Source organism: Rhipicephalus microplus, chromosome 2 (assembly GCF_043290135.1).
Source record: "Rhipicephalus microplus isolate Deutch F79 chromosome 2, USDA_Rmic, whole genome shotgun sequence".
Lineage (NCBI taxonomy): Eukaryota > Metazoa > Arthropoda > Arachnida > Ixodida > Ixodidae > Rhipicephalus > Rhipicephalus microplus.
In genome coordinates this window covers 56,605,717-56,677,805 of record NC_134701.1, presented here as the reverse complement: position 1 = coordinate 56,677,805, position 72,089 = coordinate 56,605,717, and positions in this window count along the sequence as shown.

The following is a 72,089-nucleotide window of genomic DNA, read 5'->3' as shown; positions in this document are numbered from 1 at the left end:
TGTCTCTATACTGGCCGTGATTCATCACCCATTCGTTTTCTTCACAACTGATCAGGTAAGCGCGTATGTACCAAAATACATACTGCCAAACCGTCTAATATTACAGCCCTGATTCATCTTGTATGCATCACTTCCACCAATGGAGTACTGAGGAGTACTGAGAAAAACATTTAATATATAGGGATTGCTGCTCGAAACAAGATGATTGGCTTCGAGATGGGAGCGCATTGTTGCCTGGGAAAGCATCGCATATATTTTAATACCTCAACCTTTAAAAGACACTTTCGGTTATATATCAAGTGGGTGGCTTCTCCATGACAGGAGAAGAGAGTGTGACATTACGGAAATACGGCAATTCGCTACGTACTAATGGGAAATTAGTGATCTGCTCGTGGTACAGATAAACGGTGAGTACATTGTCCCTATTGACCATGACAGCAATTTCTGCGATTTAGTCTGCATGGAAAACTCCGTTTGCATGTTCACTCTATCGCTTGCCAATACTCTGCAACGAAAACTTTAAAATCAAAGTAACTATATTAATCATGCAGGCTGACTATTTTGGGGTAATTGTAAACTAAATGCTTGACGAGGAAACGACAATTGTTCCTTTTGCGACGTCTCCAAATTGTCTTGGTACACCTTTGAAAGACACTAAAAGAGAAAACATTTTTCGCGTATTAGTAAAATATGATTGCAAAATCCTGAAAATACCGCTTGTACCACGACATGAAGCTTGGTAAGTGAAAAAACGTGCGAAAAAAATGAAATGTGTGTGGAGATGCCGCCTTAAGTTTCTCGCATGAAACAATGTGACATCATGAAATTTAAACGCGTGTACTGGTTCTTACGAATATAATAATTCATGAAATATAAATACACTATTCTGTAGGTGCAATATACCTCAGATACGAAGTTTCAAAAATATTTATCAAGGCAATGCTGCAAAAATACAATAAAATTTCAAAACTTGAGCATCACAAAATTTAAAAATAAACTTCGAAATTAATTTTCTTTTCAGATAATGAACTTGTGGCATGAGAGGTCTTCGTCTGCAGCGTGTCAGTCAAAACTGATACACTAACTAATTTTATTCAGTGTACCTTTAAGAAAATATTTCCAATGGCCTGTGCACTGCTAGAGTCACTGCAAACACTGCTTTGAAGCAATATTTGATTGTAAATGCCTATAAAAGCGGATTTCAAATAAAGCATCAGAGAGTCTATCAAGCTGTTCATTGACATTTTAGTCCTATCACTTCATTGAACTTGGCCACGTAATTGACCTGTGTTATACACGACTTTACAGCGGTCATGAGTTCTTTCGGGGGCATGGCCTAGCGTTACTATAATCTGTGTCTTGTGCCCGATTCAGGGGCTATCGTGATATTTTCGCTGCAGAATTATTTGAAGACACACAAGGAATGTACATGTCGAATACCTGTGCTACCCTAAAATGGGTTTTTTGTGATAAATTTTGCATATTCTTAACATAAAGAGAATTCTTAACATCAAGCCAAATGAATAATGGCACAACAATTTTGAAACCTTCCCTCGCACGACGGAGTGTTCCACTAATCCACATTTTTATTACAAATTACTCTATTGAGGTTAAAAGCTATCACAATGTCTCCATCGTGTGAAGTCGCTTTGAGACAACATTGTTTTTGGCTGATTAGAATATCGGCAAAAGGCCAAGACAAATCTACACCATCGAAAGTTTATTTGAGGTATCTACGACTGGTATGAGGTAGCTACAACAAAGTGGGCGAGCACAGCAGGTGACAAAGTTGATGTATTGCCTGCTGCACGTTTTCGCCCGATCCTAAAGGTCTTCTCAAATAAGCTGTGTCAGTGGCGATGCGATGCGCGAAAATTGGCAATAAACTGCCGGTAATAGGCACAAAGTGCCCAAAAAATGCCGCACTGTATTTTTGTCAGATGCCGTCGGGAAATTTACCACGGCAACAGTTTTATCCGGGTTGAGTCGGAGGCTTTGACTTCTCACGACATGATCAAGCAATTGAAGTTCGTGGAAGCCGAAGTGGCACTTCTTGAGATTTAAAAACAGACCACGAAGCGTATCGCTTCAAAAACTGCTTCGAGCCTTCGTAACTATTCCGCCAAAGCCGCCGAAAAGACAATCGCGTCGTCGAAGTACACCGAGCAGGTTCGCCACTTAAGTCCGACAGAGCCGTCTCCATCAGACGCTGAAATGTTGCTGGCGCTGAACACAAACTGAAAAGAAGTACCTGACATTCATAAAGTTCATCGGGTGTAACAAAGTTGGTTTTCTCAATATCTCTCTCATCCACTTCAATTTTCCAGTAGCTGCTTTTCAAGTCCATGGACGAAAAGTGGCTTGCCTTTCACTGTCTATCCAATGAATCATCGATACGTGGCAGAGGATAGTTGCCCTTCTTTGTGATCTGATTGAGCATCCGCTGGTCGACGCTGAAACGCAAGCTGCTGTCCTTCTTTTTGACGAGTACTACAGGTGATGACCAAGGACTGTTAGATTGCCGAATAACACAATCTTCCAGCATCGTTTTCACCTGTTTTTGAAATGTCACACGCTCCTTTGGGGCGACACGATAAGTATTTTGCCGGATGGGCCTGGCGTGGGAATCCGTGTTGATGCGGTGTTTCGTCAGTGTCATTTGACAACCTCATGATGTGGAGAAGCAGCAGCTGGGAAACTTGTTGGTCAGCGTGTGAAGGTAGTCTCGCTCAATGGGAGATAACGTCGGGCTAATGTCGGCAGGTGTCGGTGCAGTGATAGCAGACGCTGCTGCTTCCTACACTAAACGACAATCTTTTATTAGGGTGAGTTCATCAAAAAAGGCAATAGCCGTGCCTTTCACAATGTGTCAGCGTTTCCTGTTGAAATTTGTTAACAAGAGTTTAGCGCTTCCATCAATAACAGAGATGACAGCCCTGACAACAGAAAGTCCGCTAGTGAATGCGAGCTTCTTGACTTGTTCAGAGACACCAGCACCGTTTTGTAAGACGTCACAGTGCACGAATACAAGGAAGCAGCTGCATGGCTGCAGCATGTTGTCGTCATGGGCAGTACAGAAGCAAGGTTGCCGATGTTCCTCTTCAGTAGCAGTGCCTGAGCTTATAGTGAGTGTTACGCTTCTGTCGCGGATGTCAATCACAACCCCTTATTCGCGCAATAAATCCATTCTCAATATGAGCTGCTTCCAGCACTCATGAAGAATGATGACGGTGGCGACAAAGGTGGAACCAGCGATGAAGAAACGGGTTGTGCACTTTCCAACCAGAGTCATTAACTGACCTCCTTTAGTTCTTATATTGTGTCTGTTCTATAGCATCTTCACCTTCTATAGTCTGTCGGCTAGCTGTAGGCTTACTACAGAAAAGTGGGAGCCACTGTCGACAAGAGTCGTCACTTGGTGGCCATCAATGTGAACGACAAGGTCAGCGCTGATAACGTTGGTTACGTCGGCAGTTGTCTCATTATTTGGATTAGTCGTTGCTGTCTTCGTCTTCGGCATCGGTGGCTTCGAACTGTCATTTGTCTGTATGGGGGCTGTTCGGGATTTTATTTATAGGCAGCCCCATTTCCTGAGGTCACTGTGTTTACATTCGCCGTGGTGGGCTAAGGGACGCGACCTTGGTGACGTCGTCAAAACTGCGACGATTAGGTGAACTGCCCAGCGCTGGAGATGGAGAACGTTACCCGGGCATTACTGGAATCTGCGGCGGTGTGTTAAGAGGAGCGCCATGGTACATGCGTCGATCGTCGTACGTAGCATAATCAGGGTAGCGAGGAAATATCGAGTACTGAGCGTCGCGATAACAGCAAACTCTGTAGACGTACCCAGCTTCGCCACAATGAAAGCATATTGGTCGACGCTCAGCAGTACGCCACAAGTCGCTGGCAGGTAAAAGGGGACGCACTACTGAACCACGTTGTGGAGCTCACATGTTTGCTATAGGGCATTCGTCTTGTCGGCATAATCGGCGAGATTGGAAAAGTCGACTGCACTAAGAGCGGCTGTATTTAGAGAGTTGGTGGTAATGCATACATTGAAGTGCGCTGTGCCAAAAGGCGCGATGACGGGACGTCGGACAACATCAGCTTAAGATGTCGCACATCACAACAGCCGGATGAAGAGAGAGCCTGATGGACCTCATCCCGAACATCGGCGACAAAAGACAATGCTGCCGTAGGTTCGGTTGCTGGAATCAAACCAGGCTGCCGAAACTCCTTCCTCCAAATCACCCGGATAACTTTCCGCAGAGGTCTTTCGTTGTTGCTGAGGCTCGCCGCAGCCGTAACAGAACTACTTGCTCGAAAGTTGACCGGGTTCTGCTGGCGGTACAGTTGCTGTAGGGCCGGTTGAATGGCTGTTGCTTCTTTTGGGAACTCAGCTACTGATACACTTTCAAAAGCTGCAGGATTTCTCACAAGTCCAGCAAACAGTTGCTCGTTCACGCCTCGCATTAGATACTCGCAGCTTCCTCTTTTCCAGCATCTCGGGATCTGCCCTGCCGTAAAGAAGGCTCTTGTCCTCGGCGAACATAGCAACGCTTTCATTTGGTTGTTGAATTTCAGCTCCCACGAGACGTTGCGCATTCTCCTTTCAGTCGACGCCAGTAAAGGTGTCAATCAGGTGGCTGCGCAAGTCGTCCCGCCTGGCCAAGCTTCTTACCCTGTTGGTGGACGACATCTGGGCGTTGTCTTTCAGGTAGAAGTACACATTCACGAGCTTGCCTTCTGAGGTGGCCCACTGGTTGTACTTCGTCACAGTGCACGTCACAGCGTTCGAACTGGTCCAGCCAGTCCCGGGCGTTTTCATAGGTCTCATCATGAAAACAGTCGGAAATTCTGGGATTCTGAAGGGTCATATGCGAAGGAGCTGCAGTGGTAGTTATGGCTGAAAGAGGCAAGCGATTTCTGGCAGTTTCTCGCAACGGAGTGAACTCGGGAGTCAGGCCGAGCAGACAGAGACTGAAGTGTTGAACTGGCTTGTCAACGTGAGCTAGCGATTCCGGGCTCGAATGTCGGGTCCGCGAAGGGGTGCCATGCATGAAGGCTACACAGTACCTTCACCAGTGTGACGACGCAGAATCGACAAGCACACAAAGTACCTCGAACAAATACGCTTTATTGATTACAGAAAAAAGACAGCAACGTCTTCTTCGTCTTTGCAGTCGGCCAAGGACAATGGCGCTGCTTCGTTTTCGCCGCCAAAGGCACATAAGCGCGGCAATATGTTGTTAAAATCCTGTTGCTGAACCCAAGGTGCTGAAGCACCGCCTTGGTGCTTTCTTTGATGTTGCAGAGTGGTAGAGCTTAAGGCGAAAGACATGAAGAATATCTGTAAAGAGTGAAGTGGAGGGAGATGAAGACTAAAGCGGGGTTATTTCATAGGTGACGCCGGTCGCCTGGCGCAGTACGAGGTGGGGTCGAGAGCACCAGCAAAGCAATTTTCAGAGAAACCAACATGCCAAGTCAGGGTCCACAACAGCACAAAGAAACCAGGAGCAAAGTGAATGTCGTGATTGTGTGCGTCCTAAGGCTTATTCTGTTGCTCATGCGATGGTAAAAGACGTTTATGAGCGACTTCGTGTTCTTTGCGAGCTCTCGTTAAAGTGTCACGGGCGTATTCAGTCAGTGAATTGACAGCTGTCGGAAAGGTGGTGTAAAAAGGTAGAGTTGGGTCAGGGTCAAATAAAAGATAGAAAGGTAATAATCCAACATTATCGCGGCGTCAGGAGTAGTATGTAAATGTAGCAAGGGGCAATGGAACGTCTCAGTGTGCGTTGTTGGCGGAGACCTACATAGCGAGCATTAGTGTTGAGGAGTGGTCACTGTTCTATTCCACTTCTACTCCGGGAAATCGCAACATGCTGTAGTTCCATTCTTTTGAATTCCTCAGACTGAAAACACTTAGCCTTTACCAATTTCGGGAATGGTAAGGCTGGTCAATCCCATTCTTTCAATTCCTCAATGCAGGAAAGTCATGACTTCATTACTTTTAGACCTAAGAATGATTGCAACAACATGAAGTTGATGTTATCTGGTGCATATAAACGCCAACATGGCGCTAAACGTGTTACTACGGTCGGGAAGTAGTCGCTCGGTGACTTACCTTGTGCAGTACAACCACACTACTAGTTCTGATAGGGGCAGTTCTCCCGCTACCTATGGTATTTGCATGGTCAGCCCAACCTTAGAAAAATAGTTCGTAAACAGTTAGCAACGCACGCATTTACTTGTTTCGAGCATATTTTATTAGTACTTTTGCGGTATCTTTGTACTATAGCCAGCAGCTACTATTTTTTTGTTACTAACCAGGAATGCTTCTTAGTCTTTTTAACAACAGGTAACTACTAAGCCTCATACATTGCAAGATCTGTGATAAACACCTCCCTATATCTTGCAGTAATCGTGGCATTAATAATAAACAATTATACAAATCCTAATTTTGTCGATTACGTTGGTCTAATGATTTCTGGCTAAGTAATGATCTACAGTAATGATTTCTGGCTAAGTAATGATAATGATTTGTGCCTAAGTATACAAAAGGCCATACGATGGCGTGTACAAAACGCCTAGCGTTTTCTAAATGGTATGGCTGCTAACCTTCAACAGCTGCTGTATACTGTACAATACCACCTAGAAGTTGATATTCTATGAGCACGTTTTCGTGTACTTTTATGTCTGTGATTGGTCCTGCCTCTATGTATGTTGCTGTAGTGCGTACTTGCAATGGTAATTGCATAAAGTAATTATTGACAACTATTTTATCTACGTGGACAAGTGCGCTTCACTTATTATCTTTTTTACACTACTCTAATTGATAGAACCTGTTGCGGCATTGTACAAGCTCACACAAAAGACCGTTAACTAAAAATTCAGTAATGTATTAAGTATTTGAGTCCACACTTAGCAAGGTTCACTAATCAGGTTTTCGCAGCTTGCACTTACTAGGAGCTCAGTGCTTTTTGTGACAATAAAAGGTTAGTACTTAGTGAACAAGCAGGCTTTTTTGTAAGAGTGCATGGTCAAGCGAATGACGTTTCAATATTGCGACAGCAATAATATGGGTACTCTCGCCTGGATTTCGCTGTGGCGTTGACCTCAGTGTCACTGAACGGGCATATATATATATATATATATATATATATATATATATATTGTCACGGGGTCGTGACGTGGCCGAAGACAGGAAACTTCGTGTTGGGATTTAACTGTTTATTTGGGCGAACTTGTGCCCGGTAACGGGGAAGTCTAATTACAGCAGCAGTCTTGCACAGATAGCAGTCTCGGACTGATAGCGGCGAATGCAGCGTCGGCCTTCGATGAACAACTGACAGGCTGTGAAGCGCGTCGGGATTTATACTCTTGCCGTCAAATGTTCTAGCGTTATCGCTTGGCGGTGGCGTAGGTTTCAGAACAATCTGTACCGTTCGCACAGTGGGCGTGATCTTATCGAAATGATCTACTACAGTCCGGAACCTTCTCGAAAACTGCAGGCGCGGTTTGCGCTGAGAATCGTGTGGTGTTTTGGGACGATAACAAAACTTGGGAAATGGAACGTGGCATTGCCCCCCTCTGAAAAAAGGCATCGTCCCGATGCTTTAACTAAAGATGAAAGTACAATATTAATGCAAGAAAGTACAATGAATAAATTACGATACAACAATAATACAAAAAAACTGGTTCAGTTTGTTAACGCGCATGAAACGGCTTGAGGCGCGTGACATGGACGACTTCAGGTCGCGATCGGCGTCGTTGAGAGTTCGTGATGCCGTCGGGGACAACCTCGTAATCAAGTGGGCCGAGACGTCGAACCACCCTGTACGGTCCGAAGTACCGTCGCAGAAGCTTTTCACTTAGTCCACGTCGGCGTATCGGCGTCCACACCCAAACACGTTCACCGGGCTGGTATTCCACGAAGCGTCGTCGAAGGTTGTAACGGTGGCTGTCAGTCGTCTGTTGATTCTTAATACGGAGACGCGCAAGTTGTCGGGCTTCTTCGGCGCGTTGAAGGTACTCGCTCACATTGAGGTTTTCTTCGTCGGTGACGTTAGGTAACGTGGCATCGAGCGTCGTTGCCGGGCTCCTTCCGTAGACCAATTTGTACGGAGATATCTGCGTCGTCTCCTGCACCGCCGTGTTGTATGCGAAGGTCACATACGGAAGATTGGCGTCCCACGTCTTGTGTTCGACATCGACGTACATTGACAGCATGTCGGCGATCGTCTTGTTAAGCCGCTCGATGAGGCTGTTGGTCTGTGGGTGGTACGCTGTCGTCCGGCGGTGGTTTGTTTGGCTGTATGCCAAGATCACTTGAGTTAAGTCGGCAGTGAATGCCATTCCTCTGTCGGTGATAACGACCTCCGGGGCGCCGTGACGTAGGACGATGTTTTCAACGAAGAACTTAGCTACCTTGGATGCACTGCCTTTTGGCAAGGCTTTTGTCTCGGCGTAGCGGGTGAGGTAGTCGGTAGCTACCACGATCCACTTGTTTCCGAAAGCCGACGTCGAGAACGGCCCCAGTAGGTCCATACCAATCTGCTGGAAAGGTCAGCAAGGTGAATCAATTGGCTGCAGAAGTCTTGCTGGCCTTGTCGGCGGTGTCTTGCGTCGCTGACAGTCCCGGCATGTTCTCACATAATGAGTGACGTCGGTGATACGACGTGGCCAGTAATGCCTTTCTTGTATCCTCGCGAGCGTGCGAGAAACACCGAGGGGCCCTGCCGTCGGATCGTCGTGCAGGGCCTGCAGAAGTTCTGGTCACCGAGCTGAAGGCACCACAAGGAGGTACTTAGCTCGAAGCGGTGAAAAGTTTTTCTTTTGTAGAAGACCGTTTCGTAGAAAGAACGACGCAAGTGCGCGCTTGAATACGTTCGGGACTTCGGCGGTCCTGCCTTCGAGGTATTCTATTAGGGCCTTAAGTTCCGGGTCGGCCCTCTGTCGTTCAGCGAAGTCATCGGTAGTTATCGTTCCTAAGAAGTAGTCGTAATCCGGGTCGTCGGGTAGCGGTTGGTCGACAGGCGCACGAGAGAGACAGTCGGCGTCGGAGTGTTTTGTGCCGGACTTGTAAATGACAGTAATGTCATATTCTTGAAGTCTCAGGCTCCATCGTGCGAGGCGACCTGAAGGGTCCTTCAAGGTGGCTAGCCAACACAATGCGTGGTGGTCGCTCACAACTTTGAAGGGTCTGCCGTAGAGGTAGGGGCGAAATTTCGACGTAGCCCAGATGATGGCGAGGCACTCATTTTCTGTTGTGGAATAATTTGCTTCTGCTTTGTATAGCGATCGGCTGGCGTAACTGATAACCCTTTCAAGTCCGTCAGCCCTCTGCACAAGAACGGCGCCAATACCTATGCTGCTTGCGTCAGTATGTATTTCTGTCTCGGCGAATTCGTCGAAATGGGCAAGTAACGGAGGCGTCTGGAGGCGATGTTTAAGCTCCTGGAAAGCCTGTTCCTGCGGCGTTTCCCACTTGAACTCCACGTGTGCCTTGGAAAGGTTAGTGAGAGGATCGGCGATGCGGGCGAAGTTTTTCACGAACCGCCTATAATAGGCACACAGGCCCAGAAATCGGCGCACGGCTTTCTTGTCAGTGGGCGGCCGGAAGTCGGCGATGGCGGCTGTTTTCCGTAGATCGGGACGAACTCCAGACTTTCTGATAACGTGCCCTAGAAACAAGAGCTCCTCATACGCAATTCCGCACTTTTCTGGCTTCAGTGTGAGTCCGGAAGTCTTGATGGCTTGAAGTACAGCTTCAGGGCGCCGAAGATGCTCGTCGAAACTCGAGGAAAACACGACGACGTCGTCCAAGTGAACAAGGCGAGTCTGCCACTTCAATCCTGCCAGTATTGTATCCATAACGCCTTAAAAAGTTGCAGGCGCTGAGCAAAGGCCGAAGGGCATCACCTTAAACTCGAAGAGGCCGTCCGGTGTTATAAACGCCGTCTTCTCTCGGTCTCTTTCGTCGACTTCGATTTGCCAATAGCCAGCCTTGAGGTCCATTGACGAAAAGTACTTGGCGTTATGGAGCCGATCAAGTGCGTCGTCTATTCGTGGGAGAGGATACACGTCCTTTCTTGTGATTTTGTTCAGGCGGCGATAATCGACGCAGAAACGTAGGGTCCCATCCTTTTTCTTCACTAACACCACGGGGGACGCCCATAGACTTTTGGATGGCTGGATAATGTCTTCCCGCTGCATTTCATTAACTTGTCTCTTTATGGCCTCACGTTCTCGCGTCGAAACACTGTACGGACTCCGACGGAGTGGTCTGGCATTTTCTTCGGTTATGATGCGATGTTTCGTGATTGGGGTCTGCTGAATTTTCGATGACGACGAAAAGCAATCTTCGTATTGCAGGAGCAGGGCCTTGAGCTGTTCTCGCTTATCGTTCGGAAGTCTGGGATTGACGTCGAAAGCTATGGGAGGGGCTTGGTTCCTCTGAGCAGGTTTCGCTGATTCGGCGAGGGCGAAAGCACTGGTGGCTTCGACAATTTCTTCGATGTATGCGACCGTTGTTTCTTTGTTCACATGTTTGTACTCATTGCTGAAATTCGTGAGCATAACCGTTGCTTTGCCTCGCCGCAGCTCTGCAATTCCTCTTGCGACGCAAATATTTCGGGTGACCGACAGGTGCTGACTGCCTTCAACGACGCCTTCCAAGTCAGGTGATTTAGGAGCGCCGACTGAAATAATGACGCTTGAGCGAAACGGAATGGTGACTTGTTCTTCCAGCACATTCAAGGCTTGGTGTACTGAACGGCGTGCGCGGCGGTAGTGCTTCTTCTGTGGATAACGTTATCGACTTTGTTTTTAGGTTGATGACAGCCCCATGGAGGCATAAGAAGTCCATGCCAAGGATGACATCTCTCGAGCAACGCTGTAGGACTACGAAGTCTGTAGGATAAATACGGCCGTTAATGGTGACTCTCGCTGTGCAGATTCCTGCAGGCGTTACGAGATGACCTCCGGCTGTGCAGATTTCAGGGCCTTTCCAAGCTGTCCTTACTTTCTTTAACTTCGCGGCGAACGACCCACTGATGACAGAATAGTCGGCTCCAGTATCGACAAGAGCGGTCACACTGTGGCCGTCAAAAAGAACGTCGAGGTCGCTAGTTCGCCGTCTCGCATTACAGTTAGGGCGTGGCGTCGGGTCACGGCTGCGTCGGCTTGTTCCGCTGCTTCCATGTTGCGTCGTCAGGCCACCTTCGGTAAGTGAGCTTTCGCCGTCAGGGCTGTGCCTGTTTGGCGTTGTGTTCGGAAAGCTCCGTCGCGGCGTCGTCGTCGTCGGAGGATCTTCGGTAGTTCGTCCCACAGCAACCGCACCTCCACTGGTTGCTGCCCTTAGTTTCCCGGATACGGGCTAGGAGACCGGCTCCGCGTTGGGCCAGAGTACGGCCCTGCGTTGGACCAGAGTACGTGCGGCGGCTGGGCGACGGCGAACGCGAAGGGCTTCGTGGTGTCCACTGAGTTCCTGTCAGGTAGTCGGCGATGTCACGTGGTCGTTCTCCTGGCTGTGGACGCGGTGCATTGACGGCGAAGCCACGCAGTCCCATCTGTCGGTACTGGCAACGGCGGTATGTGTGTCCGGCCTCGCCACAGTGGTGGCAGAGCGGGCGATGGTCAGGGGTGCGCCAGACGTCAGTGTTCCTCGGTGCACTGCGCTGGGCCGCTGGCGAACGGTATGACGTCGGTGGGGGTGGTGGCGGCGGTGGCGTCTGTCGACGGAAGTGCGATGGTGCGGCGTTTTGGCGTGGACGGGGAGGAGCGTTGTGGCGCAGTGCAGCAGCGTAGCTCATAGCTTCCGGCTCGGGCAGCGGTGCGTGGGGAATTTAAAGCGATTTCCGGACTTCTTCTCACACAATGTCCGCGATCCAATCCACTTGAGGCTGCGCCGAAGGCAACAGTTTGTGCAGCCCTTCCCGCACGATCGCTCGGATCGTTTCATGCAGGTCATCGGAGTCACTGGCTTGAGCAGCGGCGTATTCTGGAGTCAGGCGACGATTATACTGTCTGGTGCGCATGTCCAGGGTTTTTTCGATGGTGGTCGCCTCGGATACAAATTCTTGGACGGTGTTCGGTGGATACCTCATTAGTCCCGCGAAGAGCTCCTGTTTGACCCCTCGCATGAGGAAACGAACTTTCTTTTCCTCGGGCATGTCTGGGTCAGCGTGATGGAATAGGCGGGTCATCTCTCTGTGAAAATTCCAACCTTTTCATTTGGTAGCTGAACCCGGGTCTCGAGTAGAGCAGCGGCCCTCTCTTTGCGAGCGACGCTCGCGAACGTTTGCAGAAATGCGCCGCAGAAGACATCCCACATTCGGAGCGTGGACTCCCGATTCTCTAGCCAGGTCCTTGCGGTGTCTTCCAGGTAGAAGTACACACGACGGAGCTTTTCTTCGTTGTCCCAGTGGTTGAGGGCGGCCACGCAGTCGTATGTTTCTACCCAGGTTTTCGGGTCTTCAAACGATGAGCCATGGAACGTTGGTGGTTCCCTGGGTTGATGAATGACGATCGCGGGCTGGGACGCTCCGGTTGTCATTGTCGCTGCAGTCGAGGTCATGGTCTTGGTCTTCCGCGCCTTGTCTTGTAGAAGGCCGTACTCCGGTGGGAGACCTTGCTGTCGGCGGCTTGTTTGCTGCTCTTGGTTGGCGTCGGTGTCTTCTCCGCGACGGGGGCTGGGTTCACGGCTTGACGGGGGCGTCCGGTACATAACGAAGCAGCCCCTCCACCAGATGTCACGGGGTCGTGACGTGGCCGAAGACAGAAAACTTCGTGTTGGGATTTAACTGTTTATTTGGGCGAACCTGTGCCCGGTAACGGGAAAGTCTAATTACAGCAGCAGTCTTGCACAGATAGCAGTCTCGGACTGATAGCGGCGAACACAGCGTCAGCCTTCGATCAACAACTGACAGGCGGCGAAGCGCGTCGGCATTTATACTCTTGCCGTCGAATGTTCTAGCGTTATCGCTTGGTGGTGGTGTAGGTTCTAGAACAATCTGTACCGTTCGCCCAGTGGGCGTGATCTTATCGAAATGATCTACTACAGTCCGGAACCTTCTCGAAAACTGCAGGAGCGGTTTGCGCTGAGAATCGTGTGGTGTTTTAGGACGATAACAAAACTTGGGAAATGGAACGTAGCAATATATATATATATATATATATATATATATATATATATATATATATATATATATATATATATATATATATATTTATATATATATATATATATATATATATATATATATATATATATATATATATATATATATATATATATATATATATACGTATCTATGTATAAAATAGAAAAATAAAAGAAAGGAAAAACCCAGAAAGAGGCTATGGCGGGCGGAATTGAACTTGCCTGCTTTCGATCAATATAGCGAAGCATTAACGACTGAGCCACCGAGTAGCCGATCCTTCATCGTTCGAACGGCACGCTACTTTTTTCTACCACTAATCACTGCTAACGGGCACCTCCAAGGGGGGGGGGGGTATAGTGTTTTCAGTATTACGCGGAATATGGTAGAAGTAGCGCACGTGGGCACATCGCGCGGCGGCGCTCGCACTAATATCCCACGAGTATTTTGCCCCGCTGAGAGAAGAAGAGCGACGCTCCCTCACACGCCTTTACCTCGTGGTGGGGAAAAGCGGAGAATCGTATGCTGAAAATACTTCTTGGGCGAGTTGGTTTATGATTATTTAGACAGATTTATCAGCGCGAAAAGACGAAACGTTTGAAGAGGAAACACACACACACAGAGCTGTGTGTGTGTGTTTCTTCTCTAAAGGTTCTGTCTTTTTTTTCGCTGATGAATCTGTCTAGACAACCGTACGTCTTGGCTTGCCTCGCAATTTACCTTGAAAGATTCTATTTTGGTTACCGAGCGCACTAATTTCACTGCAATCATTGAAGTTTCTGTTTGATAAAAGCACGGGCTTTTCAGACACGGCGAAGTAATAATTGAGGGGCTTATTCGCGTGCATATGTACCAGTGAGTACGTTCTGTGCGTCATTTTTTTGTGAGAAACGCAAGGCACGTTTTGATCTGCTTTCAATTCTGCGCGTGAACTTCCGATTTGTTGCTATCGCATTCGTTGCTTTGTCTTTGCGGCAAAGATTTCACACTTTTAAGCTTAAATGCGTCAATGCTAAAATACGACTTAGCAAATGGTCTTGTAGGGATTCGGGGAGGCACTGCCTTTGTAACATAGAATCGCCTGCTATGGCTGACTACCCAAACTAATGTTTTCGAAATTCCAGTGTAACTCTTTCTCTACGGCTCACCTTATGAAACTGTTCATTGCACACTTGTGTGTGTATGCAGATGGGCGGGGGAGCATTGCAAATATAAAAAACGTGTGTAATACGTGGCGAGACCCTGTGCAAGCTGGTATACGAACGCTTGCAGTAAATACAAGCATAACACCAGCGTCATTATGCACAACCTATAGAAATTTTTTTGGATTATGCGTTCGAGTGACCGACGTCAGCAGAAGCAAAAACAAAGTGTAGGATGGAAAGACAGAAGGCGGCTGTGGTGCCACTGATGGGGAAAATTCGCAAGATGTAAGGTGAGTATGCCGCCAGCCTATAATTGCCCAAGACGAATACTATGACATTGAGCCGTGGTTACGCGAATAGAGAAACACTTCGGAGGAACAGAGGCTATATATAAAGAGAATTTTAGAAAGTAGGTTGCATATAAATACACTATGATTCTTATCAGCCAATCCTTTTTAAATTGCTGCTGTATAGTCAATTTGAGAGCCTGACCTACCAATATTTCAAGTTTGAAGAGCAGGACGTCGACAAAAATGTCCTCTATTTTCGAAAACATACGCTATTCGATTCCCTTGAAAACGTAGTTAATTTCTTTCCCATTCGATACCTCCCAGCTTTGTCGCCATGCCATTCCAATTCCTATCCAGGGTCACGAAAATATGGAATCATTCTGGATTTATTCTCATTCCGGAGTGAAAACTACGCTACACTGGAAAGCACACAAGTTAACGACTACATTGTGGGTGCTAGGCTGTCGTAAATTTATGCTTCGTCTCGAAAGAACGATGGTTGACAATAACATGGGATACGAAAATTAGCAGAGATCTCATTTACAGTGGGAATCGATAATGTGCGAAGCACGAATTAGGAAGTTTAGAATAATGAATTCAGTGCAACGTTACTAGGCGATGTAAATTATGCTGTACATAACTTCCATGTCAAAATTATCATGTTTGAACTTGTTATTCACTTTCGTCGTCCATTCACGTCAAGTGATACCAAATTTTGGATATGTGGGATTAGCGAAACGACCAAGAGCGTTCTAAGACCGTAGCTTGTAGTCATTTTTTACATGACCCTCTTGGCATGATTATAGTATTTGAACATGTCGTTCTCTTTTGTCATCTATTACGGTATCTTGATACCGAATTTGGTATATGTTGAGCTAGATAATGGGCCACTAACGCGCTATGAGGGCAGTACTTATTCATATTTTACACGACATCCATATCGTGATTATCATGTTTGGACATCTCATTTACAATCATCGTCCTTTTAACTCACATATTACCATGTTTGGTATATGTGAAACTAGCGAAACGGCCGCGAGTGCATCACTAGCGTGGTATGTTGTCTTGTTTTTGCATGACACGCACATCATAATAATCGTGTTTGCACCAGTCATATAACTTCGTCATCTATTGAAGTCACACAACGCCGAAATTTGTATATCTGAAGCTAGCAAAATGACCGCGAGCGCACGATGATCGTAGCCCGTAGTCCTGTTTTAAATGACACGCATATGTAAAAGACAGATACGAACTGCATGTCTGCTTTCTTCCTCTACGTTTAACCCTACCTGAATCCTAACGATACTAGTTGGAGCGCATCGCGCGGCCATCCTTGTCTTCCATTGAACATCTTTTTATCAGCGACAAAAAAGCAAAAACATCAGCACGACACACAAGCGAACAAAATGGATGGCATAATACAACACAATGCCGAGCCAACGCGCTGTCTGGGCCGTAGTTCAGATTCACGTCTAATGTAGGGTGTTGTCCCAATACATTAGTTCGCTGGCTGTAGATAAGTCTATGCGTGATGCATTCAACGCCTGGCACGGACTACCACGTGGCGTTCAAGAGATAGTCTCGCACGCACCTTTAGATTTGTGTCATCAGTCAAACGCGGTTCACTATAGTCCCGATTTAGTTCAAGGTCGGGATTAAGTGAAAGCTATCTGGATCTTAGCGAGGACATTTTCTCTTCCATCTGTGTTTTTAATGCTTGAAGTGGTTTTCAGTTCGAGTAGCTCTTCCGGCATGACCATGCTGCTTGCATGCGGTCAGTACATCAGTGCATGTTCGGTTGGTCTGTGCCTCGGTCTTTCTTGGTATAAAGCCTTCTCTCTGTAAGTCTTCGCGGGCTCGCACTCAATTTGGTTTCCGACAATATTCAGCGGTCACGTGTGAATAGCTTCCTTTCTTAGATTCCTGCCCTTTCGATGAAAGTCTTCTATCGTTTCTAGCTGCTCGGTGTTTTTCTGTGCTTCTTCTGTCCTGTACGCCTTTAGTATGATGACTTCGTTTTTTAAATCCCATACTGCAGAAGAGCAGACTCACTTTTAGGCTTGTCATCTTCATGTATGAGATCTTCGTACGTATGAATGATAGCGATTTGTGCGAGTCCACTACAACAGTCTTAGCCTGTTTTGTTTTTTCTCACAACGCTCTACCCTCTCTTGTCTTGGTCTTGTGGACTCCGTGACACACATGCACCGATGTTCTTGCAGGTGAGTCGACTCTGTGATGAGCTCCAGCTGAAGAATTGCTGTGAGTGTCTTCAGGGCTCCGGCCACCGACAGACGATGGAGCATCAAGTTCTAACACGCTAGTTTCTGTGCCCTTCTTAAACGCAGATGAAGACGCTTTTGCTCAACTGCAGCTTGTTTCACTCGATCTTCGCTACCACTTCCGATATTTCCAAGTTTAGGTATTGTTGCAATGTGGTAGCAGAATTTTTCAATGTTACAGTTCTCATTGTCTTGAGCGGGGGTTCCTTCGCACTATGAATCACTGAAGCTCAGCTTAGATGTTCTCATTAAATTCCCGTTGGTTATGCGAATGAGCGCATCAGTAACACATCAGTCTTTTTCCTAATTATTCTATTTGGAGTTGGAGGTCTTTTATCAATCTTAAGATGTCACAGGGAAAGTTTTCACAGCTTTCAATGTTGCATTGAAGATTTTGATTAGGTATAGCGTCAAAACTCTGGCGTTCAACTTTCTGCAATTCCTGGTGCATCGATTCATTGTATAAGCGATATTCTTTGAACTTGCCGATTTGCGGTGATCCAGACGAAAACACTATGTCGCCTTTTTAGGACTTCTTTTTAACTATGTGCGATGATTTTCTGGTATGTTCAAGTCACCTGTTGTTGTCACTAATTGTAGTGCCTCATTTGTGCTCCTCAGTATATCCCAGGCAGCACGCCGCCGTTGGACCAATCTTGGACCAACATCGGCTAACATCGGCACCGACGTCGGGCTGACGTCGGAAGTGCAACTTCTTCCAATGTCGGGCCGACGTTCAAGCCAATGATGGGCCGACGTTTTGCCGATGTTTTAGCCAGTATGCAACCAACATTGGGCCGACGAAGGCCCATCGTCTTGCCGACAAAGCTGCCAATGTTCGGCCAACATTGGGTCATATTTCAGCCAATCACATGCCATTTTTACGCCGATGTTTGCTGCACGACGAATATTGGCTACGGATGTACGACCGACATTGGACCAATCCAGGGCCACATTGCAGCCAATCAAATGCCGTTATTACACCGATGTTTCCTGCACGACGAATATTGGCTACTGATTGGCTTGCCATTATGTAACCATTATTAGTAGGGAATTTTTCTTACCGGAAGATTCAAACAATATGCTTCGATGACCCGCTCATGTAGCTTTGCAGCCCTGTATACTTGGGGCAACAGAAAATTGAATGCTGAGAACTGAAAACAGTTACTCGATCTATTTCATCTTTTATACCTCATTCTCTTTGCTAACACTAGAAGTGTAGTTTTTTTTTACCAATCCATCTTTTGCAATAGCGAGTGCTTTATTTGGTACTGGTATTTGGTACAGCAGATCGAAAAAAGTCGTTAGGAAGTAAATGCTGAAAGCGTATGTCCCCCATTTGCAATCCCCACATATGTCTCCCACATGATAATCGAGAATATTCATAAAGTTTCGAGCATTTTTTTGTAACTAAAACATGGTGATGGTGCTTCCGAATCAGCACAAGCTAGCCGAACAGTGCACCACCGACAGTCTGCAGACCATTTATTCTTTGTTTTTTTATTTATTTGGTACAACACAAAATGTATACATTGAAAAATATATATACACAACTAAAAAAGGCCCGCTCTACTGCAGGTCAGGTTGCGTTGGAGGCACAGTGGCAGTGGTGCTGTCAAGGCCCTGGCTGCTGTCGCTGGGCAGGAAGCCAGCTGCCGCGAGCAGCCGATAATCTGCACTCTGAGAGTGGGGATCATCGGGCTGCTCCAACACAAATGCTTCTCTGAAGCGCCGCTTCCTGCCCCCACAGCGATCACCAGACCCTGGCGGCCACCTCTCGATAAAGTTGAGGGCCTCCGCCTGGTCGCACCCTGCTTTTTGGCAGATGACATCTGCATACAAGAACAGAAATCCAATAGTATTTCTGTTCACAAATACAATGAAGCACTGCAGTACAGAGAATACACAAAGGTACACACACATAAAACAATTAACAAGTCTAACCTGTCACTAATCTACAGAGCCTCAGGTTCACATAGGCCCTTTTCCCTTTTCTGCCATGAAGGCTGTACTGCACTTGCACGTCATGTGCCAATACAGCCTTCATGGCATTCACACCAATTTCTCGGAGGCCACGTCCTCCAATCTGCAGGAGGTGCTTGATCTGTAAAAAATGCAAGAAGCATAGATGGGGTAAACGCAACAGCACGTCGAAATGTTTTCATGATTAAAATCTGCAAGAAGATGACACTGAAAACAACAACTTGAATTTTTGGGCATCACAACATTTCATTGTTTCTTTATGTTAACTTCAACTCACTTGACCTAAAATGGTTTCCACATCAGCCCTCTCACACTCAGTGTGAGAACCTTTCAGAGTCCTTCTCTGATATGCAGTTTCGCTGTTATGAAATCAAATACAACACTGTTATAACCCTTAATAAATATTGATTCTAGCTATGAAATAGTATAATTACTTTGTACAGTGCTCGAATTCCAATACACGTTTCTTCGAGGTTACAATGTCTTTGCCTGAATGTTGACCAGGAGTAGCTTCTACAGGTGAAAAACGATAAAATATGTGGAATTCAAAAAGAAGCTTGGACATGTTTTTAATCAATGCATTGTAAGCAGAGCACAACAAGATAAATGAACATGATCAAAACGTACTAAGAGGCAACCTTAGAGCGACCAAATCCTGGTCATAGATGAAACTGATAGAAAAATAAAGGTCGCACTAGATGGTCGCACCATTTGCTGTTTATATTTTTCTGTGATAGCCAACAAAGAAGCATGTCGCTATAGAAATCTCATCACAACAAACAAAGGTGCATTTTTCTTCACCCTGCGAAATTGGGTGCATGTTAGATTTTTAAAAAAGTAAGAAATCGGCTAACACAAGGCAGGGTGAACTGTAGCTCAAAGTAGAGAGAGCCGCAGCGGACACAAAATAGGGTGATAACTGAACAAAATTACTGAATGTCTCTTTTAAGCAGGCTATTGCTAGTCACTGCCCATCAAACACACGATGCCGCCTACATCGTCTGCTAGCTTAGGACAGTTCACTCGGACTTCACAGACTATAGTAAATACAGTCGAATCTCAATAATTCCAACACACTTAATTCGAACTGACGCTGTGGTCCTATCAAAGCTATACCACGCTCCGAAAATGCTCTCAGCACCCCGCCCAATCCTGCGGTGGCACTTCAGACACCTCATCGCTGTTCTTGAAGAAGAAAATGAAGAAAAAGAAAGAGAAGACGGCGGTGGAATGTTTGCCAAATGCCAATCTGCGACATTCGTGTGCCACGCTTCGGCTTTTTCCGTCCCTGCCACGTAGAGACCCTTCTCCTCTTAACACTACGCACGAAGAGAAAGAGGGGAAAAAAAGCTGTCGCAGAGAGTTGGCTCTCTCTCATGCCGATCTGCAACGCGCCGGTGTCACGCTTCCCTGTTTTTCGTTCCTGCTATGTAGAGACTCTTCTCCTTTCAACACTGCGCATAAAGAGAGAAAAAAAAGAGCTGCCGCGGAGTGTTTCTCTCTCGAATGCCGATCTGCTTTTCTCCAGGTGGAGACGCTCCTCCTTTCTCATCATGTGCTGGCCACGCTCCGGCTGCAGCGCAGATGGTAACAGTGGAAACACAGTTGTCTTCGAAGAGTGTCAGTACTGGACATTGCCGCGCGCAACTTCTTTTGCCAGAAGAATACTGAAGCCGAAGTACAAATGCTTTGCAAAATGCGCGCAAAACTTGTTGACTCGTTGCAAGGCCAACGTGTACAGACATGTACTGACTACTTTAATTAATGATGGATGTCCTGTATTTGTGAATAAAACTTCTCCATGCACATGCATCACTGCATGGTGAGCCCTCCGCTCGTTCACCGTATTTACTCGATTCTACCGCGCCCTCGATTGTAACGCGCGCCCGGTTTCCACGACAAAAAAAAACTAAGACATCGGTTGCAACGCGCAGCCTTTTTTCTCGTTGGCCCGCTTGATCACACCACTCGGGAAAACGACTCTTTTTTAGAGCGTCTTCCGTTTAAATATGAAGTACGGGGGAAGCTTATGCCTATCTGACGTGCAACGGAGCATTGCTGTCACTCTAGTTTTACCGTGGCCCGATGTCAGTACACGAACTTGCTTCGCCCCCTTCTCCTAGACGGTTGTGGTGCCAGGCATGTCAAAGTAAAGAGGCGTGTGATTGGCATTCCCGATTTGCCCAAGCAGGTAGCCGTTGTTGTGCCGCAAGTTTAGGAGGAACCTGTGAAGACTCTGAAGCTTTTCTTCGTACTCCTCCGGCAACTTCCGGCATATGCCCGTTCGCCTTCGGAGGGAAAAGCCTTTTCTCTTCATAAAGTTCGTTAGCCAGCACCTGCTCGCTTTAAAATGGCTCTGCATTAGCCCCTTTTCTAAGGCTAACTGCATAGCCTGCACTTGGAGCAGTTCTGTCGTCACGGGCCGCTGTGCCGCTCACTGCTTAATCACATACTCGCCGAGCAGCTCTTCAATTTGTGGAAACCGACCCTGCTGTGGTCCACTAAAGACTTTGCGTGAATCTTTGCTGTCTACAATATTCTGCTTTTGTTTCCGCCAGTCTCGCACGCACGTTTCGGGAACTCCGAATGACCGCGATGCGGCCCGATTTCTGTCCGTTCCGGCACATGCGACGACTTTTCTTTTAGAAGCAGCATTGTGGTGCACTCGTCGAGTTTTTGGAGTCGGCCCTACCATGCCGTCGGTGCTAATGTACTACAAGATGACGAACTCCTCAGCACATGTATGAAGTGCCGCGCATGGGAAACACATAGGCAGAAATGACCGACGCGCCGTGCCGACGCACGTAGGGGGGCGGCCATTTTGTAAGTGGCGATGGCAATAAAATGACTATATTCATTTTTTTCGTACTCGATTCTAACGCACATGCGATTTATGAACTCTCTTAACCGGAAAAAAGGTGCGTGTTAGATTCAAGTAATTACAGTAACTTTCATTATTTTGAACTTCTTTTAGTTTGAACAAATTTTCTGGCCTCTTTGAGTACGAAATATTCATATTCGACTGTAGTACAGTGGCTCATGACATAACCTGACTAGTTTGTTTCGCAAAACACAGTATAATAAAGCAGTACTAAATTTCTGCATGTTACATAGACATATAAAAAATCAAGAAATATACACCAAAGCCGCAGCCACAGCTTTACTCTGCACAGCTGCCTCTGCTGCCTCCACTTCTCCAATTGTACCAGCAGGCAGCCGGGGAAGATCAGAAGGGCGCTGTGCTGGCTGGGCGTGCTGAGGCACGGACAAGAGCCGTACCTCGTGCTTCAGTTGTCGCACCTCCTGCAGAACCTATCTTTGTTGCTGCCGGATGCCAAGTTGGATCCGCAGGATCCGTAGCAACAGAGCTGTAACATACAAGAGTACATACCATATTTACTCGCACTATTTGCATCCTCACATAGTTTGCTCACCAGTATAATTAGCCAGCCTGCTTTACTACAACAAACTTTTTGCTCGCATACTTTGCCCTCCCCAACCAGCCCGAGCCACCTTGCCAGCACACACACAGACACATTTGACTTCATGATGCTCTGGTCAGGCACATCTCTTGTCGAGCAGGCGAGTGCAGTCTTACACAAAATGGACTGAGTGCAAGGTCCCTTCTTCGATAAACTTTTATGCTTTCCCTAGAATATTGAACTTGAAAACCGAAACCTGTTTATTTGTAGTCCGAAATGCCTAGTGGTTTGCCTCCTATCTTCCCACCTCTTCCACGGCAAGAATGTATTCCCGAGACACAGTACAGATGTTGAACGCGTGCAAGGACCTGTCACATCAACTAGATGAGGCAGGTTTTCGCACTCATTTTCTTTTTTTTCGGTTTCGCCATCTGGCCATTGCGTTTTTACCGTTCCTTGTGATAGGCTGCAATAATTATATACGAGGCAGATTGCTGTTATAAAGCTTACCGAAGAAAACTGAAACCGTGCTACCGCTAAGCACATCAGCGTGGAGTTCTTCGACATGCAATATTCAGTATGGGAGCCAGCAGAAGAGTGCGTTGAATAAGACTTAGCATAGAAGCTTGGGTGTGTTGGTTAGATATCGGAGGGAACACAACGCAATAGAAGACTGGGACAAGGAATGGACACACACACACATGAAGGGCGACACACACAGCACTGTGTTAGCATCGCGCTTCCTTGTCTGCATCTTACTTTACGTTGGGTTCCCGACAATTATTGGAGAGTACTTATGTTCTCTGGTATAACCCTGTCGTGGGAACTGGTTTTTGTGAGCACTGTTCGGAAGAACTTCAAGAAAATGGGGGCATTTGAACAGGCTTAGCAAACAAATGACAATCCGCTTTGAGACAGCAGTGACAGCGCCTGCAACATATATTCCCAGTTGAGCTTTTAGGCCAGCGATTCCTACTAGCTTCGCACATGACCGGATTGACAAAAAAAGTACACATAATATGCGAGTATATACCGCATTTGACTCTGTAACTTTGATGAACCAGGCAGATACACAAATTTATCCAAAACTTCATTGATTCTGTTGCAAAATTATTCAACAAACAAATTGCGATTTTATCCATTTTACTATACGATTGTGGCACTTTACCATTGCAGCTTTCCAGGAGGCACACATAGTGCAGCGTTAGTTCACCACTCGAAGTTAATTGTATGCAGTAGGTTGCTCACAGCAACTGACTGCATGCAATGGTGAACATCTTGCATGCTTGCACCGCTGTTTCAGCATGCTGGCTGCTTCCCATACGGCTATCAATTGATGTTCACAAAATTGGGAAGATTAAGAATGACTACACAGTGCCCTCTGGATACCCTATACTCCAAACCTCAAGCCAACAAACAAACAAAAGAAACAGAAGTATGCGAATGAATAATATTCCTAATGCAGCTAGAATGGAGTGTATGTTTCACCAATTCTATGTGTTAAGTCAATATGAAGTGAGTTAACTCCATAAAGTAGCTTTTCTCCTAACAGTGTTCACTCTATTGTAACACAAGGAGTGACTTCGTAGCATCTAAAAGGAAAAATAGAATCTTCGGTCTTTGTTTGAAATGTGAGGCTCTACCTTAAAACAACAATATTCTGGAAAAAGAACTCATTACATTCGAAAAAAAATGTAGCACAGTTGATCCCCTTTACAAAAGACACTGATGTAACAGACAAACGGGGATAAGAGGCACCAGTGTGCAGGCTGACATTTGGCCCATCATGCATCAGGCACTCCGTAGATGCGCCTGTGCAGCCGGGAGCCCTGCAGTCAAGCATGCTGAGCAAGACTGTTGACCACTGTACTATGACACATTGCCATAAATTTTCAAAACTTTATTTCACAGACATCTGCACAAGCTTCTTACACTCTTGCATAATTTTTGCACAAGCTTCTCTCATTCTTGCGTGATTTTCGTCAGAACATATAAGTGTTGGAAGTTGTATGTCCCCAAAAACTTGCACAATACAAATAGCATACATTAAAGTCTATCACTTAATACGTGCATAGTGTAACAATGAAAGGAAACTCACGCATGGTTTGCTCCGAGCCTTCCCCCTGCGGTGCCTCCTTGTGCCTTGGAGAGCACTGCACAGCTAGAGCAAAGTAGCATCAATCCAGTGTTAATGGCAGGTTAACAAGACAACAAAACTAACCCCCATATTCATAAACACTCCCCGACTCGACTTTCACCCTTCACTTGGCAGAGTTGAGCACTGTGCCGCTGCTCGTTTGAAAGCGACGCTGCGCTACTCGAGAATCACAGCAGATTATTGCTGATATTCAGCGACTTTCTCTGCTTAGAGACGGCGCTCCCATCAGCCATCTCAAGTGAAGGTGAAGCGTTGAGTGGAGGGACGTTCTAGAATACGGAGGTAAGATTGGTTGCAAGAACACTACAATATACACACTTAATGTTTACACTTCATCTATATTGTACAGCCACACACATTCTGCATCCTTATAATGCAACATATACATACAGGCTTATAAAGTAAACACTGTAGGCTGCTCAAATAACACCTACACAAAAAATTACCCAAACGTGGCCATGCGCAAAGTACTTTTATTTGAAACTCACAAAGTTTTTGCGTTGATGGAGAATAAATAAGACAGGTTACGCTTGGAGGCACATGAGACCTTCGCAGCTTTCATAAAGTACAAAAAACAATATGGTGTGTGTGTGTTTATATACGCATGAAGCTTCGGCCTTTACATACGGTTTCTTGAAAGAATCGACTATGAATTTTATGGCACCTGTGTCCTTCAGCGCAATTGAAAGCCTGCTGATCAGTGTGTGTAATTGTGGAATAGTTACATAAAAATGGCGTGAAACACCTAAAATCAAAATTTTCTAGCTAGGAAATATGCTGCTGTGTATACACAACACATGCTGCAAACAGTGGGAGGTGACCACAAGAGTGATTTGAGTGTAAGCGGCAGTATTCCGCATTCATGCACCCCGCCATTTTCAACTGTTGCCCAAAAGCAGCACCACTTCAGCGTGCTACTTTTTTTTTACATCATAAACAGCACGGAATACAGCGAGGATGAAAACAACATATGCAATTAAATTTTGAGCACTATTTATGGTGCGCATGATTGATTGATTGATATGTGGGGTTTAACGTCCCAAAACCAATATATGATCATGAGAGACGCCGTAGTGGAGGGCTCCGGAAATTTAGACCACCTGGGGTTCTTTAACGTGCAGCTAAATCTGAGCACACGGGCCTACAGCATTTCCGCTTCCATCGGAAATGCAGCCGCCGCAGCCGGGATTCGAACCCGCGCCCTGCAGGTCAGCAGCCGAGTACCTTAGCCACTCGACCACCGTGGCGGGGATGGTGCGCATGAAAAAAAAAATAGGCCTTTGTACAACGACGAATTAATAATTTGCCTTCACGGACCTTCTGTTAGGCTGCGCCACATACAGATTTTTCGTGGCTTTCAAAACAGATTTGAAAAAAATAATAACCGTGTTTACTCTCGTCGTGAGCGCACTCACTAAGTCACCCTCATTTCAGTCGCCAATATTTTGAATTTTTTTCTTCCACATATTAAACACACACCTTACGTTCATCCGCTGCAGTCCCACAGGCTCCCCCCCCCTTGCCACCTTCGCTCGCTGCCACGTGCCATTTTATTTTTGTTTCTATTTGTTCACGGAACATCCCCTGTCTTTTTTAATTATCTCTTGTAACATATGTGGCATTATCTTGTTCCCGAGGTGCCACAGGTGCTCTGCTATGTACATGCACCATTAAACTAGTATTTTTGATCAACTGTGCATTTCTGATGTTTACCTTGCAAGTACGTAAAACTGGCATGCTTCTTGATCTACGATACACATGTAGCTTGTCTCACTTTGAAGGAAACGTTAGCATACAATGGTGTAAATCCTTAGAATTTGAAATATTGAGGCAGCAGCACACCGGAGATGATCATATGGTAAAGAAACGAGTTCTGCCTTATTACTGGCAAGTTGTCACTTATATGCACAAATAAATTTTGCGAGCTAAAAAAAGTACAAAAGCACATCGAGGCTATGATGTGGTTCAACCTGTGGATTCGCTTCATTTATCACGGCTTATGATGAAGCTTCCTTCGGTAAAACTGCCCAGATAAGAAAAAAAGTTTGCTGTCCAATACAGCAACTATACAAAGTGTGCACGTGCATCTCGCAGCGCCTTTTCGTGACTTCCGAAATGCGCCACCAACATGCCCGGGCACCAACCGAATCTATCGCCTACAACTGCCATGTTGTCTCCTCGTGCTTGCACCCGTTTAGTTTTGCCTCACGATGCAAGTTTGAGAATTTATGAGCTGCTAGTGAGGCAAGTTGATTTAGTAGTCCACGCAGAGGGAGCACAGCTTAGGGTGTTTCTTCGCTGAAAGTTATAACCTAAAATTGAGAACGCACATTCCGATTTTCCTAAAAGTACCAGCGTATTTGGCTGGTGCAGATTAACAAAAGCTACTTGAAGAAACTTTGCAATATTTACATCTTCAGGTGCAACTTCATTACGGGTAAGTGCCATAGCCAAGTATTTACCTTCAAACAGATGTAGCTTACCAAGATACTGTACATACAAACTTGTCCGCAGTTGAAATCATGATGGCGAGGAAGGCGGTTAAAATCGTCATGGCGATCGCGAAGATTTGGTATTGCATTAAAACAAACTACAAAGAATGGGAAACAATATTAGTTCACTTTTAAGTATAGCCGATCGGTTCAAGTTGGGCGTCAGGATTTTTTTAATTAGTCAATTAATTCTATACAGAGTCTCGATCATGTTCAGTGACTCCACTGTACATTAGCGTACAACAAAAGCAAAATACAAAGTGAAAAGTGTGTTAAAGCATACGCGAAAAATAAAGTGATGACTGGCATTACCGCGGCACACACCACGCAAAGTCACTATCTGCCTTGTATAATATTTTCCTCGACTATTTCTACAAATTGCAATCAAAGAGGCTCAAGCTCAACATGAGCACTGATTAAAACACTTGGGGGGGGGGGGCATTGCTACTTTGGTGGCGTAGGCCGTGACAATATATTCATAATATTATATCTCTTGTAAACTTGCCTAGCTATGCACGGCTAGTTTTCGATGGGAACAGCTGCGCTTCGCACATCCACTCTTAAAATTGCGGCTCGAGAGATTTTGAGCTTTCACTTGTTTTTGGGCCAGGCAATTTGTAGTGAAAGCAAGATAATAGGCCCTCATAGGTTGTGGCGGGCAGCCGGTGTACGCCGTGGCTGGTGTATGTGTCGCACATCTTGATTATCTGGTCTTGTATCGAGTGAACGAGCGAGGCCTTCCTAATCCAATGAGCTCGTTAAAGTAAGACAACAAAAAACCACAATGCTTCCACATCGTTCACAGCAACAGATGACGAGCCCCCAACAAACCGCACTGCAGCACGTGAACTGCCGTAGGTACCCAGGGAGTTACCCGGGAATGGCGGGAGAGGGCGACAACGGCAGAAGTGACATCACAAGAAATATATGTATAAAGGGGACATTTAAAGATTTTTTCCCATTTTTAAACTTCGTGCACTGTTCTGTCACAATTTATTGCTCAGAATAGTTGTATTTTGAAAAGGGCACGAATTCATAAGCCCAATTGTTCAAGGATGGGTGCATTTAGGGGGCCCATTCTACGTTTTACTTATGCCCTTCAAGAACTTGCTTACAGGGCAAAAGTCCTGTTTCAGAAAGAACACGCTAGTGCGTGGCCAGCAGTCCGTCAAGCATTAGTGCTGGTGAGATTTGGAAATGCAGCGCATGAGCATCCTCATCTGCTACTTCTCTGCTCATGCTCTCGGGGCTTACTTGCGAGGCGCGGTGCACTTTTCATTTTCACACTGTAAATCAACTGATACCAACTCTGCCTTCCATTATTTAATAAACCAATATTTCATGGTCACGAGGACGAGCTTAAAATGTTTGCTACATAAGACCTGAACAGCATTTTGAGTCGTCGAATCTTGCTAGTTGCAGCAAACATTATGCGAAAAATATGATGTGCTTTACGGTGACAACTTGCAAAACACTGCAGCAACGATTAAAATCATGCATTTTTTGTGCTCACAGGAAATCGCTGAAGCAAGAGGCACTGGGCTAGATAAATTGCGCCGCTAAAATACGGATGCGCTTTCCAATGCCGTCATGCGTACAGGCGGAGAAATGGCAGACAAAACTGGACGCACCCCGATTTTATGCGCATGCGTCCCATTCACAAGCCTCGCTGCCAGTTAGCACCACATGGCTCACTGTCCATGAGCTCGCTTGTTTCCTGTAACAGTGGACCATACGGTTCACCTATTTAAAAAAGAAGATAGAATGTATATAATGCAGCATCTGAAGAAGCCTTGATGATGTGTTGCTGATGAAATCTGGAACTCTGGTTAGTACCCTTATTGTTAACCAGCCGACCGACTAGCAAAAAGATTTGCGACTGAAATGATGGCATCTACACCTGCGCTTAAAGGGACACTGAACAAAGTTTTTGCCGCCGAGATTTTCAGCCAAAGTGAAAGATTTGGTCATGAAATTCATAGAAAATAATAATTTCAAGCAGAAACTACGGAAAAATACCGAATTTAATTAGCCTTTTTACAAAATGCCGCGTCTAGCTCTTAGGCACGGCGCTTTCTAAAAGGTCGCGACATTTATTTTTCAAGTTTTTCTTGTTATTTAAGAGAAATCTACGGTGCATTGTTCACAGAAAACAAAATTGCCTCGGTAAGATTTCTTTGCGAGCAGCTTACTAATTTTAAGGCAGGCACGTTGATTCGTGAACTGAAGGATGCGAGTGATCGATCTTGCCTGCTAGTGGCTATGCGACAAAGGCTTTACCTCATGTCCTGGTGTAGCTAAGTCACGCAAATGGAGCAGAAAATGTGCATTATCATTTATTTCACCTAAATATCACACGTATGTGACTTATTGCCGGTGACAGGCAATCAGGATGAAGTCGACAAGTTGCAAATCTGAACAAGAATTCACTCGAATGAAAAACCAGCCTATACTCACGTGCACGGTGAAGTCGGACACGTCGTCCGTCAATGCTGTCGCTGATGCCCGAAGGAAAAGAGAAGAGGACAAGCGACGGGGTCGTCTTTTTCTATAAAGTCGGCGGAACTGCCAGAACGGCCAACACAAAACGCATCGGGTTGACATTCCTCCATCTGGGCATCAGTCGCTCCACCCGGGCATGCATCTGCTACTGGTTCTACTACTATTCTTTTTCCAACATTGCAGTGTTGCTGCCATACTCGCGAACCTTTTTATATTAAAGCACGCAATCATGTATTATCGTGCGCCATACTAAACTTAAAAACAGTGCGCCGGTACATGAGATCACGAAGCGCGGTCCACGCCATCACAAGAGCAATTAGAGAAATGAAACAAAGAAAACAAAAATGTATAAAACATTTTGTCTCAATACGATCGGCAATCCACTTTCCTGCAGCGGCTTTTGGCTCTGTATGAACGGCCAAGCCAGTGCCAAGCCAAGCTTGCGTCCCTGATCAGCTGTTTGTTTCGATCGAGAATTCAACAGCGAACTGGCAATTTATTTAGATGATATTGCTAAAGGGCATGAAATTGAATATTTCTCTACGTATGACTGCTGTACTTTTTCTCTCTGTTTCCTGATCACAGTGATGAGATTGAGGAGGTTACAGTTTAGAAAACAGCAAGCGCAGCTCAAGCATTGCTAGTATCGCTGTTTCGGTAATAAAATGTTACAAAGATTTTGCCCCGCGACCTGCTTGCCGTGTTCGAGCATCCAGTAGAAATTTACGGTGCCGCGTTTGAAAGAGTTGAATAAAATTCCAATATTACGAAAGGAAGGCTCTGAAGCAACATCGCATTTAACAGGCCTACACCTCCCATACCTAGACGAGTAAAACTCGTCAATATTATCTTGCAAAGCTGTGTATAATATTTAAAACACATTCTTTAGCCCACGATGAATTGTTCTCTCGTGTGGTTTTCTCCATTTGGTACTGTCATGTTAACTTACAAAGGCGACTTTTCATATTTAGTCTCTTTAGATGTTGCAAAAGCTTGACACGTGGTGTGTATGCCATACTGATAATTCTCCTCGTAACCTGGGTCCGCCTCTTTAAACAGCGTCGCATTTTATTGTTCGCAGTTTTGTTTGTTTTATACTGTAAGCCAGCTGTGTGATTTCATCAATATTCACGAGGGTTTTCTGACTATACAAACACGTGCGTCTTATTTGGTGCGGTGCACGTTTGTAGGTAGCAAAAAATGTCATTTCGTCCGCGTATGTCTGCATACACTTGCATGACCTGCAGTACGTGTACATAATTATTGCAGTAAGGACTGCAATGCATAGCCTTGCATGGGACATATATTCCATGCACCCTCAGAGAAATGTTGTTTGTTATGAGCCTACTGTTTATCATTACATTTTTTTGTTAAAGTTTCATCTCCATATAAAGCAGCTGTATACAGGCACAAGCTTAAGCAGCTTCCTCGTTGTTCCATTTTAAATAAAAACACCAACCCTACCCGAATCAGTGATCTGTTTGCTATCATTACTGTTATGTGTTCTACGATGTACACAAGGACAGTAGTATACGAAAAATAGGGAGGGGATTGAATGCCCTGCCTGCATGGCTGCGCCGTTTTACAAGATCAGGCGCTGCGCTGTGAAGCTTCCTACCAGCCTGCAGAAATTCAAGGGAGCGTACGATAGTGTGGTTCAAGAGGACTTGTGGGGAATACTAGACACACTGGGTGTAAAAGATGGAGTCACTAATCGTTTAAAGGAAATCTATAAAACTAACAAGGTAGTTAAAAAGTGGGAAAACAGGTATCCAAGCCCACAGTGGTGAAACATGGACTTGGAAACAGGCGTGCCCACTGTCACCTTTCTTATTCATGATGTACCTACAAGGATTAGAGGCCAAATTAGAGGCAAGTGGACTTGGTTTCAACCTGTCTTTAGTCAAACAAGGAAAACTAGGAAACAAGGCACTACTAGCATTATTGTACGCAGATGATATAGTGCTAATGGCCGACAACAAGGAAGATTTGCAGATATTGGTGCACATCTGCGGTAATGGGAGAGATAGGATAGATTTTACATTCAGTAAGGAAAAATCAGCAGCCATGATTTTTAATGATAACGAATGTAGTGAGCTTACAAAACAGGAGGTCAAGCAAGAGATAACAGATAAATACAAATATCTGGGCGTATGAATAAGCAATGGGACCGAGTACCTAACGGAACACGAAATATGCGTGACGACTAATGGTAACAGGAATGCAGCAGTGATGAAAAATAGGGTACTGTGGAATTACAATAGGTATAATGTTGTGAGAGGAATATGGAAAGGGGTCATGGTTCCTGAGCTGACGTTTGGCAACGCGGTCTTGTGCATGAGGTCAGAAGTTCAAGCAAGATTAGAAATTAGGCAACGTGAAATATGTAGGCTTGCTTTAGGAGCTCACGGGAATACACCAAACCAGGGAGTACAAGGTGACATGGGATGGACATCATTTGATGGCAGGGAAGCTAGCAGCAAGATAAAATTTGAGAAGCGATTGAGAGAAATGTGGGAGGAGCGTTGGGCTATGAAGGTTTTCAGCTACTTGTACATGAAGAATGTCGATAAAAAATGGAGGAAGCGAACCAGGAATTTGACTGGTAAATACTTAGAAAGCAGCAGGTGGCCAAACCAGAAAGAACTATCGGTTAAAAAGGAACTGCAGGAAACGGAGACTGACATGTGGAGAATTGGCATGATTAAGAAGTCCGCACTAGAGATCTATCGAACTTTTAAGCAGAAAATTGCCAAAGAAAGGATCTATGACAGTACTCAGGGTAGTTCTCTACTGTTTGAGGCCAGGACGGGAGGATCGCGAACCAAGACATATCGGGCCAAATACGAAGGGGTAGTCACAGTATGCAGTGCGTGTGAAGAGGAAGGAGAAACTGCCGAACACTTGACAGTGCTCTGTAAAGGGCTTCACCTTATAGTTCAAGATGATGGCGCAGAGTTTTTCAAAGCACTGGTGTTTAGGGACAGGGAGGGCAAAATACACTTTAAGTGGGTAGACTTAACTAGAAGGAGGTTATCTGATTGGTGGCTAAAGTCAAAGCACGACTGAAAATTAAACCCTTCACTTCAACGTACCCGTCCAACTTTACCATTTAAAGGGGAAAAATCTAGTGGTTAGTTCACTAAGCATTATGGCTAGGTGGTGTTAGCCGCCCGATCTAAAGAGTACAGCCACATCCATCCATCTATCTAGCCAAGAATATGCTCTCTGGCCTCTGGCTTGTTGCTCCAGGCCTAGTCAGGTAGATTTTCTGGCCTCACCGTTGAATTGTTTGCTCGGGTTGTGGCTTGCAAATATTGTGGTTTCGGGCTTCGTATCATCTTGTTCCGTCATCATGTCCTCCAAGTGGAGGACATGTCGCAGTGTGAGGAGGGAGTACGACAAGGCGCTGAGAGAATGAGCTATCAGTCTTACCAGGCAGGCGGTTGAGAGCGCACCAAGGCAGCTGACGCACACCAGCACTATCCGCTTCCTGTATAATACAGGCTAGGGAATTATAGAAACACAGAGCAGAAATCAACTCTTGTGCCTCTCTCATGCACTCACAAGGCGGAACCTGCTTCGAACACAGAGGACCGAGCTAAGCAACACCATGCGTGACGATAAATCATGGTCTCCTATTGCAGTAATAGTTGAGGCACGCGTGCAACTTAAACCATTGTCACGCAAGATGAATTCACAACACCATTGAAGTGAACCCAAGGCACGTGCTGATTATCATGTACGGTACAAGCGCTAAATTCATGCAGACGTTTAGTTGGCGTTGCAGTAGGCCTAGTTGAAGGAATGGCCACAGGTACTGCTGTGATCGAGAACGGGCTCATTAACATCTTCATGTAGATTAAAACAACTTACCCCGAAATGGCTGGGAGTGTCACGCTATCCCTAGCAGTGGCACATGCAGTTGCATGTTTTACGATTACAGAAATGGCGTACCGATTTCCGAAGCTCCTATCAATACTTCCGTCAAGGCGTAGCACCAAACACTTTATCGCACATTTTGGGAAACATTCCTTTTTCTCCCCATCTGGTGGCTAGGCATGACTACGCCCAAGAATAAGCATGTTAGTATGTATGTCGGAGGTATTTCCATCTGATCCCTGAAAAATTATTTCCCTAAACCCATCGAAAAAAAAAGCAAATGGAATTCGCACCTGTCATCACATTGCACCCCATCACAGGAATGGGATCAGATTGGCCTGGTGCTCAATACTCCCTTACGCTTAATCAGAGCTTGGTCTGGCACCAGCTCCAGACAAAACCATTTATAATCTCCTGTCTGGCACATCTGTTTTACTCTGCTCTCTCTCAACCAGAGTGGACCATGTACCTGTGGTTCACCCCTGGTGGATCTTTTTCACTGTTTGTGAATTGCACACAAAGCCCTTACTGGTAGATCCTATTCCCAATTCTTCACTATTTTCACGGGAGGCCACTCTTTGGGCAGCTTACATCACGACATGTGCGTGTCATGATGTCAGTGCGGTCTTTTTCAGAGTCGGCGCCATCTTTTCTTTTTCTTTTGCTCCTTCCCTGTCCTGTGTTTCTGGTGTTGCGCTGCAAACAAGTGAAGATGGTAAAGAACACCAGATGTTCAAAATTTGCTCTCATTATTATATCGTGGTTTTGGGAATTAAAACCCCAGATATATTGAAAGAAGATGCATGAAAAGGGAAGGATGATATTGGAAACTGGCAAAAAAGGGATGACAGACTTCTTAAGCTATGCTGCCATCGAGATTTTCAGCTGTTCACGCAATTCTCACACGTGGATTTGATGCAGCTATGCACATATCACACAAGCATGCTGACTGTACAGTTAGTAAAACTGCAACCTTCATGTACCCAGCCTTCATGTACCCTCTATGACATTTCAGAACATCTGAGTCAGTGTTAGCATCAAGTTATGTTCTTCATGCTGGGGAACCAGTGTGATGAGTTACCATTTCTACAGAATGAAGCCCTGTCTACCTGGAACAAGCTGCAAGATATATAACTAAACGGCCCTTCTCAGGGCCAGTCGATCTCTGTCCGGCTTGGATGCACCAACTGATTCCCTTTATCATCAACCCTCAATAAAACTAGCAAATGTTTGTACATATGCAAGCAGTGTCATTCAATATCTTAGGAATTGCTTGTGAAGCAATTTCAAGAAGAATCGTTTTTCTGATCTCATAGTGAGGCATTAGGAACACCTTAGTCATATCAAATGCCATTATTCAATGAGAGGAACAAGAAAAATATTTCACTGGAAACTATGAAGTAAACAAAAAAACAAATGTTTTCAGATACTGCGAGATCATTTCATAAAAAAGCTCAGAAGTTGCTAGGTGTGGCCACATTTAATCTGTACAAGCATCGTGTGGTTACAAAATTCTGTACCAAACATAGGTTCAGCTTTCTGGAATAGACCGCGCTGCACAAGCTAGCTCAGTGCATGCACTTCTGTACCCTGCCAGAGAATATTTTTACCACCAGTATGTTGTAACGTGAAGTGAAATGGTGATTGCATAGTAGGGCGCGTCCTGCAGGACACCATTAAAGTTGTTTCTCTTGATCGGTTGGTGTGCTGTAAGCAGAACGTTTCCAAGAAAAATCGTATAGTTTGGACGAGGACTTAAGCAAGGAAAGGTGTAGATAAAACACTGAATTCACTGGCATTATCTTTACCAAGTATAACATTGTTTTTCTGGTGAAGCTTTGTGCCTGAACAGCGAGCAGGATAAGCTGGTAAAAACATCCACAATGGGAAGTCTAGCACAGCAATCTGTGCAGTACTGCTCATTTCATGGAGCATTAATTTCACAGGCTTTGCTCATTGTTAGCGTTAAGCCTATAATATGTCCACTGCAGGGTGGAAGCCCAATCAATGTTCACTGTCCTGTATGAGCCAATTTCATATTATAGCTGATAATTTCTCGATCTCATTGGAACTAATCAACTGCCACCCTCTGCTACATTTCATGTGTCCTAATATAAATTAATTCACATTACTGACCTGTCATCCATCTTTTTTTCTCATTCCCTACTAATTCATTCATTTTTTGATAAACTCTGCTTTCTTCCCATGTCTTAATAATATGCTAGCCTTTTTTCATTTTTCTGAAACATTACCTTTGCTCAGAAGCTAGAAGTTATCAGAAAGAACATAACGACAATCTACCTCCTGAGCATATGGCATCATCAACACAAAAATGTAATAAAAGTGAGAAAACATCCTATATATATAAGAGGCCCTAAAATACTGCAGGAGGCAACAAATAAACTGGTATATGTATAAAGGCAGTGACAAAAACTTTGACTACTGTCACTTATTCTGATTCTTGGGACATCTTTTTTAGTACATCATAACACATAATTACACATTTACACAATTTACACAGAGGACTTGCCACCACGTGCATTGAGGCCACCCTTAAGAAGTCATGTGAGCACAAGGATGAGGTAAACCTTATAACCAGAATAAAAGACTAAAGGATGCTGGATATCCCAACAGCACCATCACACCCGTGTGTTAAACCCTCCTGCAGAAAGTCAAGTTAAACAAAACAGGACCAAAATAAAAACAGAATGACCAAAGATCTTTGCGTGCTATACCGTACGTACATAAGGTGTTTCACAATATAAAGAAAATAGCGAGCCGATATGATTTTATCTTGTTATTTGCCATCCCTTGCAAGTTTTCAAAAGTGTGTGTACTAAAGAGCAACAGGAATAGCCATTATTTCACCATTCGTCACGAGAATGGGTATACTGAATGCCAATATAATGTTGTGTGTGAGATACTATTGACATGTGGAAACGTAAACATAAGACAAACTGGGCAATGCCCCAATGTTCGATCAAGACAGCATGCTTAAAATGTTAATAATGGCTACGGTAGTCGCATGGCCATACACTGTAAAGATTGTAAGTGCAGTTCTATGTTTTATAGAACACTGTTTTTGAAAAAAGCAAGAACAAGAAATGAAAGAGAGACGGTGAAAGCATTTTCTTGTCAGGAAGGCCATGGATCAGTGCATCAGTATACCTTCACTCATTCATTTGGAGAGAGAGTATTCTTTTCTCAGTTAAGATTATATTATCATGGTCTCAGATGTGTCGTTGTGCATGAGCACTGTTCTTGTACCCTGTATAAAAGTGGGCGTAGTACCTTCAATAAAATTTAGTTGGCAGTCAGCGCTCTTTCCTGTCCTTTTTGTCTCTTCCTGAACTTCTCTCACTGTTACTAGATCACAACAACGATGAACCAATTTGCCTAGATTAAGCTATTGTTGACGAAAGTCAGAGCATGAAAATACTTCAGGGGCTCAGAACCTCCTCACTACCCGTCTAGTTACGGCCCTGGTCTATGTGTTCCGAGAGTGAAGCACAAGTGGAGCTATCTAACTACCTAACAGTGAGGAGGTTTTGTGTATATTCGAGCTTGTTTCATGACATGGTGAGAAGTGGCAGGTTGTTGAAATAATATGCTGTGTTGGAGGTCAAGATTTTGATTGAGAACGCTGAGTATGAGCCAGTGACATTAGGCGTTTAAGATTTTTTGCGATATTCACTCTAGCATAGGACCTTGGTTGGTGGTTGACGTGTGCATTTGATCACATTGTAGTCTTCCATCATAATTTTTTTGCCACTTGGTGTCGGCGCTCTTGAGTTGTACCAAAGTAATTAAGCATCCAGGTACAAGTATCTTCTGTCAGTGTTTCAATGAAGAGCTGAATATGAGTAATAGCTTCCATCAATACTTCTGGCATTGGTGTATGCACATTTATTTTGAAGTTCTATTGCAAAAAAAGCATTAAAGGTATGTTTTTGTAACTTTTTAGTGTTGGCCAGAACTGCTGGTGTGTCCGAACGGCTCTTCGGTTGGCTGTGGTGTTGTCTTGTTCAGGGTCACAGAGCTTTCAGTCTTTTTTTTATATTTGCCTTCACAGAAATGCTCTTTCATGCTTCTTCAGTACCTTGTATTATTCGTAAAGCATTGACCTCCAGATGTCGATTGTGGTGCTTTAATCTAGTGTTCAACTTTACGCTAGCTTCATTTGCACGCAAAGCAAGAACTCAGGAGTATGGTAACTTTTGCTATGGGTTTTCCCTTCTTCAGTCTACTGTATTTTTACCTGTGTTGTCTAAGCGCTGACAGCCTCGTGCGACAGCTTTTTTTGTGCACTTATTGTGTGCCAATGACTTATTTGCCTCCTCAGCTAAAGACTTTTTGTATTATAAGAGAAAGCTCTGTCTGTTTTGGTTTTGTCATTTGCTGATGGTGTATCTTCAGTATCTTTTCTCGGTGTACACTATACTTGAATGGAAGAGCAGCATGACTACCTTCAGCTGTTAGCAGGCTTTTAGCTGCTGTAATACTGATTGACGCTCCTTTCTCGGGCGTTCTATTTTGGGTGGTTGGCCTGTCATTGCTTCTTTTAAACTTTAAAACTGCAGGTGCGCCTTTTTGTGGTTACATCTGGTATATTTTTCTAGTGGTGATGTGCTCCATATATATATATATATATATATATATATATATATATATATACATAGATATATTGCTAACTTGAAAAACAAGGCCTCTTTACGTTAGGTGCACATCAGGTGGGAAGAGTACTTCTATCACTTGCCAAGATTGTGGCCCCTTATGGTGGAAATCATAATGCACTGTTGATGTGTTAAATTCACATAGCATAACTCCAAGGCACTCGATCAATATCCAAGGAAGAAAATTATGTTCTTTTGCGTGAGTTGCAGCAACTCATAGTAATTTTTATGTAAATAAATACTTCATCATTCTTGGCTGTCATGTTTTATGACACGCACGCTCACACGCACGCTAAACACGCACGCTCACGCCACTGCAGTGGCGTGAGCGTGCGTGTTTTTTTTGTTATTAACGATTTGCCCTATGCATTCACGTTTCTTCTTTTTTTGTGTGTGTCGTACTGCTCGTATCGCGCAGCCTACCGTTTTGGGCACACGTAAAAAAGTACATAAAAAAGAAGCGTTCCACGCTGAAATTCGCGTTCGCAAAGAGCTGGGCACCAACAGGGTGCCCTACGACGCCCACTCACTCCGCAACACCTTACCAACCGTTCGGTGCGATGTTGTTAGGAATTCGTGTGGTCGTTGCATGAATATAGCGCGTGCGTGCGTGCGCACGCGCGTCTGTGTGTTAGATCACGGCAACTGCATATGTTGTATGATTCAGTCACTGTAACGCAACTGACGACCCCCGCTCTTCCCACACGTCAAGCAGTAGCAAGTGCCGTTAACACGTACTGTGCTGTGAACGCAAGACAGATTCGAATAGGTCGTTAGATAGCTAGCCCGACACATGATACGATAAGATTTGCGTCAGATATTCGACGTCTACATGCACGCGTAAGACAGCGGTATCCGCAGCAGCTTCGTCATACGTACGGATAGCACCGCATCGGACGTCACGTCTGACAGAGAAACTTGATCGGTAATTTTTTCTCACTTAAAAAGTCTACCTTGCACAACTTCAACCAACGATTATGCATTTCAACGAGCTGTGCATGGTTTAATGATTGATTGATTGATATGTGGGGTTTAACGTCCCAAAACCACCATATGATTATGAGAGACGCCGTAGTGGAGGGCTCCGGAAATTTCGACCACCTGGGGTTCTTTAACGTGCACCCAAATCTGAGCACACGGGCCTACAACATTTCCGCCTCCATCGGAAATGCAGCTGCCTCAGCCGGGATTCAAACCCGCGACCTGCGGGTCAGCAGCCGAGTACCTTAACCACTAGACGGCCGCGGCGGGGCATGATTTAATGACGAAAAGATAGTTCTAATATTGTGCCCGGCACATATATTACTCTCTCTCCAACTTGAAAAATTGGCGCGTGAATTGGGGCCAGAACAGCGCCAAAAAGCAGCAGACGCAGAAATGGGCTCATATTCTAATATTATGACATCGTGATGTTGACTTTTCAGCTGACGCCGGCAATAACGGTTAAACGGCGGGCCAATAATGCCGGTCTTATTGGATGGCTCCGCCCATATTGGCTGCTACTTGTACAACCTGGCCCGATGTGTCCGTTCTAATAGGCCAGCACAGCCTATATGGGCGGAAAGTTCTGAAAGCTGGGCCAATATAACCAATCTAATAGACTCGCACAGCCATCATTGGCGGAATGTTGTTAATGCTGGTCCAACGTAGCCGTTCTATTCGGCTGGCAAAACCAATATTGGGGGTACGTTGTCAACGCTGGTCCAACGTCGCCGTTCTATTTGGCTGGCACAGCCAGTCTTGGCGGTACGTTGTGAAAACTGGGCCGTTCATGGGCCAGGCAATGCCGATGTATCCCCAATATTGGGCCCACCTTCTGTGCTGCCTGGGATCTGTCTTATTCATCAAAGTCAGCAATGTTGACGCGACGCAATCAAACCCAAGGATACGGCCTTCACAGCTAATCTCACTGAAAGCTTTTAGCCTTTCAACTTCGGAACCCCTGAATTGAAAATCGTCATGCCAACACGACGGGTCAAGTAGCAAATAGTCGGCATCGAGGGTAAGGCCGGAAGAAAGGGGGTCATCGTCGAGAAATTTCATTGTCTTGGCCTTGCAAACTTCGTAGCTGTCGCCTAAACTAAACTTAAGTGGACGGGCAGACATACCCTTAGCATCTGCGAGGGCTAGGCTGACAAGACGCGAATCTCCTCTCCTCATGGGCATACTAGCCTTGCAAACCTCGGGTTGCCGTCTTGAAGCGCAAAATCAGACAACAGCAAAAATAATCGTGATGGGCTCCCGCCTCTTCAACCTCCCGGCGACGGACGCTGCTTCCTAAATCTATGACTCGTCAGCTCGGTCTCAGTTACAGTAAGAGACGTCGTATTTTCTGGTTTCAAAGCACCAAATGTAAATATATGCGTTTTTACCTGAATCCTGCATGTCATACATGCTGATATTTTCATGTGCCATGACACGAGTGATTCGCCTCAAACTTACCTCAGACATGGGAACAGCGACCACGATTCTCGCTTTTCGCTGGTTTGTTGCATGGCGAGGTGTTCCATCCGTTGTGTCCTCCTACAACACCCTATCAATTCGTTCTTGTACACGGAGCTACGAAGCCTTTATCCCTGCGTTGCGAGAGCCCGCCACCACAACACGCATACAGCGAAAATTTATTATGGAATATGAGCTGCTTCGTGGGGTTGGTAGGAGCGCCTTACTCTAACTAAGAAAGACGCTTTAAAGCAGACTTGATTAGAGGGCCACACGACAACAATATGCGATGTTGAAGCTGTCATTATAAGCAGAATCTGTGTTACCTGGAGGATGACCCTCCTGAAATGAAGACTTTAACTCCGGCACACTTTCTGCTAAAAAATGGCAGCATATCCACGGAGTGAATGATGGAGATGGGGGCGAAGCATCTGTCCGTCCATTTGTTTTTGCTTCCGTCCGTCCATGCGTTCGTCTGTGTGACCGTCCGTGCATCTATCTGCCCATCCGTGCGTGCGTCTCTTCGTGCGTCCACCCGTCCATCTGTGTGTCCGTCCCTGCGTTTGTCCATGCAGCCGCGCCAGCGTCTGTTCATGCATCTGTCTGTGTGTCCGTTCTTCCATCTATTCAACGCTCCAAGTACCACAATCTCGCATCATTTCATCATATATTGGATGGATGGATGGATGCGGCTGTACCCTTTAGATCGGGCGGCGGCTAACGCCACCTAGCCGTAATACTTAGTGAACTAACCATTACATTTATCTTTTTTTCCTTTAAATAATGAAGTTGAGCATTCGTACTTCGCAGTGAAGGGTTTAATTTTCACTCGTGCCTTGACTTTAGCCACCAATCAGATAACCTCCTTCTAGTTAAGTCTACCAGCTTAAAGTCTATTTTGCCCTCGCTGTCCCTAAATCCCAGTGCTTTGAAAAACTCTGCGCCATCATCCTGAACTATAGGGTGAAGCCCTTTACAGAACATTATCAAGTGTTCGGCAGTTTCTTCTTCCTCTCCACACGCACTGCATATTGTGTCAACCCCTTCGTATTTGGCCCGATATGTCTTGGTTCGCAGTACTCCCGTCCTGGCCTCAAACAGTAGAGAACTACCCCGAGTATTATCATAGATCCTTTCCTTGGCAATTTCCTGCTTAAAAGTTCGATAGATCTCTAGTGCGGACTTCTTAATCATGCCCATTCTCCACATGTCAGTCTCCGTTTCCTTCACTTTTTTCTTAACCGATAGTTCTTTTTGGTTTGGCCACCTGCTGTTTTCTAAGTATTTACCAGTCAACTTCCTGGTTCGCTTCCTCCATTTTGTATCGACATTCTTCATGTACAAGTAGCTGAAAACCTTCCTAGCCCAACGCTCTTCCCCCATTTCTCTCAATCGCTTCTCAAATTTTATCTTGCTGCTAGCCTCCCTGCCCTCAAATGATGTCCATCCCATATCACCTTGTACTCCCTGATTTGGTGTATTCCCGTGAGCTCCTAAAGCAAGCCTACCTATTCCACGTTGCTTAATTTCTAATCTTGCTTGAACTTCTGATCTCATGCACAAGACCGCATTGCTGAACGTCAGCCCAGGAACCATGACCCCTTTCCATATTCATCTCACAACATCATACCTAGTGTAATTCCACAGTGCCCTATTTTTCATGACTGCTGCATTCCTGTTACCTTTAGTCGTCACGTATATTTCGTGTTCCCTCAGATACTCGGTCCCATTGCTTATCCATACGCCCAGATATTTGTATTTATCTGTCATCTCTAGCGTGACCTCCTGTATTCTAAGCTCACTACCTTCGTTGTCATTGAAAATCATGACTGCTGATTTTTCCCTACTGAATCTAAAATCTAACCTATCTCCCTCATTACCGCAGATGTCCATCAATCTCTGCAAATCTTCCTTGTTGTTGGCCATTAGCACTATATCATCTGCGTACATTAATGCCGGTAGTGCCTGATCAATAAGTTTTCCTTGTTTGACTAAAGAGAGGTTGAAGCCAAGTCCACTTCCCTCTAATTTTGCCTCTAATCCTTGTAGGTACATCATGAATAATAAGGGTGACAGGGGGCACCCCTGCCTAAGCCCCCGTTTTACCTCTGCAGGCTTGGATACCTGTTTTTCCCACTTTATAACTACCTTGTTACCTTTATAGACACCCCTTAAAAGATTAGTGACTACATGTTCCACGCCTAGTGTGTCCAGTATTCCCCACAATTCCTCTTGAACCACGCTATCGTACGCTCCCTTGATATCCAAAAATGCTAGCCACAGGGGCCTGTGTTCTTTTTCTGCTATTTCGATGCACTGCGTCAGTGAGAACAGATTGTCTTCCAACCTCCTGTGTTTCCGAAACCCATTCTGCAGTTCCCCCAGCACCCCCTCATCCTCTATCCACGCCTGCAGTCTTTCCTTTATAATCTGCATCGCCAGCCTGTAGACCACTGATGTCACTGTTATAGGACGGTAGTTGTTTATGTCAGCTTTGTCCCCCTTTCCTTTATAGATCATGCTCATCCTGCTAAGTTTCCATCCATCGGGAACTTCACCATCGATTATTATTGTACTCACTGCCTCTCTCAAAGCCTGCTTAGACTTCGGACCTAATGTTTTTATCAGCCTAATTGGAATGCCATCTGGGCCTGTTGATGTACTACTAGGAACCCTTTTCTCAGCCCTTTCCCACTCTTGTTGTGAAAATGTAGCCATTGCACCACTTGATTCGTCTTTGTCTATTTTGGTGCATAAAGTACTTCTTTGTTGAAAATTTTCTGTCACCCTTGTTCTTATATATTCAATAGCTTCGTCCCCTTCTAGCCTAGCACCTTGGGCTGTAGTTATAAAGTTCTGCTCTAGGCTCGTCTCATCTCTTAGGGAGTTTAGATGGTTCCAAAATTTCGCAGCTGCCTTTCTATCTTTTTTATGTACTTCTGCCAGCCACTGAGCTCCCTTCCTTCTAATCTTTTCATTGATCAGAAGGGATGCATCCCTTCTACAGCTTAGAAAGGTTGCCCATTTTCTTTCCACATCATCTGTCGGTTCACCCCGCTGCTTAGCATGTCTGTGTTCCCCAGAGGCTTCCTGACGTTTTGCTATGGCTCTCTTAACTTCCTCATCCCACCAACTTTTGGGTTTGTGTCTTCTTTTCCGGGGCGACTTGTCACGCGTCTTAGCAAGCTCTATCTCAAAGAGTCTAATTAGATTCGTGTATGTCCACACTGTCTTATTATCCTCCGTGATTACTTTCTCAATTTGTTTAGTGGCTATTTCAATTTGCCTTTCTGGATAAAAATTTCCCTGTAGTTGCTCATCTTGTCTCCTTCCCACTTTCACTGCTCTTCCAAAACTTAGCTTGATACGTTTGTGATCGCTACCCAGACTTCTGGAGCCACCTTCATCTATGTGCATTTCCCTGAGCTTATCATACATCCTATGTGACATCAGTGCATAATCTATCGTCGACTGAAGCCTTCCTACCTCCCATGTTATTTGCCCTTCACACTTCTCGGTACTGTTGCAAATGATCAAATCAAGCCTTTCACACATATCCATGATCATTTTGCCTGTCGGGTCGGTATACCCATCTATATCTTCTATGTGCGCATTCATGTCTCCTAGTATAATTATCTCGCACTCTCTTCCTAACTCCTGAATGTCCTTTGATATACACTCTACCATTGCCTGGTTTTCCTCTCTGGCCTTTGCTCCCGTCCACAAGTACACGAAACCAAGGAGTGTCATTTGATCTGCCACTTTCCCTTTTAGCCATAAATGTTCCTTGCACTCCTGCTTGACCCTTTGCCAGTCTGTACTTTTATGAATGAATGCCCCAATACCACCCCCCTTTCTGCTGCCTTCTGTTCTATTACAATACTCCCACGCGTAGTCCGGATTGTTCGGAGGTTGTTCCATGTCCCTGAGATGTGTTTCTACAAAACCGTATACCATCGGCCTCTCTTCCCTTAGCTGTTCTTCTATCTCTTCCCACTTCAGCCTGTTCCTACCACCCTGCATGTTAATATATCCTATGTCTGAATTGGCTCGGCGCTCGTGGCTACGTCTATTTATGCCCCGGACTCTACGTATCTTAGATATTGGTGCCACTTTGGAATCGTATCTGTCCATACCACCTGTCGAAGAGTCTCCCTGGTTGTTTTCCTCGTTACTAGCTATCCTGCACCCCGAAGGGCTCGCTTGCCCCCAAAAAAAGCTACTGCGCGTCCTGCAAGTCGCCAACCCACCTCACGACCTAGCCGCCCATCGAAGTGAATTCTGTCTCGTTGAAACCCCCCCCCCACCGATATTCCTCATATAGAAGCACCGCCCTCCAGCGGACATTCCCAGGACTAAACATGAGGTGGCACACGCACAATTTCTCACGGCTTGCGCTTCGTGTCTACTTCCCACCTTTAATCACCTCGAGTTCATGGTATATACTAGTTCACTGTATTCATGGCACTGCGGCCCAGCGCTCGCTGAACCTTTCTAAAACCAAGGAGGGTACGCCCAGCGAGTATAACGTAGCGACCCTTTCTTGTCAAATAGTGCTCAATGTACATGCCAATGGCTGCTAAAGGGGAATGAGAGACAGGATAATTCGGCTTTTAGTTAACGCGCACGCAGCGAATTTTTTGTTGTTCAACAACGCACAGGAGATATCTCCCACCGGCACCACCTTGCAGGTCAAAACGTAAGACTGGTTACACACTACGACTACTACTACTACTACGAGGAACGAACGGGTGGCGCTATAAGCAGCTTCTCCCCTAAAAGCGAGCCATCTCCATGCCGGAGCTGGGTGTCACAGCTGAGACTTCAACTCATAACTCAGTGGCTAGAGCATCGAACGCGTTATTCGAAGGTCGTAGGTTCGATTCTGCTCATGGCAAGTTATTTTTCAGCCACTTTTCTTTCTTCTTATTTACAATAAATTGGTTCTAATAACTTTCCCTATACATTCCTTGGCATTATTGTCTCATAGATCTAGTTATTATTGTGTCAAAACACGGGAAAATAAACCCTTGGGTATACACTTCTTTCTCTTATTCATTAACGAGGGTCTCGTACTAGCAGACTCAGTGTCGTTAGGTTGTATACGTGGGACTCTTGGTCAGCTGCCTGCTCGTATTAAGTTCACGTGCTACGTGACGCCACACAGGCTCATAAAAGGGTCTTCTACACTGGCCGCTGCAGCTACAGATGGCGCTGACTGACACTTTCACGTTGAAATTGACATATACAACCAATAAACTGGCTGGACGGATAACCGCCATGATAGCTCAGTGGCTAGAGCATCGAACGCGTTATTCGAAGGTCGTAGGTTTGATTCCTGCTCACGGCAAGTAATTTTTTCAGCCACTTTTCTATCTTCTTATTTACATTACATTGGTTCTAAAAACTCCCCGTATACATTCCTTGGCAATATTGTCTGTTAGATCTCATCAATACTGTGTCAAAATATGGAAAAACGAGCCCTTATGTTTACACATCTTTCCCTCATATATATATATATATATATTGCCACGTTCCATTTCCCAAGTTTTTGTTATCGTCCCAAAACACCACACGATTCTCAGCGCAAACCGCACCTGAAGTTTTCGAGAAGGTTCCGGACTGTAGTAGATCATTTCGATAAGATCACGCCCACTGTGCGAACCGTACAGATTGTTCTGGAACCTACGCCACCCCCAGCGATAATGCTAGAACATTCGACAGCAAGAGTATAAATGCCGACGCGCTTCGCCGCTTGTCAGTTGTTGATCGAAGGCCGACGCTACGTTCGCCGCTATCAGTCCGAGACTGCTATCTGTGCAAGACTGCTGCTGTAATTGGACTTTTAGTTTACCGGGCACAGGTTCGCCCAAATAAACAGTTAAATCCTAACACGAAGTCTTCTGTCTTCGGCCACGTCACTACTCTGTGACAACTGGTGGAGGTGCCGCTTCGTCCATGTACCGGACGCCCCCGTCAAGCCGTGAACCCAGCCCACGTCGCGGAGAAGACACCGACGCCAACCAAGAACAGCGAACAAGCCGCCGACAGCAAGGTCTCCCACCGGAACACGGCTTTCTACAAGACAAGGCGCGGAAGACCAAGACCATGACCTCGACTGCAGCGAAGTCATGGTTTTCCCGCTCCCCGGCGTCGCCGACCGAGCGCCGCCGCTCGAGCCACGTGAACCGCTGCCAACAAGCCGTCGGAGCGAGTCGGTGTCGTACGCCATGGCTCGGACTCCGGGCGGCCCGTCGCAGTCAGCCAGCGGCTCTTCCCGCGCTCGACGTCTCGGCCCACTTGATTACGAGGTTGTCCCCGACGGCATCACGAACTCTCAACGACGCCGATCGCGACCTGAAGTCGTACATGTCGCGCGCCTCAAGCCGTTTCATGCGCGTTAACAAACTGAAACAGTGTTTTTTTTGTAATATTGTTATATCGTAATTTATTCATTGTACTTTCTTGCATAAATATTGTACCTTCATCTTTAGTTGAGGCGGAAATGTTGTAGGCCCGTGTGCTCAGATTTGGGTGCACGTTAAAGAACCCCAGGTGGTCAAAATTTCCGAATCAATCAATCAATTCATCTTTAGTTAAAGCATCGGGACGATGCCTTTTTTCAGAGGGGGGCAATGCCACGTTCTATTTCTCAAGTTTTTGTTATCGTCCCAAAACACCACACGATTCTCAGCGCAAACCGCGCCTGCAGTTTTGGAGAAGGTTCCGGACTGTAGTAGATCATTTCGATAAGATCACGCCCACTGTGCGAACGGTACAGATTGTTCTGGAACCTACGCCACCGCCAGCGATAATGCTAGAACATTCGACAGCAAGAGTATAAATGCCGACGCGCTTCGCCGCTTCTCAGTTGTTGATCGAAGGCCGACGCTACGTTCGCCGCTATCAGTCCAAGACTGCTATCTGTGCAAGACTGCTGATGTAATTGGACTTTCAGTTTACTGGGCACAGGTTCGCCCAAATAAACAGTTAAATCCCAACACGAAGTCTCCTGTCTTCGGCCACGTCACGACTCCGTGACAATATATATATAGATAGATAGATAGACAGATAGATAAATTGATTGATAAATAGATACGCTCGAAACCACTGAACTTCATTAAGAAATGCTTTGCATTTAAAATAGCATCCACGATCGGTGAGGAGCTTGCACGGGGCAGCCTGATGAAGGATTACATCGTGCAGACGAAAATTGGCAACATTTCTGGCACAGCCATCTGGTAAAGCCCGTATGATGACGTACTGGGCTGTAGCGACAACTAATCAACTGTTCGCGGAAGAAGGGTCAGGGAAAAGGACTAAGATGCCACGACGAACTCCAAAAAAGAAGCAGTAGGGAGATAAACTGACTGGAGTAGTCTGGCAGAATTCATAGAGTTTTTTTGCGGGCTAAGCTCCTCTTAGTCTAACCTCGTCAAGCGTAACTGAGAAAAGAAGAGACGACAAAGTGAAGAAAGCAGCATCTCTCCAACAGTATATTAGACGGTGCTGTCTTATAAAAGTACATAGAAACTGCAGCTGAGTGAAGATAATCGAGATGGCTCTATGCTAGTCTCCGATTGGTTTCTGCGCGGACTGCTGCTGGGTACGCGAAAAACGAGTGCATCTCTTGGTCTGCTGGATAGCCGCGTTCAGTGGGGGATAGTGGGTGAGTCATCGACGAAGCAGAGTGGCGGGCGTGTTGAAGAGGCTCGCGCTTGGTTTTAAAGACTTGCATCTCGTCGGTGTTACTCGCGCGTCATCTTCATTTTTGAACGTGATCAAACGCGCGTACGCATGCATAGACGGATGGACACACGGAGAGATGGACGGATAGACACTTTGTCCTACACATTATCATTCACTGCGTGGATAGGCTGTAATTTTTTCCGGCGTTGGCACTCGTAGCATAAGCCATTAAATTGGCGGATGGAGTGACAAAGACTGCGCCAGTAAAGTTGACACTGCACATGGTCGTATATGTCAGAGAGACTGATCAGCAGTGGAGGCGTCATGGATTTGACCGATAAAACTCAATAGTAATTTGGATGGCACCACAAGAAGCAGCTGGCGTTCTACTGTGCTGACATTTTAAGGGTACAAGGTGCCGTCGTTAAGCATAAACAGTCGACTAGACGAATGGAACGGGCGTCAGAGAGTTCAGCTTCTCAAGAATGTAGCGCAAGATTGGATCTCAGTGCTGTTGAGCACGTATGTTGATCAATGTCTAGAGGGAGAGCACGTGTAGTGGGAGCCTCTTCGAAAGTCTCAGGGTGGTTTCCTGAATGGCAGCACGAGCAGTTCGCGTCATGGTGTAAGCGGCTAGATTTTTGGGGCACTGAGCAGTCTTATTATCGGAGCCAGAGAGCCTAGCGGCGAAGACACCAAGTGGAATTCTTTAACGACGAGAGCCACCAGAGGGCAAAGTTATAAGTTGTGATGAGTTGGCTTGGCGGTGGATGGGCGTGCTTTGCGATGGCTTCCGATCTACTGCGCAGATAAGTGTTTTCCAAGCTTCGAGCTTGTTTTTATTAATTTATTTGTCAGTAGTGTAAACATTCATTGCATTTATACTTTAAACAGCTGTGTGGGGGTCAGTCACCTGGTATGTTTCTTGTTTGTGTGTTTTTACCCTTGCCACCACGGAGTGGGAGTGCACGTACACCAACCCCGTAACTTTTTGCAGTAAAGTTAGGACTGTTATTTTACTTAGGGCAGTGTTCGTCGTACATCGTGTCCGGTGAATGAGACAGTTCAGCTGCTATGGACACTTTTGAATTGAAGTTAAAAGACGTTAAAAAGACATGGTGAAAGAGACTAAGGCGTTGAGGGTGCGGGGTCGGATTGAAATAAGAAAGTAGCGTGAATGTGAAAGCAGAGGAAGCTGACGCCATGTATAGACAATGTGAGGTCAAGGAAGAAGTAGAAAAAACGATGGTTGCCCAGAGTGAACTAATGACGAAAATCACCGAGCTAGAGACTGCGTTGGCGACAGGACGACAAAAAGCGAGGGCGATAAAAAAAGGCTTACGTGAGCCGAGGAAGCACTAGCGAAGGCGAAAGTCGACAAAAGAGCAGCCGATGGCGATAACAGTAAGACACAGGCACCCAGAGCGGCGGAGTAAAAAGGGTATACAAGCTCAGAAAAAGAGGTTCCACCGGTTCATAGGTCACAACAACCAGCTTTTGCGAAGTCGTTGTGAGAGCGGTAGGGGACAAAGCAGCCTGCGGTACAAGCGCAAGTAACCACCAGGTGCGGGACACTCCAGCAGAAAAGAAACACCAAGTGATAATTGCTGCGTACTTAAATCAATCGATGCTCAGCTATCAAAGGGAGGGTAAGAGGCGACAAAACGGTTTTGATAGGGACGTTCCCAGGATATAAGCTGGAAGCAAAAATGATGCAAATGGGCACAAAACTCACAATTGAAGCTAATGAACACAACCTCGTGATCATTGGAGATTGTCTAAGCGATGTCTTGAAAGAAGAATGGGCAGAGCTACCGACCACAATTGCGGAAGGAGTCGATGACATGCACGCCATTCACCCTCAGGTACAGGTAGTGGTATGCGCGATCCTAGAGGTACAGGTTCGTGACGACAATCACAAAGAGTGGTTGTCAACGCAAACAAAGAGATTAGGCTGTGGAGTTGAGATTAAGGCTTTGAGGTAGTCCAAAGAAACAGAGTGGTTAATAGGTTGAATGTTTTACAACGACACAGAATTCACTTTGATAGAAGGCTAGGTCATGAGGTGGGCTGGTGACTTGCCGAACCCACCGTAGCTTTTAGGGGGGGCGCGCGAACCCTTCGGTGTCCAGGATAGCTTGTGATGACGAAAACGAGGGGGACGTTTTGACAGACGCTATAGACAGAATTCCAATGTAGCATAAATATAAAGACACGTAGAGCCCGGGAACCAAACCACAGAGGCCTCAGGGCCGAAAAAAGTCAGACGTAGGGTTTATTAACATGCAGTGTGGCTGGAATAGCTTGAAGAAGGGAGAGCTAGAAGAACAGCTAAGAGAAGAGAAGCTGATGGCACATTGTTTCGAAGAAACGCATCTAAGGAGCATGGAGAAGCCACCTGGCAATCCAAAATATGCATGGGATTTTTATAATAAAAAAGGAGGGAGCAGAAACACGAGTGGTATTGGGACATATATTGATAAAAGCACAGCATGGCAAAGGGTCAAGCACAAGGGCAGGAAAAATGTATTGCTAAAAGAAAAAGTGGCAAGAAGATCACTCTCCTGGGTTTCGTATACTTTTTGAGAGAGGCAAAAGCCAAAAAGAAAGACAAGGAATGGTGCAGTACATCAAAAATGACATTCATGAACTAGGAGAAGAGTGCGAGGTAATAACTTTAGCAGATATGAATGTACACACAGAAGATATGAACGGATTCACTCACCCAACAGGCAATGCTAATGAATATGCGTGAATTTACTCATTTCCAACAGTGCCGAAAAGTTCAAAGGGCCGATAACATGGCAGGTGGGAAGAATGCAGTCAGCAATATATTACGCAATCATGTCACCCAGAATGTATTAACCCCTAAAGGTGGTGGACATAGATCAATATGGGTCTAGAAGCTTGGGTTGTGATCGCAAACGTATCAAGCTGAGTTTTCGAAGAAACAAAAGTGGGAAAGAGGCTATATGAGTGACCCCACGGTAATATTTATTCAGAAAGACGAATAGAAACAGGTAATAAAGAGATTGAGAAAATAATCACCGAGGATAGTAAAACACGAACTTACACCAATCTAACTCCATTTTGTAGTTGGAGCTTGTTAAGGTATGGGTGAAATTAACCGAGAAAAGTAGGCGCAAACCAGAGAGCTGGTGGAATGAGGAAATTAAGCGAGCCATACTAAAACTTCAGGAAGCATCCAGGGAAAATAGGTATGCTAAACAAAGGGGTGAACCGAGAGATTATGTCGAAAGAAAATGGGACAACTCTTTGAGGTACAGAAGGGAAACGAATAGAAGAGAGTCCAATGAATGGCACCAGTAAACAAAAAGGATAAATATGCAGCAGCAAACTTTTTGAACCATCGCAATTACCAGAGTAAAAAGACAAGCATGGAACAGGGTCTTATAAGCACAATTTAAAGGGTTAAACTAGAAGGAGATGATGTTATGGAATATATTAGAAAAATGATGATAGAAAACTTTAAACACCCAGGAAGTCCTACATTCATTCTACCAGATGAGGATACTTCAATAAGTAGTGCAGTGAAGATAGCTTCTATGAGCACATAAACAAGCATTGATGGCATTCCATTTATGCTACTAGTCTAGGACCAAACTGGTTCGCTTTCACTTTTTCACCTTCGCATGCGAGGGTAGATACAATATTTGCGGAAACATGGCCTGCAGTATGCCCTAATTACGAAAAAAAGCGCCCTATAACCTTTGATAATTAAGAATAAAAATAAACACGAAAAACGTTTTCTTTTCATGTGCCTGTGCTCTTCAGAATTTCCTTTTGTGTTGGACTTGATGAGAACCATTTGTTCCTGCCAAGCTACAACACCCGAACATGTAAAGCTGAGAACCACGCTTTTTACACCCTGTAACTTGCCTGGAAGTTTGGAGATTGGTAAAATGTTTGCCGAGAACTTCTGACCAGTGACGAGTATCCTCGAACCTTCGATCGTTTGGCGTTGCCTTTAGCGGTAACTTCAGGGATACTCGCTGCAGTTCTTGGCTTTATTCTAGGATACGAGTAAGTAAAACCTCTGTACAATACGTAAGACACCGCATCGGAGAACTGAAACAACCCTGGCTGGTCGTGATGTCTGTATATTTAAACTTTGCCTCATGTCACCCCTGCCGACCGTTCCGTTGCGAAAATAACTTTCCTAGACGTAGTCGCTTCTATTCCACTGTCGTTTTCCACACAGACCATTGAAAATTCGAAAGCCCTTTTTTACGCAGTATTGAATCACAGCTGGAAGAAAACGGTAGTCTCCACTCTTCTGTTGGATCAGCTGTTGACTTCCGCTCAAACGTGCTTCTAAATTGTCTGTCTTTCTTTCCCGCGGAGTAAACCTGTATGGTACTGTTATATCAATGAACGTGCAAAATCTATCCTCAAGCTACACAATGACTAATTTTAGGCACGCGCCACGCTAAAAATAAAGATTCTTTGCTTTTTCCAAATATACCACTCGTTTCCTTTCGTTTTCCAAAGAGCATGTGATCTAACATAAATAAGTACAGATGCGAGCCCTAAGATACTCTACTTGCTTCAATTTGTTTTGACAAACCACGCAGGCGAAAAACTATCATAGCGGCCTTCAGTAGCAAGGTGGAACCGGCAAGTGGCAGATGTAGCTGAAGACGTCCGGGTTTCATTCAGGCGCCGTCGGAGACAGATGGTGTGCGCGCTCACCTGCGGCGGAAAACAAATAGTTCTTTGTGTCATCGCAAAGATCGCTGCACGCACGTTCGCCAACTTCCTCGCCCAGTGTGACATTGTGGCGCGCGCTCGCGCTGGGGCTGGCCCGGAGTTTCCCTTTCTGTTTTTCTTGCTTCGTTGTGGAGGATATGCATGTTCTATAAAGCAAAGGGGATAAAGCAGGATATGCATGTTCTATAAAGCAAAGGGGACAAAGCCGTTATAAACAACTACCATCTTATAACCGTGACAGCTGTAGTTTACACACTGTTATTGCACATGCCAAAGGAAAGACTACGGAGATGGGAGCATAATGAGGGAGCGCAAGGTGAAATACTAAATAGGTTCCGTAAATCAGGGAGGTTGGAGGACAATCTTTTCTCACTGATGCAGTGTATTGAACTAGCGAAAAAGAACACAGATCCCTGTGGCTGGGATTTATAAATATCAAGGTAGCTTACAGCAGTTTGATTCAAGATCACTTGTGGGGAATGCTGGACACACTGGACGTGGAAGATGGTAAAAATAATATTAAAATGATAGCTGTAAAAGTAACAAGGTAGTTATAAATTGGCATGTACAAGTATCGGAACCTAAGGGATACAACGTGGTCTTCGACAGGGATGTCCCTTGTTACCTATGGTATTTATGCTGCATCTACAAGAAATAGAAGCCTAATTAGAGGGGAGGTGACACGCCTTCACTCTCTCTTTTTGCAAGCAAGGACCTTGAGCAGTCAACAAGAGCATATAAGAAACAGAGAGGGTCATGTGGAAGATTGGAATGCTCTCAAATTCACTACTGGAGACTTACTGAACTTTCAAGCTGGAAACTGCAAAACGAAAGAATCAAGATATCTCGGCGTAGTTTTCTGTTGTTTGAGGCCAGAACAGGGGTGTTACGGGCCAAGACGTGCCGAGACAAGTGTGAAGGCGCAGACACGTTATAAATTGCATATGCAGATGAGGACAAAACGGCTGAACATTTGATATAGTTCTGTAAAGGGCTGCAACCTATAGTTGAAAATAAAGGCGCGGAATTTTTTATAGCATTGGTGTTTCTGGACAGTGAAAGTATAGCAGATAGAAATAACCAGGAGGAGGCTGATTGGTGGCAACAATCAAAGCCAATCCTTCAACACAATGTGATAGGGCTGAACTGTATGGCTAGGCGGAGATGCCGCTTGATTTGAAGGGCACAACCAGAACCATCCATCCATCCATCCATCCATCCATCCATCCATCCATCCATCCATCCATCCATCCATCCATCCATCCATCCATCCATCCATCCATCCATCCATCCATCCATCCATCCATCCATCCGTCTGTCCGTCCGTCCGTCCATTCATTGATCCATCCATCCATCCTTACATTCGCTCATCAATCCATCCATGCATCCATCCATCCATCCCGGTGAAACAATGGTCATGTGAGAATTGTCGAAATTTGTCTACTTCCTAAGCCAGAGCAAGATATTCCCGTTCGTTGATTGAATAGTTGCAGTCGGCCGTGAAGAGCAGACGGCTGGCATGGGCAATAACGCGGGCGCAGCCACGCTGACACTGGACCAAACAAAAACAACACCGATTCCGTGGCGCACTTTGGTTTGGGTAAACGCCAAGACGGGCGAGATTCGGTGGTGTTCTGAGCAACACGATGAGACTAGAAAACGCGGTAGCTTGTGAACAGCCCCAGGGTAATGCAACATTCTTCTTCAACAAGCCTTTGAGAGGGTGGGTGACGTTCGCAACACGGTTTACCAAACGTCAAAAGTGCAGACAGAGAAAAAACTGCAGAGTCTCTTAGTGTACGTCGGCACGGGGAAGTTCTGCATGCCCTAGAACTTTATGATGGTCAGGGTGTTGGCCAGAACAGTCGCGGAGATGGCCCAAAACGATTAGCTGCTGGCGTCCTAAGCGATAATACAATTGGTTCAGTTGCAGTCATGCGTTACAAAAACACAATAAATGGAGGAAAGGCAGTCGAGGTGTGTTAGAAAGTCATGGAAAATAAAATGACGTCGTCGAGGCAATCTAAGTAAATTGATCTCTTGAAGCCACGCAAGAAAGTGTACATCATTTGCTCGAAGGTGGCGGGAGCATTGCATAACCTTAACGGCATGACCTCAAACTGGTAGGGTCCATGAAGGGTAAAAAACGCGGTCTTTTCACGGTCCAGGTCGTCGACAGCAATCTGGCACTAGCCTGATCAAAGGTTGATGGAAGAAAGTACTTATTGCCATAAAGATAATCGAGGGCATCGTCGATGCGCTTTAGCGGGTAGACGTCGTTTTTATTAGCCTGGTTCAGAAGCCAAGCCATAGTAGACAAAGAATCGCCAACTCTTGCCGTTTTTTTTTACAAAAACATCAGGAGAATCCGATGAACTAGAAGATAGCTCAAATAGGTTTTTTATGAGTATCTTGTCGGTTTACTTTTGAATGATTTGACACTCCACTGGAGATAGATGGTACGGCCGTCAATGGACAGGAGGTGCGTCGCTCGTGTTAGTGCGGTCCTTGAAAACCCTGGTTTCACATAGTGGATGGTAACAAAAGTCAAATACTGCCGAATAAAAATCAAGGTTGTGACAGAGCGTGTGAGTTTGATGTGTTTCGGCGCTTTCAATTTTCTAGAGTGAAAGATAGACACACTGTTGAAGAACAAGCTTTCTTGCAGTTGGGGCGACGAGCATCATTGAAAAGGAAGCTGAAGTGGTGCAGTGTTCAGACGGTGTAAACGTGGCGAGGGCTATTCCACAAGGTATTCCCATTTACGGACACAAAGCCCAGTTCAGCACCGGGAACCAAGTGCTGTTCTACCGTAACAGAATAATAGTGAGCGGAAATGTAACACCGTGGGCTATAAGGACGGGTGTGCTGGGCTTGAGCACCTAGTTGTCATCAGCTACAGGGGGCGAGAGTGTTACGTCAACGCAGCTCACTGCTTTGATTAAAAATGAACAAGTAGAGCAAAGCACACATGACCTTGGCGTGGGCTGGGCGTATCAGTCGTAGATGGCAGGTCAAGGTGCCCAGTACCAGCTCAACAGTCAATGAGCACAGAATGGGCGGACAAAAAGTCTAGACCGAAGATAACATCATTGGTGCGGTGGGTCACAACCTAGAAGAGAACGGAGTTCTGAAGGGTGCCATTAGTAGCGCGTGCTGTGCAGACACGAATGACGGAAGAAGCGCTGCCGTCAGAAAAACGAACTTTTTCGTGAAGGGGTTGGAATCAGAACTTTTTTAAGCGGTAATGAATGTGTGAGCTCTCAACAGAAACTTGGGCGCCTGTTTTAACTAAAACTTCAATAGATAAACCGTCCACTTTTACATCATTCCGGCTCTGGCTGGTTCGAAGTGTTAACAGAGAAATCGAAGGGCAAGTCGTAGCAGCAGCGTCGCCTCCAGCAGCTCCGCTCATTAGCTCCCCGAAGGTAAGCGTCGGGTGAAGGACCAAAAAATGGGGCGGAGGGCACAGGGAGAATCTAGGACATGGTGAAGGCGAGTGGCTGTACTGGACGTTGGTCGTAGCAGTCATGTCGTAATGAGGTGAGTCGTCGCGCCGCGGTGGCTCTTGTCCATAAGGGCGGGAAGATGCGTCGCAGTTCAAGACGTTTGGGCTTGTGCGAGATGGCGTGATCCACGTGCTTCGGGAATGATGCGAAATGGGTCCCACTGGTTCGCATCGAAAGCAAAGTGGCCTGTCATCAGGCGTCTTTCTTGCAATTGGATCTATGTTACGTCAAGCAGGACGGTGGTGGTTCTGACGGATGTTTTTGCTGGGCTTGTGGGCATCGCAGCGGTGCATAGAACAGACCGTCTGAAGACCCTCGTTTGCTGTTCTTGCGCGCAGCACTCTGTGTGATTGATATGGTTGGTGGAGATCTTTCGACGCAAGGGCCCCCAAGGGCACTGTCGACGGGGCTTGAATTTCTCGTTGAACGGCTCTCATAATGTCCGCAGATTGTTTATTGAGGTAAGTATTGATACGGGGGTTTCTAGAAGTTGACGTCGCAGCAGTGTTAAGAAGACAGTCGAAGTGATGAGCAATGCGACAGCTTTTAGCCTCTTCAAAGCGTTGGCATTACGTGATAATGTCTTGAACTGCCGGATAGCCTTAAAATACAAGGTGGTTAAAGGTACACTAAAGGCAACTAATAAATTAACCTTGATAGTTGAAATGGCGGCCCAGAATTGTCATAGTGTCACTTTTCTGCCAAGGAAGTACTTAGTTATGAAATAAAATCACGTTCTAGTGGTCTGCATCAGGTTGGCGCTCCTCAAGCTACCCACCTGAGCGACCATCAGTGGGCCGTCTCACATCATTATCCATGCCCAACCTTGCCCCCCTTTACTGCGCAGCCGCCGACACTATTAGCAAGTGAACGAAAGTAATGGCAGCCATAGCAGCAGCAGCAGCCATCCAAGCTTGTAAGAATCACTGCCATAGATTTTGATGGTGAACTTGACAACAAGACAAGACTTGCCATTGAGACTTTCAAACACCGACAGGTGCGTACAGATGTATGTCTATTGCTTCATTCGGTTAGATAACCTGCCTATCCAGGGCATGGTGTCATGCAGGTTAACCGGGGTAGTTACCTTTTGTGTGCTTGTGTGACGAGGCATCGCTTTCACATTGTAGTGATACAAAGCTTTTTATGTCCAAGTCATAAAATGAGTAGTGTGGTGCCTGTCTATTCCCGAAGACGTTTGAGTCCGGGAGTCTAGCTGAGTCGCATGAAACAATGCGCTGATTTTGAATGCCGTGCGTTTTCTGTAACGACTGCATACACTAAACCACGTGAAAATTTTTCTTGGCGCATGCATTACTGTTCCTACTCCTTAGGTGCAATTGCGGGTCTTTCCAGCTTCTCGCTAGCTTCCGTGGCATAGAATGATTGTGGTGCCGAGAAATTGGCGCACCCGTGCTGACTATACACACGAACGGTTGCATTGCTGAGCGCCGAGACTTAAGTGCTCTCTGCTTGAACATTGCGGTGCTCGGTATGGCATTCCTGGAGCTTCGTTCATGGGAGACACCATGGTGGACGAAATGCACAAGCAATTTCATCAGTTCCATGACTTCTTGTGAACAATTATTTAGCATGCATCACTACATCAATACGCCTCTTTATGTTTTTGTGAAAGCATGCTTTATTCGTTTCATTTTCAGTTCTGTTCATTCATTTATGGTGCCACTTAGTTGGTCAACAAATGCATATTCAAATTTTCTAGAATGCCTTGAGGCTGTGAGTTTGAACGCACCAACAAAACAGTAACAGTTGGCAGTTGTCTGTATTATAAATGAACAATCTGACTATATCAACTAAGAAAGTGCAGGGCAATATACCATACGCACAACAGGTTCAACCGGAGGCATGTCTGTGATGATGTTTGATGTTTGGTAGCGCAAAGCGCAATTTCATGGCCAAAGAGCACCAGTTCATCTTACTGGAGGTATAGACAATGATTGTGATAAGCGGCTCTATAAGGGCCATAAAATTGCTCGTGCTCATTCGGTTAAAAACAAAGAAGTAACAAAATCAAGACCATGCCATGAAAGGTGTGTGGTGTTATTGGATGACATAAGTTTGTGATAAAAAACTTGATGGCGGACATGTTTGGCATTAGCACAAGTGCCTCACTCGTTCGCACCCTTGCGTCCAAGGGCCGTGAGGCAAGTGCTTTGTAGATTGTAGCCACCACAGCGGAGACCTCTCTGGAGAGGCTGGGCTACAGAATTCCCGCGTATATGATATGAAAAGTACGAACTTCTCTGAAGAAAGCTAACAACGATTTATGTGTAAAAAGCAGTTGTTTACCGACGAACATTGCAGGATAGAGTGGTATCTGTTGTCGGTAGGATAACAGAAAGTGTTGTATTCTCAGCATGTCTGATTCTTTACAATAGATTAGAATGTGAAGTACAGTGAATGCTTCTCTACATCTATCACACAAAGGTGGATCCGCCCCAGACTAAAGAAAATAATGTGTTGTGTGTATGTCCTGTTCTTTGCCTCGTAAGGATTACTTCTGTGTGGCGTAATTTTGATACTGGTAGCCAATGATCAATTATTACTGACAAATTAATACATTGCCAATTAATACATGCAATTTATTACTTGTGTGTCCCATTGCTCGGCCAAAAGCCCCTGAACCGTCGTTTCAGAAACGTTTTCAAGTTGAGCGCAGGAACTGGAATTCGTATATTGGAAGCGATTTTGTTGGCAGATGCAGCTAGCTGGTCTACCAGAACGTTGCCTTGAATTTCACTGTGTCCTGGAACCCAAAAGACTACATCATGCTGCTTAGATGAGTATACTGTGAATAAGAGCGAATGAAGCGAAACAAGAACGGGGTTCTTGTGCTTATTTAACAGTTTTCAGAGCTTTTACCACGCGGAGAGAATCTGTATAACTTATTGCTTTCTGTAGTTTTATTTGTTTAATGTGTTTGACGGCAGCAAGTATCGCATAAGCACGCCCGGTAAAAATGCTTGAATCAGAGTGCAGAACGCCTGTTTCTGAAAAGGAAGGGCCGACGGCTGCGCACGAGACTGAAGTGTCGGATTTCGAAGCATCCGTGAAGAACAGGCCATGTGTATTTCTGTGGAGTTCTACGAAGTATGTATAGATATGTGCGATTGGTCCAAGTTTCGTAACCTACAAGAAAGACACGTCGCAATCTATCACCTGTCACTGTCATGGTGGCCGGCGTACTGCTTGAGCCATGAAACGGTGTTCAAGTGGCACACCGGTTCCTTCGCTGGGCCTTTAACACAAAGTAAACACGGCTTTCTCATAGAAGGCCGTTTCTCAAACACAGCAAGGCTTGACATGTCATTATTTGTAGAATATGATGGTTGATCCTTGTCAACATTTAAATTAAGGTAGCATTTAAAAGACATGTAACATCTCTGTTGGTGGAGCAACCATTCGTTCGATTCCACGTACAGGCTTTCCGCGGTGCTTGTGCGAAAAGCACCTGTAGAGAGACGGATGCCTAGATGATAAACAGGGTCCAGCATTTTAGGGCAGTAGGTGTCACAGACTGATATTCTGTTGCCCGATAGTCTAGGCGGGTACGTATGAGGCATTTATACATATTTATTAAACATATCTTGTCACTGCTCAATGTAGTGCGTGACAACACTTTTAGAACGTTAATAGCTTTTCTGCACTTGTTTTTAAATATTTGATGTGTGGTATGAAAGTCAGCCTGGTGTCCAAGATTAGGTTTAAGATTTTGTGTTTGGTATTGACGGAAAGACGTTGCCCATGCAGTTGAATATCGGGTTTAGAATGAATGCCTCTCTTCCTGGAGAACACGACACACGTGCTTTTCTGTTCATTCAGTCGAAACCCGTTTTCTTCATCCCAATTAGCGACTCTGTTCAAACCAAGCTGAACCTGGTGCTCAGAAACGGCCAGATTGCAAGATCTAAAGCCAAGCTGGACATTGTCGACATAAGTACAATAAGACATATTACGAGGAATAGACAACAGCAAAGAATTCATTTTGATAATAAAAAGTGTGCAACTAAATACACCACCTTGCGGCACGCCTGTTTCTTTGACAAATGTTTGGGAAAGATCGCTGCCTATTCGAACTCGGAATGTCCGGTTTGACAGGTAACTTTCGATTTTAGTAAGCATTCTGTTATGCATGCCAAGGTGGGACAGGTTTCTTATATTCCAAAGCGCCATGTTTTATCATATGTCTTTTTTGATATCGAGGAACACAGAGAGATGGTATTGCTTATGAACGAAAGAATTTCTGATCTATGCCTCGATACAAATAAGGCGGTCGGTGGTGCAACTACCCTCTCGAAACCCAAAGTGAACTGGGTCGAGCAAATTGTTCGTTTCAAGGAAATGTACAAGTTGGCAGTATATCATTTTTTCGAGAAGTTTGCATAAGCAGCTTGTAAGCGCAATAGGCCTATGACTCAAAACTGAAGAGATGTCCTTGCCCTGTTCCGAAATGAGAATAACAATAGCCTCTTTCCAGGAAGTAGGGATCGTGGCAGGGAACCATATAGCATTGTATAAAGTAAGGTTTTTTGTGTTTCAATTGGTAGGTTTTTTATCATTTTGTTAAGCACACAGTCACAACCTGGAGTGGAATTACGGCAGGAATTCAGTGATATTTGGAGCTCAGCTAAGTTGAAAGCTTCGTTGTAAGCCTCGTATCTTGTACATTTGTGTTCGAGTTTATGCTTTTCTATTTTCATTCTGTATTTTTTGAAAGCTTCGGTATAGTGCGACGAGCTGGACACCCGCTTGGAGTGTGTACCGGGAAAGTTTGCCTCATTTTCCAATGTGTCACCCTGTGTGTTTTAAAGTGGCAGTGTGTGTGCTTGTCTTCCTGCTACCCTGCCAACGATGTTCCAGACTTTTGCCTCCTGTGTATATGAATTGATTCCTGATAAAACTTCTGCCAACTTTCTCCTCTGGCCTGCCGACGCGTTCTCCTGGTTTGAAATTTTGTTTTCCTAACGATGTCTAGATTTTCGGCTCTCGGTGAGTTCCGAAGCAACCTCAATGCTCTGTTTTGCTGCTTGTGCGCATTTCAGCACTCATTTGCACCATGGCACACGCAGTTTTTTAGAGAGTTCATTCGTTTTGGGATGCAATTTGTTGCAGCATCGATCAAAAACGCTGTGAAGTAGTTGACAGCAGCATCAATGGTCAAAGTACATGTGTCACTCGAACCTGAACGACCAATGGTATAAAACTGCTCCCAGTCGGCTCTGTTTATGAGCCATTTGGTAACCCGTGGTGGACACTCAGTTGCTGTAAAGTGGATCAAAACGGGGAAGTGGTCACTTCTGCACAGATTACTGGTTACTTCCCACTGGAGTAGAGGCACAAGAGATGGATATATTATGCTTAGGTGTATGGAGGAGCAGCCATTATTAGCGAGATAATAGTAGTTTGGTTCTTTTCGATTCAGAAGACACGCGCTTGATGACGGAAGAAACTGTTCAATCAGTCGACCTCACGCGTCGCTACGAGATTCACCCCATAGCCTGCTATGCACATTCAAGCCTCTAAGGAGAACATAAGGCTCCGGAAGTTAAACAATGAAAGGCTGCAAGCTATGTTTTTGCAGCTCATAGCATGGAAGAATGTATATAGTGCGAGCTGTGATCAGTTTATGAAAAAGAACTGCTCGAACAGTTACTGCCTCAAGAGACGTTTGTAGTTGTGTCTGCATGCAATTCCTTGATTCATATTAATGGCAACACCACCGAATGATGTCCTGGCATTATCACTGTCCTTTGGAAAAATAACGTAACTAGAAAAAGTTGGTGTGTTTTGAATTTAGGTGTGTTTCTAGTACACACAGCAATTTTGGTGTGTGTTCGTGTAAAAGTTCTCAGTCGTCGTCAAGGCTTCTGAGAAGGCCCCTGACGTTCCAATGTATAATTTGAGTGTTCATCGTGAATGTAATGTACTGCTGTGTGTACGAAAAGTGAGTGGCAGTTTAGGTGGGAAGCTTTATTTCATGTAACAGGGCTGTCTGCAGGCCCCGTTATCTGCTCTTTTTTTCATGGCACGCTCCAAGGAGCCACGCTGCTCTTTTGGCAACAAGGGTACAGATGTATCAATTGCCTCCTCGGAGGCACTGGATGCACACGTGCGAGCTGGTAGTTCGAAGTCTGGGCCTCGCCTGGTGAGACGAGACCTTGAGACCTGAGGACCCTTGAGTCTCCGGTCTCTGTTCGGGAGTAGGCGGTGTAGTCTGGACTACAGCTGCCTTGGGGGCAGGGGCCAGAACCGCCGGCTTGGTATGTGGAGCCAAGGGAGTGGCGAGGGCTGATGTGGCGGTACCCTCCGACGCGCCGCATCAGCAAATGCTGGGCCATAGAATGGCTATACAACTTTCTTTGCTTCCTTAAAAGAAATGTTTTCTTTCACCTTCGGTGTTATCTCTTCTTCTTTCTTCCAGTATGCGCAGGAGCGTGAATATGCGGCTTGGTTTCCTTCACAGTTTACGCAGTGGGGCGGTTGTTTGCAGTTTTCAGACATGTGGCCTAGGACTCCACATTGTGCACAATTCTGGCGACCACGACACCTTTTAGAGACATGGCCATACCTCTGACATTGGAAGCAACGATGAGAATCAGGTATGTACGGTCTGAGAGAGGTTTTCATGTAACCTGTTAGAATGGATTCCGGCAGTTTACTGGAAGCAAATTAGAGTATTAGGTGTTTTGTTGGTATTTTCTTCTTATCTCCTCTGGTGATAATCCTTTGTAGATTTCTCACATTCTGACATTTCCACCCCTCCAGAAGTTCTGTGTCGATCAGTCCAAGCAAATCAGCGCCAGATACCACTTCACGAGTTGTGTTCATTGATCTCTGTGGTGTTGCATTGATCGGAGTGTCGGCAAAAGTTTAAAGATTGTGTACCTTCTCAAACTGTTTTTTTTCCTCGAACTTCGAGGAGGAGGTCTCCGCTGGCCATTTTGGTCACTTTGTACCCGGCCTCAAGAGTTTCTGTAAGACACCTGGCCACTACAAAGGGGGATACAGTTCTGGCTTGCTTGCCACTTTTCTCACTATATATGACATGAAAATGGGGGAAGTTTTCATTTGAGCGCGGTTGAAAAACCAAAGTCTTCGGTGCATTCGTGCTTCAAGGCGGTGCGATCACTTAACAGAAGAAAAGCTCTATGCTTGCCTGCTTCGCTTTCTTCAGGAGCGTTGGCGGCCATCCACCACGGAGGCCAACGAGGAGACACTACAAGTTTGCAGATGCTGAAACTTGCAGACGCCAGCCGTACAACTCTCTTAAAACCCAATGTGCCTAGACCAAGGTAGGCTATTCACAGGGTTAACCATAGCCGCCAGGTAGTTTGGAAGTAAACGGAAGAGAGTAGAAGACAGGACCGATAAAAAGTAAGAGATAAAGACGAAGATGTAGGGTGAGAGAGATAGGAAAAGGCAATTGCTGATTTCCCCTGGGTGGCCAGCCTAGGGGTGCCGTCTATGTGAAGCAAGGGCCAAAGAGGTGTGTTGCCTCTGCCGGGGGGGGCCTCAAAGGTCGATCACCCGGCGTCGGCTCAACCCCCAGGATCCCCTTTTCCCCGGACATGGCTCAGCCCTGCATAGCCAGGCCTGGGAGGAGATAGAAACGCTCCCATTAGTTCGGGTCCATAATGTCGCTACACACCAAACGCCTGCTTTGACAGACTCCCCTGGGGGGGGGGGGGAGGCATGTCTACAATAATCCATGTACCGCTAAATATACGAGTTCAATCTTGTAGATATGATACAGTAAATGTTTCTTTTTTTTGCCAGAAACCATAGGGGTCATCTAGGGAAGTGCAATTTACACTACAGTACAGAATGTGGTTGGAAATAGTTCTCTTGATGATGGCTTGAAGTTGCAGTATGGTGCTTCAAGGAAATAGTGTGTTTATCGTGTTAAGCAGTAGCAGTAGACTAGACGGAACATAACAATCGTTATCCAGGTTCGCTTAGGTGAAATGTATTTTGTTATATGTGTCATAGACAACATGGCCACATTGTAGAGTCTGGATGACCGGTACTTGAATAAGTTTGTATATGTTCAGCATAAATTATGCTAGGTAGCCAATTCAAAATCAAGAGAAAAGATCAAGACAACGTCGTTTATATCGTAGCAGCGCAAGACCGAATAATCGAGAAAACCTGAACAACATGAGTCTTCGCTTGTGTTTTAGTCAACAGGATTCAAGTACCCAGAGTACTATGCGAAATCGGGCAAAGCTGTTAAGCCCATTTTTGCCGTAACGACGTCGTGTGGCCTATTATAACTTCAAAGCTTTAATCTCAGGTTTAGCGTCTAAAACATGCAGCCTTCGCCCTCGATGCCAATGTTTCTGGAACATTAAAAGTTTTGCAAAGATAAAAATGTTCAGGCAGAAACACGTAATGCCAAATCAGCAATTGGTAAGGGGCTGGAAATATTCTATGTATTTATGAAATTTCCTACTGTATATAAAAAAAAACCTGCCGACACGTTCAACGTTGATTCTTTTTCACCAAAAATAAACTCCTCATACTGTGTGCTAGAATATATAACTTATCCTCGAGTGTGAGTGTGTCTTCTAGCAGAACGTGCACATTTAGGCGCCATTAGCCACTTGTTTCTTGTAATAACACTGTCTATTTCATCCCGCTGTCACGTAGTAAGTTTTATAAGGGGAAAACAGGGTGGTGCCTCAACATATGCCTGCGTGAGCACTATTGCTCTTTAAGGTTGCACAGTTCTCCCGTTTGTGTGGCCACTGTGCAACGACCACAATATACAGACTCACTGAATCACGCAAAAGAGGGATAGCTGAAGCCTTTGCTATCTGTTAAAAATGCCATATATGTGTTAGCGTACCGCTGTTTGCTTCACTTGATTGCGAGCCGACGTGTTTGAAGAAGGCGTAATGACGCCATGATTGTAGTCTTTTGTCGTGCACGTAAATTGCTTGTGCACGTTTTGCTCCTCTTTCTTTTCTTTGCTTTCTAGTTTCGCTTGAATGAAACAACAAGTTGTCAGCCAGCGCTCGTGTTGTTCAGTTTACCATTGTGACTTGTTTTTTTTTGCTATTCCGATATGATCACAAGCCAACTAGGTGAACTCTCTATTTTGCAATGCTATTTATGTAACCTAATCTCGTGTATCAATGTTTCCATGTCTTCTGTCTTTTTGATCACTTGAAGAGATGGTCTGAGAATATTTTCAAACATCTAAACTTTCGATGCAACGCTATTTCGCTGAGGAATAAGAAGATCAAAAAATTTCAGGACGTATTCAGAAATATATTTGTATTTAGCGTGACTAAAATTGCTAGCAGTTGTTGCTTAAGGTTTATTTCGTTCAACAGCGTTCATTTCGGATGTCATATAACGAATAGCTGAAAACGAAAGCCAATTACTTTTATTGGTCCCTTCTGTTTTTAGTATTATTGGTTCCAACAGCACACTGTACTGCGCCGTAAAAAAAGAAATCCAACAATGATGTCCTCTGAAAAACTTGGTTGCTTCTTTGGTAGGCACTGTTTCTTCCTTCCAGCTACAATCTCAATTGAGCTAGCACATTAATGCACATCAGTTGAGTCCATTTCATAGAACTAACCTTCATAGCAGTAAACAATAAAATCGAGTATGCTGCATCTAGGCGTCATTCATATAACTCTAATGCCAGTGCCATTTGATTCACGTGAAGTGACCTTATTTCAACTGCGTATTGTACATCTTCCTGTTGTTGTGTATTGTGAATCTACGACAGAGTTCCACTGAAAAAGAGGCTCTTATTGACTGAATATGACGCACATGTGTGGCACGTTTTCAGTAGCGTGTAGGCAATACTGGTGCACCAAGAAGTAGTCCTGAGGTTGCCTTCTGCGTGATCTTCTACACTTCTGGAAACAAAAGGTATACTCACGGTTACGTCTGATATACGCAGCAGAAAATGTAAATCACTGCAGCCTTTTAGTATTCGTCTTACACTCGTAACGCACAATGCCAATACAAATATTTGTGTACCTGCATAGTGTGATTGCAGCATGCTGGCCAAGAATTTTGTTTATAGGTGCTACAAGCATCCTTCAAAACTCCCCTTAATTGGTTCAATTCACAATAATAAGTGCCCAATGTCAATTTGGTAAATATGTGGCATTTAGCTCTTTTTATCACGAAGGAAAATAGTAATAAAACAAAGGTGATGGCGTCAAGAGATGTTGCACTTTTTTGATGTCGTAGCCAACTAGTCTTGTGAATGTGGTTTCTGTGCTTCTAAATGTGAAATTTAGTTTCTCATCAGCAATTTCGCGCCATCAGAGATGCAGTTTAAATTCTCTGTTTCGTACGCCTATCAGGCTTCCACTTCACTCGTGATGCTTATGGTGAGACTAGGAAGATGGGCTCACTTATTGACGTCTGTCACTGCAGTTTCGCTCTTTGATCTCCTCGGGCATTGCGAGGCCCCTTCATTGGTGTTGATATCAAAGGCTCTTTCCGCTTACACATCTCTGTTTCCCTCTCTTTTCTGTCGTTCACAGTAAAATTAACTTAGAACCATGAATTTAAAGACACGTTGAAAGACACCGGCATTAACCGGCTATCTTATAAAAGTGCAACAGATGTGAGGAAAGATAACTTGCCCTATAACTAGGCTTCTGGTGTTGGCATAATTGAAGCTGTGCGGTTGTTACAACCTAATATCTTTTCGTTCTGCACTTGCTTTACGTAGACGTATATTTGAACACAAACAGGATGAAACCACATCTATGGTCCTCCCATTACACACTCTGGCAACACCCTACTTGCTCTTAAATAGAACTAGCTGCTAGTTCAGTAGACAAGACATTTACGTATAAAACAGCATCTCATAGCCTGGAATAATCAAAAGGACAATACAGTTTTTCTAATCCTGTGAAAACTGTGGTTTTTTTCACAGCAAGCAAAAAAATTTGAAGTTGGAAGTTACGTTTGAGCAAGTACAAATTAACCAAAGTGTAAACTGCTTATTGCAGTTTTAATCAAAGATGCTCACCAATGCTCGTCCCATGCAGGCAAGCTTGCACTTTTTGAACTGTCAAAACAGCCGGTCTTCGAAAAATGACGAGTCTCAGTTTCCGCGTGAACAGCCCCATAGAAATAAAAAAAAATTCGAACCTTTCCTTAACGTGCGCCTAAATTGTAAAGAGACTCTGTCACCACTGTTAGGCGCGGGTACCATAAGCTGACCCTGTTTGTTACGTGTCTTCGTGCCACTATTGATGCAGGTATTGATTTCAGAATGTGCGGTTCCAGATTCAGTGCATACAGTATGAAAATAACAGAACTCCTAATCATGTAGCCCTGATACATGGATGTCATATAAATACGCACTCTTGCAATTTCCTTTGTCAAGTGAAGCAAATGTCGAACTCACCATGTCGTCGTTCCGCAGAAGGAGATGGGAGTCGTCAGACACAGGCAACTTGGGCAAGTTGTCGATCTCACTCTCGAACTTGGGAAATACCCTAGGGACGGCACTGAGCTAAAGCTTTGCTTAGAAGGACACATTGAAAGCATCGACCAAGGTGAGGTTGGTCACGTAATTCTCTGCACGAAAGTGCAGCAAGCACCAGTCTGACTGCTGACATCACACTCAGCCACTTTGAGCGTAAGAGTTCATTTTGCGGTATCCAGTGATAATACAGATCGTTTTCATCGTTGCAGAACTCACGGCGAAAACCATTTGGGCATTCAGGAAGAGCACATGCATGAGACATTTTGTTGAACTTTTTCTCAGCGCTACTTTCACGATCAAAGAAACATATGGCAAGGCGCGATAACTAAACTATCACTGAGACGTGAAAACGCCTTAGCGAAATTGGGCGCCAGGCGAAGCGCATTTTGGTGAAAATCGAACTAATCAACCACGCTTGCGTTCCTCATGGCAACACGAAACAGATTCTCTTTTCCAGAATAAAAAAAATACGAACAAGCAGAATTTTTTATTACGTCTCCTGATATTTGGAAGGTTCTTTGTTTAGTGCAGTTAGTTCGATTACTCGTGCATAACTGTAGGGAGTTCATTGGGCATCATCGGAATCATTTTGAGAATGTTCTATCGTATCGCAAGTGTTCACGTTAATTTAGATTTATTTCTCGGTAAGTCGGGCACTGCTGTCTGAATTATTATTGTTTTAGACCTCATATATTGAGCGTTCGCTTTGACAAATTGTCATTTCATTTTAATGTCTCTTTAAAAGCATCATAAGCGATGCCCTTTAATGCATGCATTAGCTTGTCGGCTTCGGCCATAGTTGTATCGACCTAAGCGCAAAAGGTCAAGACATCTTTAATATATGCCGCCTAAGACTCCTTGGAAGTCGTGACACTTGTAACAAGTTATTTCTTAGCGGCGTGATCACACCCGGCAAATTGGCTGAACCACTCGCGCAACTTCGTCTTACGTCCCAGCAGACGAGTTCTTCGACGTTGTTGTTCAACCACGCCTTTGCCGCTCCTTTCAAGTGAAAGGTAATGTTTGCCAGCATCATAGTTGGGTTTCATTTGTGATTCTCACTCCCGAGCTCGTGCAGTCGAAGTCACTTGTCTACGTCCTCGCCGTCAGTGTTCTCAAAGTTTCCAGGATCGCAGGGTAGAGAGATCCCAATGACCACAGGTGAGGTGGGTGTCGTTGTTTGTTGGGCATGGCTGATGATGCAGCCTCTCTGGCGGTAGACATGTTAGAAGCAGCAACTTGGCGTTCGCTCCAAAGATGCGTCGTCCCTTGCTACCAAACACTAAGAAAAATGTTAAAGAAAAGTACACAGATAACCGATGCAATAGCTGCGGTATATTCCCCCGACAAAAATTCTGGATACGCTCAAGGTGTTTGTGAAATACACTGTGTATAGCACATCGAAACGTGAGCAAGCATCGGGGCGTTTGAATTTTGTCGCCCTGGCTACACCAGTAAGGTACAAAAAAAAGATTTATTACCAGCAAACATTGCAGCCGGGAGAGGATGGGTGCTGACTCATAAATAGGAAAATTAAAAGTGATCCCCATAACTCCACTCACAAGGGAAAGGATAAGAGGGGATAAAAAGTGGCAGATACACCACTAATGTTTGAGATAAAAAGTAGTTAAAGCATATTCATGGAGCGTATAATCATTGGTGGGGCGAAGCGTCCATCCGTCCGTCTGTGCGTGCGTCCGTCTGTACGTCTGGTTGGTCTCGCTTAGGGCCTTATGTCCATCCATGCGTCCATGAGTTATTCCATTCGTGCGTTCACCCACCTGTCTTTTTTGTCTGTCTGTATGTCCATCCGTTCATTCGTCCATACGTTTGCCTGCCCGTTCTTTCGTTCATCGGTTCGCCTGTCTGTTTGTCTGTCCGTCCGTTCGTGCGTCCGTCAGTTTGTTTGTCCGCTCGTTTGTGGATGCGTCCGTCCACGTGTCATCTGTCTGTCTGTGTGTCTTTTTATCTGTCTGGCGGCCTCCAGTCCACTTCGTTCGTGCCCACCAGCGACGTGACCAGCACAAGCCGCCGCGGCGCTCACCACCCTTAGCTCTGCTTTGTCTTTGCCCCTCCATCCACCACGTACGGTCGCGATCCAGGACATTGACAGAGACGGTTCTTCCTCGCGCATCAAAGCACAGCCCGCGCACCAGCCAATCGTAGAGTAGCGCTATAGCACCCTGTAGAATATATTCAGTCAACTGCAGTTTGTATATGGGTGAACGGTGGATGCTATGAGCATCGCCTTTGTAATGAGATGGTGACAAGTGTGCCACAAGGCTCTCAAGAAATAAAATTGAAGCGTTCTTTTTATGTTGGCCTAAAACCTTATCTACTTCGATTAAATCAATTGTATTATAATAAAATGTATATTTATGTTCCATCTATATGCCTGTTCAAGCAAAATGACATCATATTCAACTATTTTCGTCCTTTATCTCAACTTTTGTGCCACCAGTACTCTAACCATCTCTTACTTCCTTTTATTGTAAACGTGTTCAGCTTTCCTTTTGTATGCCAACACTGAAGAGCCTCATGTAGGCTTGTACCAACAGTATACCGGGGTGTATAATGCCACACCTAATAAGAACATGTTCCATCCTTTCCTTAGCTGCCCCACAGCACGTACACAGTTTCTCTTTATTGAATTTCGGTTTATAAGTAGGCGTTTCTATGGCAACCTGACCTCACTTCAAACAGTAAAGCGCTTACTCTTGAATTATCGCAAAACCCCTTCCGCCTTATTTTGTTCTTGCCCTTTCGCCAGTTACTGAGAGCCAGCTTCTTTTCCATCGCTCTCATCAAATAAGTCTTCTTCGCTTCTATGACTTTTCGCTTAATGCTCCTTGTTGCCATATCACCCACATAGCCAGCTTCTCTGAATTTTCGCTTAATGCTCCTTGTGGCCACATCACCCACATAAACAACCGTATATTTGCTGGTGAGCCTCCTAGTTCCTTTTCTGCACTTTGTGTCCACGCTCTTCATATACAAATACCAGAAAACCTTCTCTACCCCTCTGGTCGCCTTCATTTTCCTAAGCCTCCCTTCAAATCTTGTTTTGATCAGAGCTTCTCTTATTCACAACCTACCCATCTCACATCCACCTTTAGAACCTCATTTGTCCTCGTCCCGTGAACGCCTAATGCGAGGCATCCCACAGTTCTTTGATTTACATTCATTCTTGATCACACCAATGCACCCTATTGTGTTCCGAATTGTAAGCCTTGAAAGCATCATACCTTTCCACAGACATCGAAACACATCGCAGATATGGTATTTTCATATCGCTATGTTTTTTATTACTGCAGCAATCCTCTTTCCATTCGCAGTCATTGTTTTACCTTGTACCTCCATCAATCCATCTCCCTCATTTACCCATACTACAAGGTACTTGTACTGGCTTGCCCCGGTATTTCTTGTTGCTGCATTGAGAGCACCTGGCCTTCGTAATTATTGAATATCATCAATCCTCATTTTGTTGCTATAATGCTAGTCCTAGAGCTTCGCTTTATTTTTCGCATTGATCTGCCAGCCGTTGTATATTGTCTTTACTGTACACAAACAGGACATTATTGTCTGCATAAAACAGACTTGAAAACTTCTGCTCAAACATCGCACTAGCCTGCTCTTGTGAAAGTATAAACCCAATGTACCTTTTAACACTTTTTCCAACTTTACGCTTTACAGCATGAATAACAGTGAGGAAAAAGGAAAAGCCTGCATCAGTCTCTTGTTATTTAAGCGATGTCATTGCTACCTATTCCTTCCCATTCTATGAAAATTGTACTTCCACGGTATCTTTCTCTCAAAACCTGTATACACTCCTCACCGTTGCCCACTTGCATCAATATATTCCAGAATATGTCCCAGTTATCGTGGTTATACGACTCAGTGCTCTCAAGGTGAGCTATGCGTAAACCTAGATATATATACTTATAGATTATTTCGATGCACTGAGTTTGAACAAAGAAGTTTCCGTCTAACAAACTGTCAATTTGTAATCCATTCTTAAGTTCTCTCAAAATAATATTTTGCTCTGTCCACATTTCTATACCTAATTTGACTGCCTGCGTCGCCAATCTGTATAGCACAGATGTAATGGTTATTGTTCTCTAGGAGCGAATTTCAAACTTTTTTTTCGTTGCCTTTAGAGGTAAGGTTCATACTACTTTTCCACCAGGTATCCGGTATTTCTCCTGTAATCACTTTTCTATATATTCCAGCAATGATTT